The sequence below is a fragment of the Apodemus sylvaticus genome, chromosome 1 (assembly GCF_947179515.1).
Source record: "Apodemus sylvaticus chromosome 1, mApoSyl1.1, whole genome shotgun sequence".
Taxonomy (NCBI): Eukaryota; Metazoa; Chordata; class Mammalia; order Rodentia; family Muridae; genus Apodemus; species Apodemus sylvaticus.
Genome location: NC_067472.1, coordinates 190,657,179 through 190,729,267, shown reverse-complemented (window position 1 = coordinate 190,729,267; position 72,089 = coordinate 190,657,179). Strand labels below are relative to the sequence as shown.

At 41.8% G+C, this 72,089-nt stretch overlaps 2 protein-coding genes and 2 pseudogenes across 2 annotated transcripts; 1 reads left to right on the top strand and 3 right to left on the bottom strand.

The window, feature by feature from the left end:
• Positions 1 to 11,398: 11,398 nt before the first annotated feature.
• LOC127683214 (vomeronasal type-1 receptor 1-like) lies at positions 11,399 to 12,343 on the bottom strand. Its single transcript, XM_052180287.1, has one exon. The coding sequence runs from the start codon at positions 12,311 to 12,313 to the stop codon at positions 11,399 to 11,401; it is 915 nt and encodes a 304-aa protein (XP_052036247.1). The 5' UTR covers positions 12,314 to 12,343.
• Positions 12,344 to 33,031: 20,688 nt separating this feature from the next.
• LOC127683207 (vomeronasal type-1 receptor 4-like) lies at positions 33,032 to 33,981 on the bottom strand. The gene has a single exon (XM_052180277.1). The coding sequence runs from the start codon at positions 33,941 to 33,943 to the stop codon at positions 33,032 to 33,034; it is 912 nt and encodes a 303-aa protein (XP_052036237.1). The 5' UTR covers positions 33,944 to 33,981.
• Positions 33,982 to 38,606: 4,625 nt separating this feature from the next.
• LOC127665965 (zinc finger protein 787-like) lies at positions 38,607 to 39,711 on the top strand (annotated as a pseudogene).
• Positions 39,712 to 44,395: 4,684 nt separating this feature from the next.
• Positions 44,396 to 64,697, bottom strand: LOC127665880 (NACHT, LRR and PYD domains-containing protein 5-like; annotated as a pseudogene).
• Between the last annotated feature and the right edge of the window lie 7,392 nt (positions 64,698 to 72,089).

Here is a 72,089-nt window from a genome sequence, read left to right as displayed (position 1 = left end):
CAAGGAAGCAGGAATGGGTGGGTGGGTGAGCAGGGTAGAGGGGATGGGATAGTGGGTTTTTTTGGAGGGGAAACCAAGAAAGGGTGTAACATTTAAAATGCAAATAGAGAATATATCCAATAAAAAGATTAAAGTTATTTAAAAAAGATAAGCATGGTATGTATTCACTTGTAAGTGGTCATTAGCTGTTAAGTAAAAGATAATCATGCTACAATCCAGAAACCCAAAGAAGCCAAGTAACAAGAAGGGCTTTACTTGGAATGCATGAATGCACCTGGGAAGAGGATATGGAACAGATTTTGGAGGTGAACTAGTGGTTAGTAAGGAAGGGAATAGGAAACGGTCAGATAGGGTAGGGAGAGATGGAGAGAGTATTAGAGAGAGGTGATTAGAAATTGGGGGCATTTGAAGAGTGATGTGGAAATATAGTGCAGTGGAAACTTTCTGAATTTGTGAAGATGTCCCTAGTTAGGACTCCAGGTGATGAAGGATTCTGAGGATCTTCTGTAACCAGGCAAGGCTTTCAGTAGTGGTACTAAATCACCAACCCAGCCACAATACCTTCCACCTACAACCTGCCCTGCTTCAAGGTGTGCTGGGCAATGGTGGCTCACAGCTTACAGCTATAACAATCAATGACTGGTCTAATTTGAGGCACACAGCACAAGAAGGAGCCCATGTTTCACACTGCCTGCATGACCAGGAACTGGACACTAGATGTCCTAGAAATATAGACACTACTAGCAAAACCTTAATGAAATAATTCCTCATGATATTCTGCTATATTCATAGATTAGTTCCTAGCCTGGTTATTATCAGATGGGCTTACTCCAGTAGATGATTTGAGTAGAGACACAGAGACAGAAAAACAGGTGATGCTCCAAGAACCCTGTATGCTCTTTGGTTGGTTGTTCTGTCTCTGAGAGCTCCAAGGGTCCAGGTTAGTTGACTCTCTTGGTCTTCCTGTGGATTCCCTATGTCACTTGGGGCCTTAAATCCTTCCCGCAACTTTTCCATAAGAGTCCTCTCTGTATCTATCTATTCTGAGACAGCTACATGGTGGAGCCTCTCAGAGGACAGTCATGCTAGACTGGTGTCTGCAAGCACTACACAGCATAGTTAATAAAGTCAAAGAATTGTCTCTTGTCCATGGGATGGGTCTCTAGTTGGGCCATTTATTGGCTGGCCATTCCCTCAATCTCTTCTCCATCTACCATCCCAGAATTTCTTGTAAACAGGATAAATTATGTGTGGGATGTTTTGTGGGTGTATTGGAGTCCCTACTACTCTACTGTGTTTTCCTGTCTGCCTACAGGAAGTGGCCTCTTTAGGTTCCAGATACTGATATTGTAAGTCTTTGCTAAGGTAACCCCCATTTATTCTTAGACACATCTCCTATCTCAGGTCTCTGGTATACCTTTGACACCCCACAGCTTCCAGTTACAGATTTTTATTCATTCTCATGGCCATATGGCCATCTCTCTTGTCCTTCCTCACCTCTAATCCCAAATCCCCCAATTTCCAACACCCTTCCCTCTCCCACCCAGTTTCCTTCTTCCATCTTCCTCTTGTGTCTATTTTATTTCTTCATCTAAATGAGATTCAAGCATCCTTGATTGTGCCTTTCTTCTTGTTTAGCTTTTGGGAGTCTGAGTATAGCATTGGACCTGTATTTTATGGCTAATATCCACTTATAAGTGAGAATATATCATTCATGTCTTTTGGGGTCAAAATTACTTCACTGAGGTTGATATTCTCAGCTTCAATCCATTTGTCTGCAAAATTCATTATTTCTTTGTTTTAAATAACTGAATAGTATCTCATTGTATAGATGCACCCTCCATTCTTCAGTTGAGGAATATGTATGTTGTTTTCAGTTTCTGGGTTTATAAATACAGCTGCTGTGAACATAGTAGAGCAAGTGCTTCTGTAGCTTTGTGGGGAATCTTTTGGATATATGCACAAGAGTGGTATATATGGGCCTTGAGGTAGAACTATTCCCAGTTTTCTGAACCCTTCCCTAACCGATATCCAAAACTTGCATTTACCTCAGCAACAGAGGAGTGTTTCCCTTGCTGTGCATTCTTGCCAGCATGTACTATCACTTGAGTAGTTTATCTTCGCCATTCTGATCCTTACAAGACAGAATCTTGCATTTCACTAATAACTAAAATCTTTGAAAATTTCTTTAAGTGCTTCTTAGTCATTTGAGACTCCGCTGTTTAGCTCCCCACCCCATTTTTCATTGGTTATTTGGATTTTGTCTATCCTCTTAATTTTTTAAATATTAGATGTTAACCCTCTGTCAGATACCGGGGGGGGGGGCAAAATCCTTTCGTATTGACAGTGTTCTTTGCTTTATAGAAGCTTTTCAGCATCAAGAGGGTCCAGTTTACAAATTGTTGATCTTAGCACTTCTTGGCATGTATAATAGTGTCAGAGTTTGGTGACTGTTTATTGGATGAATCCCCAAATAGGAGGTCTCTGGATGGCCTTTCCTTCAGTCTCTGTTCCACACTTTATCTCCATTTTTTGTTTCTGTCAATATTTTGTTCCCCTTCTCAGAGAAACCGAAGCACCCACACTTTGGTCTTCCTTCTTTTGAGCTTCATGTGGTATCTGAATTGTATCTTGGGTATTTGGAGCTTTTGGGCTAATATCCACTTAGATATCAGATAAATGCTCATCAAAACAACCCTGAGATTCCATCTCATTCCAGTCAGAATGGCTAAAATCGAAAACTCAGGTGACAGCAGATGCAGGCAAGGATGTGGAGAACCAGAAACAATCCTCCACTGCTGGTGAAATTGCAAGCTGGTACAAGTACTTTGGAAATCAGTTTGATGATTCCTCAGAAAATTGGTAATAGTTCTACCTGAGGACCCAGCTATACTATTCCTGGGCATATTCCCAGAAGATGCTCCAACATTTAATAATGACACATGTTCCGCTATGTTCATAGCAACCTTATTTATAATAGACAGAAGCTGGAAAGAACCCAGATGTACTTCAACAAATGAATGGATGAAGAAAATGTGGTATAGTCACACAATGGAGTACTACTCAGCTATTAAAAATGATGAATTCATTAAATGTTTAGGCAAATGGATGGAACTAGAAAATATCCTGAGTGAGATAGCCCAATTACAAAAGAAGACACATGGTATCCATTTGATTCTTAATGTCTGTTATATTTGTTGTTTCTTTGTTTAGTTTTCGTGTGGATGTCCTGACAAAACTTTGTTAGAGTGAGATGTTGAAGTCTTCCACTATTAATGTGTGGGGTTTCATGTGTTTTTTAAGCTTTAGCTATGCTGCGTTTTTTTCCAAATGTCAGTGCCATTTTGTTTTGGGCATAGATGTTCAGAATTGAGATATTGTCTTAGTACACTTACTTTGATGAGTCCATTGATGCTGAGAGGTATTAATGACCAGAGGTTGTTATTTCCTGGAATTTTGATATTGGTGGTGGTGGTGGTGGTGGTGGTGGAGGTGGTGGTGGTGGTGGTGGTGGTGGTGTGTGTGTGTGTGTGTGTGTGTGTGTGTGTGCACGCGCGCGCGTTTTTCTTGGTTTTTTTTTCTGGAATGGAATGACTTATTTATTGTGTTTTCTTGGATGTAGTTACCCTCCATGTGTTGCACTTTTACTTCTGGTATATTCTGTAGGGCTGGATTTGTAGATATTCTTTGGATTTGGATTTGTCATGAAATACATTTTCTCCGTCTGCAATGATTGAGAGTTTTGCTAAGTATAGTAATCTAATTTTGTACCTGTTGATTATTAGAATTTGTAAGATATCTGACCAAGACCTTCTAGTGTCTCTGTTGAGAAATCAGGTGTAATTCTGATGGGCCTGCTTTTGTGTATTTCCTAGCCCTTTCCCCTTGCTGCTTTCATTATGTTTACTTTGGTCTGTAGATTTTGTGTTTGGGTTATTATGGGGAGGGAGAATTTTTTTCTGATCCAGTCTAATTGGTGTTCTATAAGTTTCTTATATGTTTAAAGGCATCTCTTTATTTCAGTTTGGAAAGTTTTCTTGTATGATTATGTTGAGAATATTTTCTGAGCCATGGAGCCTAGACTTTTCACCCTCTTCTATTCCTGTTATTCTTAGGTTAGAGCATTTCAGGATACCTTCCAGATATCCTAGATGATTTTGTCAGAATTTTTTTTAGATTTAACATTAGCTTTGGCTGATGTGTCAGTTTCTTCTATTGCATCTTCTATGTCTGAGATTCTCTCTTCCATTTACTGTATTGCGTTGGTGATGCTTCTATATGTTGTTCCTATCCTCTTCCCTAGGTTTTCCATCTCCAGAATTCCTTCACTTTGTGTTTTCTTTATTGCTTCTATTTCTACTTTCAGGTCTTACACAATTTTATTTCTTTCTTTCACTTGTTTAATTGTGTTTACCTGAATGTCTTTAAGGGATTCATTTGTTTCCTCTTTAAATTTCTCTATGTTTTTAATGTATTTGCCTGTATTTCTTTAAAAGATTTATTAATTTACCCTTTAAAGGACTCTAGCAGAGAAGATGGGTGGAGGAAAAGCTGAGTGGAGGAAAAGCTGCTTACCTGTATGGTTCAGGAGTCTTACGAAGGTAGAGGAGAGATGGTGAGAGAATGGAGATCGCCCTGGGATAGCAGTCTGCTCAGGTTAGCCTGGCTTTGTCCAGAAGGCCGAACAAGCTGGAAAAATGGTTGGGGGAAGGGAATCTAACCTGTATGGTTCAGGAGTCTTGGGATTGATGGAGTTGGGAGGAGAGGCAGTGGGAGAACTGAGGTCCTAATATAGCAGACTTCTCATGTCAGCTTCATATCCCATTTTTAAGTTGATTATTTGGTTTATTTAAGTCTACCATCTTCAGTTCTTTATATTTTTTGGATAGTAGCCCTCTGTCAGATGTATGGTTATTGAAGATATTTTCCCAATCTCTATACTTCCTTTTTGCCCTTTTGACGGTGTCTTTTGTCTTTAGTTTTATGAGGTTACAGTTATCAAGTATTGGTTTTACAGCCTGTACCATTGTTGTTCTGTTCAGGAAATTGTTTCCTATACCAGTGAGCTCAAGGCTGTCTTCCACTTTCTGTTCTTTTAGATTTATGTATCCCATTTTATGTTGAGGTCTTTGATCAACTTGGATTTGAGTTTTGTGTAAGGTGATAAATATTGATCTCTTTGCATTCTTCTACATGCAGACATACAGTTAGGCCAGCATCAATTGTTGAAGATCCTTTTTTATTTTTACCATTGTATAGTATTGCCTTCACTATCAGAAATCAAATGTCCATAAGTGTGGGTTTATTTCTGGGTACTTGTTTCAATTCCATTTATCAACATGTCTGTTTATATAGCAATGCCATGCAGTTTTTGCACTATTACTCTGCAGTAGAGTTTGAAATCAGGATTCCCTTAGAAGTTCCATTATTGTTCAAGAATGTTTTACCTATCTTAATTTTGGGGGTGGATTTCTATATGAAGTTGAGAATTGCTCTTTTAATATCTATAGAAAATTGTGTTCAAATTTTGATGGACTTGCATGAAACCTGTGGCTTGTTATTGGTGAGTGGACATCTTCACTATGGTAATTCTACTGATTCATGGGCATGGGACATCTTTCCATCTGATATCTTTTGCAATTTCTTTCTTCAGAGATTTGAAGTTCTTATAGTGCATGTCTTTTCTATATTCAGTTAGAGTTACACCAAGATACTTTTATATTCTTTGTGCCTATTGTGAGTGGTTTCTTCCATAATTTCCTTCTCATTTATTATTTGTTTAAAGAAGGGCTACTGTTTCTTTGAGTTAATTTAGTGTACAGTCACTTTGTTTAAGGTGTTCATCAGCTGAATTTGTTCTCTGGTAGAATTTTGGGGCTCACTTTTGTGCACTTTCATAACATCTACAAATAGTGATATTTTGATGGTTTCCTTTCTAATTCACACCCCTGTGATCTTCTTTTGCAGTCCTACTGCTCTAGTTAGGCCTTCAAGTACTACATGGGATAGATAGGGAAAGAATGAGCATTCTTGTATCCTTCCCTTAATTTAGTGGGACTGCTTTATATTTCTCTCCAGTTAATTTGATGTTTGCTTGCTGTATATTGCTTTATTAGGTGCAGATATGTTCCTCGTATCCCTGATCTTTCTAAGACTTTTACCATGAAGGTGTGCTAGCTTTAACCAAAGGGTTGTTCAGCCTCTAATGAGATGATCATGTAATTTTTTTTCATTTCAGTTTCTTTATATGGTGGATTGCATTTGGGGATGTGCATATCTTGAATCATCTCTGCATCTCTTGGATGAACACTAATTGATCATGGTGAATAAAATTTTGATTGTGTTGCTGTGTTTGGTTTGTGAGAATTTTATTAAGTATTTTTGTATCAATATTCATAAGAGAAATTGGTCTGAAATTTTCTTTCTTTGGAGAGTCTTTGTGAAGTTTAGGTATCAGAGTGATTGTGGCCTCCTAGAATAAATTTGGCTATATACTTTTTGTTTCTATTTTGTGGGACAGGTTGAGGAGAACTGGTATTAACTGTGCTTTGAAATTTTGGTAGAATTCTATGCTAATTCAAGTGTATCTGACACTTGGCAATTTTTGGGGGGGTTGGGATACTTTTGATTCTTATATCCTTAAGAATTACAGGATTTTTAGAGAGTGTTCCTTATCTTGATTTAACTTCCATAAGCGGTATCTGTCTAGAAAATAGTGCATTTTTTAAAGATTGTTTCTATTTTGTGGAATACAGTGTTTTTAAAGTAACACCTAATGATTCTCTGAATTTCTTTAGTTTGTGTTTCGCCCCCTTTCTAAATATATGATTTGTTAATTTCAAAATTGTCTGTTTCTTTTAGTTACTTTGGCTAAGGATTTTTCTCTCTTGTTGATTTTTTGTTCATTTTTTGTGATGTTCTCTTTTTTGCTAAGTGATTGATTTCAGCCCTTGGTTTGACCTTTTCTTAACACCTATCCCTCTTAGGTATATTTGCTTCCTTTTGTTTTAGAGTTTTCAGTTGTGCTGCTAAGTTGCTAGAGGGAACTCTCTTCAATTTCTTTATAAAGGCAATTAATGCTATGAATTACCTTCTTAATGTTGCTTCCATTGTGTCCAATAAGTGTGTGTATGCTGTGCCTTCATTTTTGTTGTTTTCTAGAAAGTCTTTTATTTCTATCTTTGTTCTTATTTGACCAGTGATCACTGAGGAGAGTTTGTAAGATTTCTGTTTTTGAAGTCCAGCTTTAATATATAGTGATGCACACCTAATCCACAAGAGACTAGAGACCCTGAGGATTTTATCGGTCAGATGGGGTGAGGGGTGGGAACATCAATGTGGGGACAGGGGATGGGGAGTAGGTATGGGATATGGAACAGTCGGAGGGTAGACGGATGGGGGTGTAAAATATAGACTACAAAACATTGATTAATTGGAGTTCTATAGGCTTCTGGTATGTACATGGGCATCTCTTTCTTTAGGTTAGGGAAGTTCTCTTCTATAATTTTGTTGAAGACATTTACTTCCCCTTTCAGTTGGAGATCTTCACTTTCTTCAATGCCTATAATCCTTAGGTTTGTTCTTCTTGTTTTTTTTCCTGGATTTCCTGGATATTTTGGGTCAGGAGATTTTTGCATTTTACATTTTCTTTGACTATTATATCAATGCTTTATATGGTATCTTCTGCATCTGAGATTCTCTCTTCCATCTCTTGTATTCTGTTGTTGATTCTTGGATCCATGACTCCTGACTTCTTTTCTAAGTTTTCTATGTCCTGAGTTGTCTCCCTTTGTGATTTTGTTATTGTTTCTACATTCTTCTTTAGATCCTGGATGGTTTTGTTTAATTCCTTCACCCATTTTGTTGTGTTTTACCTTAGTTCTTCAAGGGTGACAATGTGAAGAAAGAGGAACACTCCTCCATTGCTGGTGGGGTTGCAAGCTGGTACTACCACTCTGGAAGTCAGTCTGGCAGTTCCTCAGAAAACTGGGAATGATACTTCCAGAGGACCCCGCTATACCACTCCTGGGCATATACCCAGAGGACTCCCCAGCATATAATAAGGATACATGCTCCGCTATGTTCATAGCAGTCTTATTTATAATAACCAGAAGCTGGAAAGAATCCAGACGGCCCTCAACGGAGGAATGGATACAGAAAATGTGGTATATATACATAATGGAGTACTATTCAGCCATTAGAAATAATGAATTCATGAAATTCTTAGACAAATGGATGGAGCTGGAGAACATCATCCTAAGTGAGGTAACCCAGTCTCAAAAGAACACTCATGGTATATTAAATGGATATTAGCCTAGAAGCTTGGAATACCCAAGATACAATGCACATATCAAATGATGCCCAAGAAGAAGGAAGGATTAGCCCCTGGTCCTGGAAAAGGTCAGTGCAGCAGTGTTGGGGAATACCAGGACAGGGAAGTGGGAAGGGGTGGATTGGGGAACAGGGGGAGGGAAGAGGGCTTATGGGACTTTCAGGGAGGGGGGTCTAGGAAAGGGAAACTCACTTAAAATGTAAATAAAGAATATATCAAATAAAAAATTAATTGATTAATTAAAAATTTAAAAATATATGGTGATACAAAGGGTTGTTTCACTCTTCTTATATATGTTGAGGCTTGCTTTGTGACCGAGTACATGGTCGACTTTGCAGAAGGTCAATGAAGTGCTGAGAAGGAATTATATTCTCTTTGTGTTTGGGTGAAAGGTTGTGTAGATATCTGTTAGATACATATGATTCATGATCTCTCTTAGTTGCATTATTTCTCTATTTTATTTCTATCTAGGTGACCTGTCCATTGGTGAAAGTAGAATACTGATATCTCCCACTAAGATCAAATTCTCAAGCAGCAGCAGCAGCACTTGCTTCTGATAATGTAGAGCAGGAAGAAATTCCTCCATTGCTGGTTAGAGTGCAAACTTGTACAATCACTCTGGAAATTAATTTGGTAATTTCTCAGAAAATTGAGAATAATTCTACCACAACATCTACTATACCACTCCTGAGGATATACCCAAAAGATGCTCCACCATATCACAATGCCATTTGGTTAAACTATGTTCTACAAGTTTTATTATGTTATTTTTTCATAATTATCTGAATCTGGAAGCAACTCTGATGCTCCTTAACCAAAGAATGGATACAGAAAATATTGTTCATTTACACAATCAAATACAACTCAGCTATTAAAAATCAGGACATCATGAATTCTGCAGACAAATAGATGACAGTAAAAAATATCATTCTAGGAGATGTAAGCCAGACTCCAAAGGACAATCATGCTTTGTACTCATTTATAAGTGTTTATTATATATAAATTACAAGGTACCCATGGTACTTTTCAGAAACCCCAAGAAGCTGAAAGAGAAGTCCTAGATGATGATGCTTGAATTTCACAAACAAATGGAAAAAATAGACATATGAGGCAGGTGAAGGAAGGGAACATGATGGGAGTGAGAAGGGGTGTATAGTTGGGGATGTTCAGGACCAGGTATGGGAAGAGACAGAAGAGAAGGCCAGAAGGCTGGGAGAATAAATGGAAATCACCTTTTGATATGGGTTGGGACGTGGGGGCATCTTTAGGACCTGGGATAGAAAAGGCTCCCAATAGTCTGTTCGGTTGACTTTAGCTAGTACTCCTAGCAGTGGCGGTATAGATTCTGAAATAGTCACTTCCTGTAGCCAGGCAGGACCCACAGTAAAATTATAAGGACACCAGTGCACCCACAAAACTTCTGACATAAAATTTGTCCTGTATCCAAGAAATGCAGGGAAAAGGATAGAGCAAAAAAATGAAGAGATTGGCCAACCAATAACTCACCCAAATTGAGACACATCCCACAGGCATGTACCAATGTCTCACAATATTAATGATCTTTGTTATGCTTACAGAAAAGAGTCTAGCATAACTGTCTTCTGAGAGGCTCCACCAAGCCACTGACTGAAACAGACTCAGAGCACCACAGCAAAACATTGGTCTGAGCTTGGGGAGTCTTATGAAAGAGTTGGGAGAAGTACTGAGGCTCCTGAAAGGTATAGGAATTCCACAGGAAGATCAACAGAGTCAGCTAACTTGGACAACTGGGGGCTCTTGGAGACTGAACCACTAACAAAAGAGCATAAAGGGACTGAATCTAGGCCCCTAACATACTTAGTTAGCAGACATGAAACTTGGTCTTCATGGAGATACCCCCAACAACTGGAACAAAACCAGTCCCTAAATCTGTTGCCTGCTTGTGGATCCTGTTTCCCTAACTGGGCTGTCTTGTGGGGCATCATTGGGAAAACATTTGCCTAGCCCAGCAAAGACTTAGTGTGCCCAGCTTGGGAGATACCAAGGAGGGGGGGGCAATGGGTTTGACTATGAGAGGAGACCAGGTGGTGTGGAGCAGTGATGGGATGTAAACTGAGTAAATAAATAAATTAATGAAAAAAAAGGAGAAAGAAAAAAAGAAAACTAGGAACTTAGTTTTGATTTTCAGTGATGAAACGCAAAATTTCATGGGATAAGAAACAAGACTTTCTTTGGCAAAGTAAATGAATCTGCATGCATAAGAAGCAAGCTTTCACTGCATAATATTTTCCCTAATTAACATGCCAGCTTTTGGGACTAATACATGTGGAAATAAGACACAAAATGAAACATAATGTTTTATTTTTGTTCAGGTATTTTATTTTGTTCTAGGACAAGCACATATCTCCTTTTTCAACTAAAATTTGTCAGACAATTGGAAAATATGTATTATAAGCCCCACACATTTGAGATGAAAATGTATGAAAATTCTTCAAATAAAAGAATAGTTTTGTTTGTGACAACCACCCTGTTAAGGAAAAGATTATCAATAATAAATGGACTTTTAAGGAAGGAGAGGGTCCTGGTCCTGGAAAGGCCTGATGTAGCATTGTAGGGGAGTACCAGGACAGAGAAATGGGAGGGGGTTGATTGGGGAATGGGCAGAGGGAAGCAGGCTTATGGGACTTATGGGGAGGGGGGAACCAGGAAAGGGAAAATCATTTGGAATATAAACAAAGAATATAGAAAAAAGGAATATGGACTTTTGGATTGCGTTTGGTTTTCTAACACATCACAAATAAAACAAATACTTCTTAAAATAATTTGAATTGTTGTGATTACTGGCTTACTTTCTCTTATTTCCTTTCTCAAGGAGCAGAGAGATGTGACACAGGTTCTCTTCATTACATGCTTATCTGGATATGCAGCTACAGTATGAGCAGTCATATGTTGCATGACAGTCTACCCACCTCCATAGTGCTCACCTTATAGTAGTGAGCCAAGAAAGATGTTAAACATATTAGAAAATAGAATATTGATGGCTGTTAGGAACGTTATGAGGAGTGTTTATTATTTGGACTGTCATTTTCAGCAGCTAAATAGCAGAGAACAAGGATCCTTAGGATCCCTAAATATCAACAGTAATGGAGAAAAGGTGGGAAAGCTTACAGCCAAAATTTCTTTGACACGCCTCAACCAGAGCCGATAGTCCACAAAATAAATGTGAAAGAAAGTGCACATACAGTCTAGAAGATAACAGGTCACAAATGTGACCACCAGCATCAGGATGGTGTGGGCTGCTCTGGTCTCAGCATAGTCTCTGAGCTTCTGATTGGGGGATTGAATATGTTGCAGTCTTTGGTGGTGTCTCTTCAAGAGAATCACCATGGAGACACTGTTCCTGATGATGATGCTGATAAACACTGCATCATGGACAAAGGACAGGATGCTCGTACCTACACTGAAACCAGTGGTGGAGCAAACCCACTTGCTTGTAGAATTGGTATCATTATGTCTTTTCTGTGGACCACTGACTTTCATTGGAATGTGAGCATTATTTAAGACACTGACCAACCAACAACTATAACAAGTATACCTCACAAATTTGGGGGCTCTTCCACTGATCATCAACCTACCACAGGTACCAGGATCAAGAGTGACAAACTGATAAATGCTCAGGGAGCAGGTAGAGCACATGTTTGTGCTTCGAGCCACCAGCCAAATGAAGTACCCAAGTTTACATCTTAGGTCAGTTGGGGGCTCCCTTGGAACAAAAACTGTTATATTGTTTGGAAATGCAAAGAGGAGAATCAAGGTATTGCCCACAGCTAAGTTGGCTAGAATGACTCGTATGGGCCTCTGTTGAGAGTCATTCAACACTGGAGATAAATTATGGACAATCAGAAAAATGTTGACTACAGTTCCAACCCAAACCTGGCAAAGCAAGAGGATCTGAAGTGCCACTTCTTCTGTGGTTTTCACAGATTTATTCTGAGACAACATGGAGACAATTTCATTGGACAATGGAATAATGATCAAGTTGGACAGTATTGTTTTCAAGAGTCTTCTCAAATCCTGACCTTATCAATTGATTTGAAGTCTTTTTCCCCCCAAAAGGCAACACTACTTTATCTCACTATGGTAACGTTGACTGGAAACACTGCATGAACATTGATCTAGAATACGAACTTTATACTTAATTTACTTTGTCTTTCCTCAGGACGGAACTGTGTGTGAGATGCAACTCTATTTCTGTTGGTCAACAACACGACACACATTTTAACACAGTATGGGATCTACATATTTATAAATGAACATTTATAGACAAGAGTGCATTTTGCTTGATTAGAATTCAGCATTTTTCCTCATGTTATAATAACGTGTTTGGAAGTACAAATTTGTTTGGAAAGGGAGTTCTGGGTCTAATGCCATCTATTGACCTTAATGACACTTCTTTCCTGTATTTCCCATCATTCATGCCAGCAAAACATTCATACACATAAAATAAGCATATCTTTAAAATATAATACAAGGCTGGAGAGATGACTCAGTAGTTAAGAGCACTGGTTCCTTCTTCAGAGGACCTTAGTTCAATTTCCACAACCCACATGACAGCTCTCAACTGTCTGCAAACAAAATTAGTGGGATGTAGTTTTTTTTTGCCATACCTGCAGGCAAAACACAAATGCACAAAAAATAATTAAATAAAAATTTAAAGAGCAAAATACAAATTTAATAATTATACTTTATAAAAAGAATGTGACTGAAGTATTTCTCCCTAAAATAATCCATCTTGTTTTGATAAATTTTAACATTTACCATAGTGATAGAATGCAAAATACTTCTGAAAATGTCACTATTATTCTGTTCACACAGAAGAACCTTGATTTACACATATATAATATATGTGGGATAAAAGTCTGTGGAGCCTAAACATATATTGACTTACAAGTTTCTGATTTACAACATAACTGATTTATCTCCATTTTTTGACATCTACAACTGAAACCATTAAAATAATTACAGTTTAAGTTTTTACATACACAAAGTTTTTGAAACTCAGTTTTTGAAAGATCATGTTTAGTCTGAAACTTACTTGGTTTATTTTGCTCTCCATAGAAAAATATGCTGCCATCCTACAGTTAAAAACCTGTCCTCTCACATGTAGTCATTGGATAAAAGGACATTTTCAGATGAATCCTGAGCTATGGAATAGACATTTCTTTGGACTAAGGAAATGACTGACATGGTTAGGTAAACTGTGGAGAAAAAAAATGAAGACATTCTAATGATCAATGTTGGTTCTACAAAACACTCTTGATTGCAGAAGAAAGAAGTCTAAGCAAAAATCTACAGGAATCTGACCTATATTCATCAATGATCGTGATGCTCATGGAAATGAAGGCCTGCTTCTGAAGATTACTGCAGAAACACAGTGCTGAATTTCACTGCCTTTGATGACCTTTTTTGTTTAAGTATTTTCTAAGACAGATCCAAAGAAATCCTTACCTGCCCCATATTTTCCATGAAGTGGTATGCTGATCACTGATTGAGGCCAGATATCAGAGCTCATAAAGAGACAGTGTCTGGTCCTGACATCCCTCAGAGAGCCCATTACTGTGCTATCTGTGGTATTATTTACTGTGTCTGTGTGGATATGTTGCAATACCTCTAATGAAAGAAAAAAACATTTATCCCCAGAGCAAATCATCATTTTCACTTTCTGGTAATTAAAAATGAGGCCAAGAATTTGTTAGTTCCTAATAACTAGCCGTGTTTCCTTTGAGAGATTCTAAGTTCTGAATTGATGTTGTCATCAAGAGTAGAATGACACGCTCCAGGAGAGATCAAGAGATTTCCCCTGTATTTCCTGGGCGGGGTGTGTGAATTGTACCATATGCTTTCCTTCCTGCAAAATCATGCTAATTTCAAGTCCTTCTATACAGACCATCAATATGTGATCTGGAGTCTTGTATATTCCTATGTACAGACAAGTATTTTGTAGTGTGACAAATCCAAGAGTTGAAGTCCATTTTTCCCCTGTGAGTCCTTGGATTAATCCAGTATCTTGTTTTCAATATATCAATAGATCATGATTCATTTTCTGAAAAACTCATGGAGACTTATTAGACCTATAATAGACCATGCTATTTTGTATGTATTTTATAGATACTAAATCAATTCTGCACATACACGCAAGTATCTATATTGAGTAGTCATTAATTAGTATAGAGAACTGGCCATGTTCATTGCTGCTGTATTTACAACAGTCATGATATAGAAAGAGCTTAAATGTCCATCAGGTATTATATGGATAAGGATAGTTTTGTATGTGTATAGCATGGAAAATTATTTATCTGTTAAGCAAAATAAAATTATGAAGTTTGTAGGTAAATGGATGGTTGAGAAACCATCATTTTGCATTTGGTAACCCACAACTTAATACAAACAGTACTTGTAAAAGGAACTTTGATTTACCTCAGGTAATAGTCATGCTTCTGTCTATTATACTATTCATTGTCCTGGAAATTTCTATATTTAATACATTCTTATCTAGGCCTAGAATATTTTAAACCTCCGAGACTTACTGCTTTTTCTGTTCTTCCTCGTTTCTTCTGCTCTTTTTCTGGTTGTTTCAACTCAACCATTCTGGCTCAAATTTCTCTTCAAGCTGACTGATCCAATATTGTTTCTCTGATTGGCCTCAAACTAACTCTGGCAATACATGCAAATTGTCAGGCTCCTTCACATTTTCTGACTCATTCTGTCTTTACCTGTGTCTAATTTGTTCTCTCTTTGCAACCCATCTCTCTAAAACTGCCCTGGTAAAACTTCTGTTTCTCTCTCACACTGCTCTCTTAAATAGTTTACTTCTCCTCTATCTTAACTGAGAGTTGGGCAGATCCTGTGTGATCCATTCTGTCAAATCTTTCTTTGATTCATTACATTTCTGCCACTCAATTAGACATCACTTTCAAATATGGGTACTTCCATATACAAAGTAATTTTACTTCATTTTTGGGGGATTTAAGGTGGGTACTAGGGTAATGTCTGCATTATAGCCTGAGGAAGTCAAGCTGTGTACTAAGGGCTAAACAGCCCCATGACTAGACAATCTCAGGGTTCACAGTGTGACCACATAGCCTGCAGTGATTGTTCATTTCCCCTTATTTTCTTGACATTACCTTTGAATATTGGTTTATGTGTGTTTAATTTGGAATACCAATATGAAGATCAAGAGGCAAGTGAAAGGCACAGGGTTAAGGGTATTTTGCTAGGACACAGTCCTTTTAACTATTAAAGAGCATAATGGAACATGGGGAGTTAAATTATGGTAGATATATGGAAAGACAGACTATGTGAAGAATTAACAACACTAAAGGCCTATTAAATAGGCTTCATGGTAACTTACTTCTTTAGAATGACAGAAAGTATATTTTATACTTATACCTCTATCTGCCTCTCTTATGTCTCTGTGTCTGTGTCTGTATCTGAGTCTGCATATGTGTCTTTGTCTTGTCTGTATCTATTACCAATATCTGAAAAAGAAACAGAGAGAGAGAGAGAGAGAGAGAGAGAGAGAGAGAGAGAGAGAGGGAGGGAGGGAGGAGATACACTTTTTGTATCTCATGCTCACCTTGAAATTCTGGCTGAGACCTTTAGAGTGTCTATCCAGAAACAGACATTATAGATTGCGCATCCTAGTCTTCCTCCCCAAATCTCTCAATATAGATATTATTTGCCCAGGTCCAAGGACATTAAAAATCCTAGCCAGTCCTCCAATATAACTGTGGTTTGTGTTTGTGAGTTCAAAGACTAAGCTCTCACTCTGACTAGGGTTTATCTAAGGTAACAGCACTTGGAAACCAGTGAGAGAGCATAGGGTTTTTTGTTTGTTTGGTTGGTTTTTTACACATAGCTAAAAAAATCTACCAAATTATCAGAAACCTGATACCTTCACTTATTCCTTGGATTTACATGGTATAAGTAAGTCTCATAATGTGTCCACTGCCCTCCACAGAGTGTCATAGCGCATGCATCTAAGAGAACATGCATCTAAGTCCACATACCTGCACATGGACACACACACACACACACACACACACACACACACACTATATAATAAACAAGTAGTAAATTTTGAAAGGTATGTTATGTAGAGTGTCTAACAAAATCTGTTCATGTGAAAAGAGTGTTTGTGGCTAATGGTGGTAAAATTAGATTGGAGGACAAAATCACCTGAGAATCTAGATGGTGGATGTCAGGTGGTTTGTCTTCTAAAACCTCTAGGGAATATGCTGAAGGTACTTGGCTAACTAGTTCTCAGAATAGTTGCATGCCACCTGAAGATCTATCATTTCAGTACCCAATCCAAAGCAGGACAAAATGTCCACAGTGTGTCCTGGAAGGATTGGCTTGGTGTGGCTATTCTCACTCCCTTCCTATCTGAAGCAACATCCTGAGAGGACAATGGCACAGAGCACAATGGGTGCCAGATATTAAGACAGAGAGGTACAGAAATCTGTAGTGTATTTCTCGAAATACTATATTCCTTTTTGGTTGTCTTATACAATTTAATGAAAGGATTAATTCCTCAATATGAAAATTATCAAAATATATAATGCAAATAATATAGATAAATGTATATAGAATATATATGTGTGTGTGTGTGCAAAATATTAAGATAAATAAAATAGTACTATTTAGCCTCAGTATTTTTCATTTTTTAAATTAGATATTTTCTTTATTTACATTTCAAATGTTATCTCCTTTCTGGTTTGCTCTACAAAAGCCCCCATCCCCTCACTCTTCCTCCTGTTCAACAAACTATACACTCACGCTGCCCCGTCCTAGAATTCTCCTACACTAGGGCATTGATCCTTCACAGGACCAAGGGCCTCACCTCCCATTGATGTCTGACAAGGACATCCTCTGTTACATATGCAGCTGGAGTCATGGGACCATCCATGTGTACTTTTTGGTTGGTAGTCCAGTCCCTGGGAGTTTTGGGGATACTGGTTGGTTCATATTTCTATTCCTCCTATGGGGCAAACCCCCTCAGCTCCTTCAGTTCTTTCTCTAGCTACTCTATTGGGGACCCTGTGCTCAGTTGATTAGGTAATTACGAGCATTTACTTCTGTATTTGTCAGGCACTAGCAGAGCCTCTGAGGAGACAGTCATGTCAGGCTCCTGTCAGAAAGCACTTGTTGACATCCACGATAGTGTCTGGTTTGGTATATGTAAATGGGATGGATCTGCAGGTGGGGTAGTCTCTGGATGGTCTTTCCTTCAGTCTCTACTCCACACTTTGTCTCTGTATCTCCTCTCATGGGTATTTTGAAAAATATGGTTCTTCTGAAAAGAACCAAAGTATCCATAATTTGGTCTTCTTTCTTCTTGAGCTGCATGTAGTCTGTGAATTGATTTGTTGGTATTCCAAGCTTCTGCGCCAATATCCTCTTCTCAGTGAGTGCATACCATCTATATTCTTTTATGAGTGGGTTACCTCACTCAGAATGATATTTTATAGTTCTATCCAATTGCCTAAGAATTTCATGAACTCATTGTTTTTAATAGCTGAGTAGTATTGCATTGTGTAAATGTATCACATTTTCTGTATTTATTACTCTGTTGAGGGATATCTGGGTTCTTTCCATCTTCTGGCTATTACAAATAAGGCTGCTATGAACATACCAGAGCCTGTGGCATCTTCTGGGTATATGCCCAGGAGTTGTATACCTAGGTCCTCAGGTATTATTACATCCAATTTTCTGAGGAGCTGCCAGACTGATTTCCATAGCAGTCCTACCAGCTTGCAATGCCACTAGCAGTGGTGGAGTGTTCCTCTTTCTCCAAATCCTTGCCAGCATCTGCTGACATCTGAGGTTTTGAACTTAGTCATTCTGACTGGCATGAGGTAGAATCTCAAGGTTGTTTTGATTTGCATTTCCCTGATGACTAAGGATGTTGAACATTTCTTTGGGTGTTTCTTGGCTATTCAATATTTCTCAGGTGAAAATTCTTTGTTTAGTGCTGGATCCCATTTTTAAATATGGTTATTCTATTCTCTGGAGTCTAACTTCTGAGTTCTTTGTATATATCGGCTATTAGTCCTCTATCTAATGTGGCATTGGTAAATATATTTTCTGAATCTGTTGGATGCTGTTTTGTCCTATTGACAGTGCCCTATGTCTTACAGAAGCTTTGCAGTTTTATGAGGTCCCATTTGTCAATTCTTGATCTTAAGGCATAAGCTATTGGTGTTCTGTTAAGGAAAACTTCCCCTGTGCCCATGTGCTCAAGGCTCTTCCCCACCCTATTTTCTATTAGGTTCCATGTATCTGGTTTTATGTGGAGGTCCTTGATCCACATGAACTTGAGCTTTGTACAAGGGGACAAGGAAGGACTGATTTGCATTCTTCTACATGGTAACTGCCAGTTGAACCAGCACCATTTGTTGAAAAGACTATGTTTTTTTCCCAGTGGATGGTTGTAGATCGTTTGTCAAAGATCAAGTGACCATAGGTATGTGAGTTCATTTCTGGGTCTTCAATTCTATTCCATTGATCTACCTGCCTATCACTGTACCAATACCATGCAGTTTTTAACACTATTGCTCTGTAGTACTGCTTGAGGTCAGGGATACTGATTACCCCAGAAGTTCCTTTACTGTTGAGAATAGTTTTAGCTATCCTGGGTTTTGTGTTAGTCCCAATGAATTTGAGAATTGCTCTTTCTAACTCTATGAAGAAGTGACTTGGGATTTTTATGGGGATTGCATTGAATCTGTATATTGCTTTTAACAAGATGGCCATTTTCAATATATTAATCCTGCCAATCCAAGAGCATGGAAGATTTTTCCATCTTCTGAGGTCTTCTTCAATTTCTTTCTTCAAAGACTTAAAGTTCCTGTCATACAGATCTTTCACTTGTTTGGTTAGAATCACACCAAGATACATTATATTGTTTGTGGCTATTGTGAAGGGTGTTCCCTAGAAATTATTCCCTAATTTCTTTCTCAGCCTGTTTATTCTATGAGTATAGGAAGGTAACTGATTTTCTTGACTTAATTTTATATCCAGTCACTGCTGAAGTTGTATATCAGCTGTAGGAGTTCTCTGGTGGAGATTTTTTTGGGTCGCTTAAGTGTACTATTATATCATTTGCAAATAGTGATAATTTGACTTCATCCTTTTCAATTTGTATCCTTTTAAACTCCTTTTGTTGTCTAATTGCTCTAGCTAGAACTTCAAGTACTATATTGAATAAATGTGGAGAGAGAGAGAGGGGGGGGCAATCTTGTCTAGTCCCTGATTTCAGTGGGATTGCTTCAAGTTTCTCTCCATTTGGTTTGATGTTGGCTACTGGTTTGCTGTATATTGCTTTTATTATGTTTAGATATGGGCCTGGAATTCCTGTTCTTTCATAGACCTTTAACATGAATGGATGCTGAATTTTGTCAAATGTGTTTTCAGCATCTAATGAAATGACCATATGGTTTGTTTCTCTGAGTTTGTTTAGTGGATTACATTGATGGATTTCCATATATTGAACCATCCTTGCATCCCTGGGATGAAGCCTACTTGATCATGGTGAATGATCATTTTGATGTGTTCCTGGATTTAGTTGTCAAGAATTTTGTTGATTAATTTTGTATCAATATTCATAAGGGAAAATGATCTAAAGTTCTCTTTCTTTGTTGGATCTTTGTGTGGTTTTGGTATCAGCAAAATTGTGGCTTCATAGAAAGAGTTGGGTAGTGTTCCTTCTGTTTCTATTTTGTGGGATAATTTGAAGAGTATTGGTGTTAGGTCTTCTTTGAAGGTCTGACAGAATTCTGCATGAAAACTATCTGTTCCTGAGCTTTTTTTTGGTTGGGAGATTGTCAATGACCACTTCTATTTCTTTAGGGGCTATGGGACCATTTAGATGATCTTTCTGATCCTGATTAAACTTTCGTATTTAGTATCTGTCTAGTAAATTCTGCATTTACTCCAGATTTTGCAGTTGTGTTGAGTATAGGCTTTTGTAGTAGGATCTGATAATTTTTTTAATTTTCTCAGTTTCTGTTGTTATTTTTCCCTTTTCATTTCTGATTTTGTTAATTTTGTATACTGTCTTTGTGCCCTCTGGTTAGTCTGACTAAAGGTTCCTCTATCGTGTTGATTTTCTCAAAGAACAAGATCCTGGTTTTGTTGGTGCTTTGTATAGTTCTTTATGTTTCAACTTGGTTTATTTCAGCCCCGAGTTTGATGATTACCTGCCTCCTACTCCTCTTGGGTTTATTAGCTTCTTTCTGTTATAAAGCTTTCAGGTGTGCTGTTAAGCTGCTAGTGTATGCTCTCTCCAGCTTCTTTTTGGAGGTAGTCAGAGATATGAATCTTTCTCTTATTTCTTTCATTGTATCCCATAAATTTGGGTATTTTGTGCCTTCATTTTCATTAAATTCTAAAAAGGTTTTGATTTCTTGCCTTATTTATTCCTTGACCAAGGTATCATTGAGTAGAGCATTGTTCAGCTTCCATGTTTATGTGGGCTTTCTGTTGTTTTTGTTGCTATTGAAGACCACTCTTACTACATAGTGATCTGATAGGAGGCACAGAATTAGTTTGTTCTTCTGAGGTATGATCAATTATATGGTGAGTTTTGGAGAAGGTACCATGAGGTGCTGAGAAGAAGGTATATTCTTTTGATTTAGGATGAAATGTTCTATAGATATCTATTAAATCCATTTAGTCCAAAACTTCTGTAAGTTTCACTGTGTCTCTGTCTAGTTTGTGTTTCCCTGATTTGCCCATTGAGGATAGTGGGGTACTGAAGTCACACCCACAATTATTGTGTGGGTGTGATGTGTGCTTTAAACTTTAGTAGTTTCCTTTACAAATGAGGGTGCCCTTGTATTTGGAACATAGATATTCAGAATTGAGAGTTCTTCCTAGTAGATTTTTCCTTTGACGAGTATAAAGTGTCTTTCTGTGACTTTTTTTGACTTTTGGTTGAAAGTCTATTTTATTGGATATAAGAATGGCTACTCCAGCTTGTTTCCTGGGACCATTTGCTTGGAAAACTGTTTTCCAGCCTTTTCCTCTGAGGTAGTGTTTGTCTTTGACACTGAGATGTGTTTCCTGTATGCAGCAAAATGTTGTGTCTTGTTTATGTATCCAGTCTGTTAGTCTTTGTCCTTTTATTGGGGAATTGAATCCATTGAAGTTAAGAGATATTAAAGAATAGGAATTTTTGCTTCCTGCTATTTTTGATGTAATGTTTATGTTTGTGTGGTTTTCTTCTTTTGGGTTTGTTGAAAGAAGATTAATGTCTTGCTTTTTCTAGTGTGTAGTTTCCCTCCTTTTGTTGGTGTTTTCCATTCATTATTCTTTGAAGGGCTGGATTTATAGAAAGATACTGCGTAAATTTGTTTTTGTCATGAAATACCTTGGTTTCTCCATCTATGATAATTGAGAGACTTGCTGGATATAGTAGTCTGGGTTGGCATTTGTGTTCCCTTAGGGTCTGTTTGACATCCCAGGAAAAGTTCCCTGACTATTCTAGAAGGAAACAGTACCTTGGGTCTTCCCTTCCTGGAAATTCCTACAGCACTTCTCTTGAATTGTGTTTATATTGAATTGTATCATATGGTTCTCACTATATAGTTAAGTTGACCTCAGTTTGAGATCCATAAAGATCTTGACAAAGTCTTCTGGGTGTTGGAATTATAGGTGAGTGCCAGCATGCCTCTACCATAAGGAAGTTTGTTTATACCTCACAAAACTCAATTATCTGACATTATAATAGGACTGATGATTAAGGGAATTATTAGCTCTTTAATTTATCTTTAATACTCTCTCTGTATAAAATACCAAATTTCAACGAATTTTTGACTAAATGGAAAAACTGGAATTCACATTTTTTTACATCAAATAAAATCAAATTGAGTAGTATGTCTATTCTGTAATCATTTCATAGTTTGTCTTCTATCATTTCAAGAAAATTTATTACAGCTTAATAGAATAGACATTTGCCTCAAATGGTGCAACAAAAAGTTAGGCATAGTGGCTCATCTCTGTAATCTCAGAATGCAGGAGCCTGAAGCAGGAGATTTCCACAAAGTCACGTTCAGATTGGAGTACAGAGTAAGATTCATTTCTTCCTAAGTTCAAATGCCTTGTTCTTAATCCCAGTGTCCATTTGGTGCTGCCAGTGTGTACTTGGGTGTAAGGCTACCTAGGAAACAAGAGTAGCATCTCAGGGGCTGCATCCCTAATGAAAACCTATTCATTCTCTTCCAGCAGCCATCAGTCACTAATTAAAGGGGAACTTTGCTATCTCCTTTCCCATCCATGTTGCAATTTGGGATGACTCAATCTTTGCAGGTCTTGTATATGCAATCATAGACACTGTGAGGTCATATGCACAATGCTATGTCCTCAAAAGACTTTATCTACAGGCTCTTACTACCTTTGTCTCTGACAACCTTTCTGCCTTCTTTTCTGTTATGATCTTTGAGCTTTGCAGGGGAGGAGGTATGCTGTAGATGTCTCATTTAAGACCAAACATTTCATAGTCTCTTGTTTACCTGTTAGCATTTGTAGGCCTCTGTGCTAATCATTATCAGAAGAAGAGGAAGAAGAAGATATATGTCCATATATACACATACATCATATGCATATACAAAAGATCTTGAATAGAATTATTCTAAAATAGAACTATGCCTGATTTCAGGCTATAGACTATCAAATAAAAGGCCCAGTTTCTGGTTTGTTTTACCTCTTTCTAAGGTACTGGCCTATAGAATCCAAGAGATACCTACAGTACAGACTATTGTCTTTTGTTATTATTATTAAATAATTATTTTATTAATTGGCATACCAAATATTGCCCTTTCCCAGTCCCCCCCTCACAGAGTTCTACCCTCCATGCCACTTCCATTTTGCCTACAAGAGGGTACCTCCACAGGCATTCCCCCTCCCTGGGGCATGAAATCTCTACAGGATTAAGTACATCCTCTAAAATTGAGTCTAAACAAGCCAGCCCTCTGCTACACATGTGCTGGCAGCCACAGACCAGATTTTTATGCTCTTAGTTTGGTGGTCCAGTCTCTAGGAGCTCCCAGGGTTCAGGTTAGTTGATAGTATGGGTCTTCCTATAGGGTTGCCATTCCCTTCAGTTCCTTTAATCCTTCCCCTAATTCTTTCATAGGGGTTCCCAGACCTCAGTCTAATGTTTAGCTGTGAATATCTGCATTTGTCTCAGTCAGCTGCATGTAGAGCCTCTCAGAGGACAACTATGCTAGGAGGTGAATGTGACATTTCATATCTACAATGGTGCCATTGGTTAGAAATTCCTCCATGGTCTTACTGTGTAGTTGGATACAAGTGTTGATGGAAGAGACATTGGTGGTAAAGCAATAGTTTTCCCCGTGGGCCAGGTTCTTTCCTAGTAGTGGCTAAGTCCATGAAGGGCAAACCCAAACTCACATTGGAAGAGAAAAGCACAGGGTAGGACTGGGAGTTAACTACCACAGGTAAAAGAATGGGGGACAGGGGCACCAAAGCCTGGAACTAATTGGCTCTCTCAGGCCAAAGAAAAATTAATAAACACAGTGAGCATATTATGTCTCCTGGTCCTGGTCTGTTCCTGACTCTTCATCACCCTTGATCTATGGCAGGGCAAAGATCTCTCAAGGGCACACATATTGGTGTGGATGTATCCAAGAGGAAAACACAAGCATAACTTCACCCCCTTGTTGGAAGTGGAGCATGCAGTTGCCACTAAGAGGTTATTGGGTCTGCATCTGATCAATGGAAGGGGAGTGTCCCTTAGCAAAAATACTCAATGTTTGTAAGCAGGGCTCAGCTTTTCAGTAGAGAAAATTCATGTGAAATAAGACTTGTGCCAAGGCTAGGTGTGGATCTCTTTTGGATTCTGAGGATGTGACTCTAGCAAGTGTTTCCTTCAAGGAGCAATTTGCTTTCTATGATTGTTTGGCCTTGAGGATTATAGGGCATCACAAAGAGGGGACTGCTCCTCCATGAGGATAGGAAGGCTCTGACCTGCTGAGATGAGTAGGCAGGGCCATGTCAGTCTTGACTTCCCAGGGTGCTCCCATTACCAGCATTGCTGATTTCATGGCCTTAATAGCGTGAGAGGCCTTCTTATCTGCCATGGCCACCGCATATATGAAGGCTGAGGTGGTATCCACCACAACATGTACATATCTAAGATTACCAAAGGCTGGGTAAGGAGTGACATCCATTTGCCAGAGTGCATTGGGGAGTGGACCTCCAGGATCTGATCTTACAAGGGGAGCCATCTGCACATGAGGTACACATGTCACACAGGACCTTGCAAGATGTTGATATTGCATCATAGGCAATTCAGGCAGGAATTTATGTAAACTCTTAGGGTAAAGGTGAGATTGCTAGTGAAACACTCTGGCTTGTTCTAGCAAGTCAATGCCTACAGCCATAATCAGGGCATCAGTTCTCTCATTTCCTTCTGTTAATATGCCAGGCAATTAGAATGTGGTCTTTGTGTGAGATGAGCCAGGGATGTGCCCTATTCGTGAAAACCTTCTGGATCAATCACACAAAGACATGTCTAGGGATGATTTACTCTTTAATATAGAAGAAGGACAGTGTATGGACAGTCTATACTGCATATTGGGTGTCAGAGAAAATATTGACTTTCTCCTGTTGGCAACACTTATCAATTTTCATGAGTCAAAATAATAAATCTAGCTATACTAAGCCAAGATTAGGGAGAATGTGAGTTGTGTCCTTCCCCCAGTCTTTGGACTTTATACAGCTTTATTAGCATCAAAAAAGATCACAATCGCCATATGAATGGGGCAAGAGTTAGGTATGCTATGGGGTTTAGCTGTCATTGTCCTCTATGGGAGAGCAGTAAGACAATTGTCTAGTGGCAGGTGATTATGCAACAAGCCTGTGAATCCTACCACCATGTCCCAAAAAGTGGTGGAATCTGCCCATAATGATTGAAAATATCATAGGGAGAATGTTAGAATTATTTTGTCTGGTTCTCTGTTATAAGGTCTCTTTGCTAAGCCTTTTTATTTCTTTATTTTTTATTTGATATTTTCTTTATTTACATTTCAAATGTTATCCCCTTTACTTGTTTCTCCTCTGAAAATCCCCTATCCCATCTCCCCTCCCCCTGGTCACTATTCTACCCACACCCACTGACCCGTCTTAGCATTCTTCTACACTGAGGCATTGACCAAGGGCCTCTCCTCTCACTGATGTCCAATAAGTCCATCCTCTGCTACATGTACAACTGGAGTCATGGGTGGCTCCATGTGTACTCTTTGGTTGGTGGTTCCTCCTATGGAGCTGCAAACCCCTTCAGCTCCTTGGGTCCTTTCTCTAGCTCCTCCATTGGTGATCCTGTACTTAGTCCAATGGCTGTGAGCATCCACTTCTGTATTTGTCAGGCACTGGCAGAGCCTCTCAGGAGACTGCTATATCAGGCTCCTGTCAGCAAGCACTTGTTGGCATTCACAATAGTGTCTGGGTTTGGTAACTGTATATGGGATGGATCCCCAAGTGGGGCAGTCTCTGGATACCCTTTCCTTGAGTCTCTGTTCCACACTTTGTCTGTGTATCTCCTCCCATGGGTCTTTTGATCTCCCTTCTAAGAAGGACTGAAGTATCCACACTTTGGTCTCCCTTCTTCTTTAGCTTCATGGTATCTGTGAATTGTATCTTGGGTATTCCCATATTTGGGGCTAACATCCATTTATCAGTGAGTGCATCCATGTATATTGTTTTGTGATTGGGTTACCTCACCCAGGATGATATTTTCTAGTTCCATCCATTTGCCTAAAAGTTTCATGAATTCGTTGTTTTTAATAGCTGAGTAGTATTCCATTGTATAAATGTACCACATTTTCTGTATCCATTCTATCCAATAAATACAAAGATCACAAGAAGTTAGATTCCAGAGAACCAAATAACTCTATTAAAAATGGGGTGCCGAGCTAAACAAAGAATTCTCAACTGAGGAATACTGAATGGCTGAGAAGCACCTAAAGAAATGTTCAACATTATTAACATCATTCCTGATAATTAGTCATCAGGAAAATACAACTCTAAACATCCATGAGATTCTACCTCACACCAATCAGAATGGGTAAGATGAAAAACTCAGGTGACAGCAGATGCTGGGGAGGATGTAGAGAAAGAGGAACACTCCTCCATTGCTGGTGGGATTACAAGCTAGTACAACCACTACGGAAATCAGTTTGGTGGTTCCTCAGAAAATTAGATATAGCACTACCTGAGGACCTAGCTATACCACTCCTGGGCATATACTCAGAAAATGCTCCAATATGTAATAAGGACACATGCTCCACTATGATCATAGCAGCCTTATTTATAATAGCCAGAAGCTGGAAAGAACCCAGATGTCCCTCAACAGAGGAATGGATACAGAAAATGTGGTACATTTGCTAGGCCTCTTGGCTTAAAGGCGATGTGGAAAGCAATCTCAAACTAGGAGGTAGCCTTAAGTAGATCAGAGTGAGCATGGCACAAACACATGAGGGGCTCATTTTGCCATAACACTTCTGGGACTCCCTCAAGGGACCACAGAATTAAAGCTAGAAGGATTTTTCCTGGATCATGTATTTCTAGAGTTGATAGCGATAGGAACATCATAATTTCCTCTAGTAGGTTGCTAGCCTCAGATATTAGTTTAAACCTGTAGGAGGACCACTCCAAGAGAGAAAAGAGGTACTTCACCTGGTCTGGAATGCACAGGAAAGACTTGAGACTGTTAATAGTTTCATATAATCTTTGTAACTCCAGAAGGGAGTAGGATTCTTTGGTCACAATGGAGATGGCCAGGGGCTTAATCCTGTCAGAAATAGAAAAGTCCAGGAAGGGATATGGGGACACACTCTGTGTCTTTTCAGTAGCAAATTTCAAGTTGAGTTTTTCTAAGTTAAGCAACAATTGAGAGGACACCCTTTTAAGCTAGGGCAGGCTAGGGTGTACAATCATATATCATCCATGTAATGATATCTCTGCATGGTCCCAGCCACATATAGTTGACAAATGGTCAGGCTATTCTTCATACTCTGAGGCAGGATTGTCCAGTGATATCTTTTGTTTATTCATATGAGTCTCCTGGACTGTAAAGGCAAAATGGCATCTATCCTGGAGAGCCATAGAGATCTGGAAAAACAATCTTTAAAACCTAGGACTATCACATGGTACTTGGGTGGGATAGCACTAAGATGAGGCCATCCCATTTGAGTTAATCTCCATTTTTCCCATAGGTTCATCAATGGCTCTCAGATCCTGTAGATGACTATATTTCTCTGACTTCTTTTTAATTACAATAATGGAAGTATTATCTCTTCTGGTTGAGCATTCCAAATGACCCAAACCTAAGTGTTCCAAGAACAGATCATTGAGAGCAGAAAGCTTAGGCTCCAAAATGGGTCCATGGTTCACCATATTTTGGCTTCAGAGAGCCAGGTCAAAGATAAAGGGTCAGGTACCTTGATGTTAATTGGTGCTGGGTAGCCAGTGGCCATTAAAATTGAGGGTGACCCATGACGTTGTGACCTATGAGACCTGGTTGGTCATGTTATATGTTGTTAAAAAAGGCCCAATCATCTGTAGTAAGGATGGCACCTATGTCTTCCAGAACATCTATTTCCCAGAGGTTGCAGGGAACATCAGGCACAACAGGTGTAAAAGATCCCCAATTTCCATCCAAGTCCTGCTATTGAACAGGTCATGTAGCCATTTTGGTGAACTGTTGGCCTCCAACTTCTATAATGGTGGGGCCAGGCTGAAATTTCCAATGGGGGGAACCTCAATGATTCATTTTTAATTATTATAGAGATGTCTTCCCCATGTCTACCAACTCTTTAACAGGTATACGATCTAAATGTTCAGTCATTATCAGGGAGTGAGGAAATGCAGACAATGCCCAAAAGACTTCTGGCTGAGCAGGGCTCTCTCTTGCTGACATAGTTGAGGGGTGTTCCTTTTGGAGTTGAAATTGACGTGCTGGTTTCAATAATGGCAATCCCTAGCCCAGTGGAAACATTTGCTACAACAGGGACATCTGAACTTGGGCCTAGCTGAGGGACAGTTTGATCTAAGGTGATGAGGCTTGACATGACCCCAACAGGTATAATCAGGGGGACCTTGACGAGGAGGGCATGTCCTCTGTACACACTTGATGACCAAGGCCTTAATAATAATGGAGGCTGTCAGAAAGGCAATTGGGCCCACACCAAGGTCAAATCATGAGGGGCAACAACCCATTTATGGATATCATTATTCCTTATGGCTGCCACAGCATTGTGAGTAGGGACATTACAACTGATATAATCTCCTTGAGGTGGTGCTTGACCCTGCTGTATTTCTTAAGCAAAGGTCTGTATACCATGGCTCAGTTGAAAATCAGGTTAGTATTAATATGAAATACAATCTTAACATTACTCTTGGCATGCTTAACTGCCCACGGGGCATACATTAACCCTGTCACTCAGGTTAATGTATCTGGCTTCATGCTTATTTTAATCAAGTGGACAATCTTGCTTTTAAGGCCTGCACCCCTCTAGATCTCTCTGCTTACTTTGACAACATTATCCAAGAGTTTGAGGGAGTCCTTCACAGACTTCCTAAGCTATCTCATTGAGGTGGTGGAAAGACAGGTTGATGCTGACCCTACCAGGGGCATGCTCAGAAAAGTTATATAAGAAGAAAGGCACAAACTAGGGTACTTGAATCTCATTTAAAAGAAGGAATAAAATAGCCATAGGAGGCATATGGATGGAGGAAGCTGCATGAGAGAGTGAATGGGGTTGGAAGTTGGAGTCTTTAGGATGAGAGATGGGGAGGGACAGGAGAGATGGCAGATGGCCATGAGAAATAATGGAAATCTGTAACTGGTGAGTGTGTGGGTGCAGAGCATCTCAAAGATATACCAGAGGCCTTGGATAGAAGAGATGCCCCCAAATTAACAGGGGTGACCTTAGCAGAGACTCATAAAATCAGGTATCTGAAACCTATAGACAGATAGAAACTCCAATCCGCCACAAAACATTCAACCTATAATTTATCCTGTTTACAAGAAATCCTGAGATGGGAGAAAGAACAGAGACTCAGGGAATGGCCAACCAAAACTGACCCAACTAGAGATCCATCCCATGGACAAGCACCAATTTATGATGCTATTATACTCTGTTATGTTTGTAGACAGAAGTCTACCATGGCTATCTTCTGAGAGACTCAACCAGCAGCTGACTTAGACAGATGCAGACTCCCACAGCCAAACAGGAGATGGATCTAGGAGACTCTTGTGGAAAAGTTGGGGGAAGAATTGAAGGCCCTAAATGACATAGGAACTCCACAGGAAGACCAACAGAGTCAACTAACCTGGACCCTTGGGACCCTCAAAGACTGACCCACCAACCAAACAGCATACAGGGACTAGACTTTGGCCTTTCCATACATATATAGTAGATAAGCAACTTGGTCTGTATTTGGGTCCTAAACTGGAGCACAGGCTATCCATAAAAGGTTGCCTATCCGTGTGGTATACTCTTCTATCTGTGAGGTCTTGTCTGCTTTTCATCAAAGAGGATATGCCTGACCCCACAGAGACTTGATTTTCCCTGGTGGGGATACCAGGGGGATATCCTCATTGTACAAGGGGAGAGGAAATGTTGGAGAGATGGTGTAAGGGGATTCCTTGGAGGTGGGGAAGTGAACAGGATTTAAAGGGAATCATTTTTTTAAAAAAAATAATAGTAGAATGATCTCAAATTTCAGGTCTTGCCGCACCTCTATTGCCCCAGATAAATTATATGTACCTAAAAAAACCAAAAACAACAAAATATTTAATTGGATGGTTTAGTTAGTGGATGGGGCTGCAGATATGCCTGACTATATAAATTTAATCCTATGGATCTACATGATAGATGGTACCATTCAACTACTGGAAGTTGCCCTCTGACATCTACATGAATATTCTGGCTCATGCACTATGATGATATTAATGAGTATATTTTTAAGTGGAAGAGAGGAAGGGAGAGAAGGAGGAGGAGAAATGAAGGAGGTAGAGAGAAAAATAGAAAGAGGGAATTGTGAGTGTATTAAAGAGAAAGTGTAAAATTAGCTATGTAGGCAGACATGTGGGTAGAAACTAATGGGGAAATGAGACTATAACACAAGCAGCAGATGACATGCATGTGGGGTCTGCTAGAAACTCTAGAGAATATATTCAGGTCCATAGAATAACTGTTGTGAGAAGATAGGATGACATGTGAACACTTGAATTTATAATTTCAAGAGCAAAGTAAAATATGGGACTTGACATAGCCTAACAGAATATGAGATCATTTTATATCTTCTATGGCTTTGGAGTTCTTATATTATTTTGGGAGCTTTATGACTATGAACTTAAAATCACCTATATCATTTGTCTATTGAGCCAACATAATATTGCTCCAACCTTGGCAAAGAGTTAAAAAGAAGTGTTTGGTAAAGACAAGAAAGATGAATGCATTCTGAGGGTTATGTTTTTTCAAAGGTAATAAAGTTAAGAGTCAGAAGTTATTGCCATGGATCTAGTGAAGAAATGAATTTTGACCATGTAACAGAGTTTACAAACCTCCTTTTGTATCTAGTATATGTATCTATCTAGTATCCTGTTCCTGGTCACACCAGCAGTGGGAGACAGGGGCTCCTTCTTGTGTGGGCCTCAAATTAGACCAGTCATTGGTTGTTATAGCTATAAGCTGTGATCTGTGAGCCACCATTGCCCCAGCATACCTTGAAGCAAGGCAGATTGTAGATAGAAAGTTTTGCGGCTGGGTTGGTGATACAGCTCCACTACCAAAAGCTTTTCCTGGTTACAGAAGATGGTCAGAATCCTTCATCAACTGGGACTAGGGACACCCTTACAATTTCAGAAAGTTTCCACTGTGCTACATTTCTACATCACACTTCAAATGCCTCCAATTCTGTAATCTCTCTTCCATTCTCTCTCTCTCTCTCTCTCTCTCTCTCTCTCTCTCTCTCTCTCTCTCTCTCTCTCTCTCTCTCTCTCTCTCTCTCCATCCCAGCCTACCTCACCTGACACTTTCCTATTCCCTTCCCAACTAGCTCCTAGTTCACATCTGAAATCTATTCCATATCCCCTTCTACCCTAAGGTAGATTCATGCGTCCCCAGTAAAACCATTCTTGTTACTTAGCCTCTTTGGGTTTCTGCATTGTTACATGATTATCTTTTACTTAATGGCTCATAATCACTTGCAAGTGAATATATTACATGCTTATCTTTCTGGGTCTGGGTTGCCTAATTTAGGATTTTTTTCTAGTTATAACCTTTTTCTGAAAATTTGACTGTCTTTTTGTTAACAGCTGAGAAACACGCTATTGAATATTTGTACTATATTTTTTATCCATTCTTCAATTGAGGGATATATGAAAGTGTGGTGTAGTGGAAACTTCATGGAATTTATGAGGGATGTGAGGGGTATTGTTTCCAGCTTCTGGTACTTTGACTAAAGTCACTGTGAGCATACATTAGCAGGTCATACTTTAACACTGTCACAGGAATTTCCTAACTGGGTTTTAGTAGATCTATTTCCAGTTCTCTTTGGAAATGCCACATTACTTTCCATTATGGCTATACAAGCTTGAACTCTCACCAGCAATGGAGTGTTTACTTGCTCCATATCTCTGGCAGAATGAACCCTTATTTAGTTATTGATCTTAACCATTCTTACAGATGCAAGATGTAGAATAAAAATAATTTTGGTTTATATTTTTCTGATGGCTGAAGATGTCAATCATCTCTTCAAGTGTTTCTCAGCCATTTAACATTTCTCTATTGAGAAGAATACTATTCAGTCTATATTCCCATGTGTAATTGGGTTGTGTGTTTTAATGTCTAGTTTCTGATTTACGTATTTTAGAAATGAGCCCTCTATCAGATGTGGTATTGGTGAATTTTTTCACATTCTTTTCACTATTAATCTATAAACCATTTTAATAACCATTCATTAGAAAAATTTCCTTAAGCTGAGTCAAAGAAAGTTAACAGTATATGTGAGAAATAATATATTGCAAAGTATTTTTTCTTGATCAACATGCCAGGATTTAAGAAGAATAAAACCAGACCAAAGAAGAGGTGAAAACATACTCTTGCTTTAGTATTGCATATTGGTCTATGTGAAGTATACATGCATTTTTCTGCAATAAAATTTAGCAAAATGACAATTATGTGCTAATACATCCGTGTTATTATCCCTACACAGAGGAGATAAAATGTGTAGAAACAATAAAAAAATAAGAACAGTTTTGTTTAAAAAGCTCAGAATGTAGTGGCCAGAATTTATGAGGAAAGTAGAACCCATTCAGCATGTTTGCTTTATACATCAAAAGTAAGACACTGGCCTTATATGATAGTTGTGAATATTCTTTGTCTGGAGTAAGAAGAGAGGTGAGGGGCAAGGGCTCTGTGTCACAGGCTGGACTGGAACTCTCTCTTTATTTAGTGCTATGATTGGTTATATAGCAATTGTACTACCTCAGCTTACCTAGTGCTGGAATTGTAGTGAGCCACCATACCTGATCCATAAAGACATGTTCAACATTTAATTACTGAGAAGAGTTTTCCCAGCAATGTTAATAAGCTGTCTTCAGTGTTTGGTATTTTCCATGACTGGCTTTCAATAGTTGAAGATCAGAGAACAAGAATAACTCGGATCCCTAAAGATCAACAGTAAGGGAGAAATAGTGGGGAAGCTTGAAGTTAAAGCTTCACCTACATGCCTCAGCCACAGACGAGAGTCTACAAAAAAATTGTGAAGAGCAAAGCAAACACAGTGTAGAAGATAAAAGCTTACAAATGTGACCACAAGCATCACAATGCTATGGGCTGCTCTGATCTCAGCACAGCCTTTGTTGACTTGATGGGGAGTGAACATGTACTGCAGTCTCTGATAGTGTCTGTACAGGAGAAGTACCATGGAGACACTGGTCCAGATCATGACGCTGATGAATAGGGCATCATGGGCAAACCGCAAGAACACAATTCCTACACTAAAACCAGAGGTAAAACAGACCCACTTACTTTTAATGCTAGTTTCATTTGGTATGTTCTGCGGACCACTGACTTTCATAGGAATATAGACATTATAAAAGACACCAAACAACCAACAACTGCAACAGGAATAGTTTATGGCCTTGGGACTTCTTCTGAGCATCAGCTCACCAAAATTACCAGGAACAAGAGTAAGAAACTGATAGGTGCTCAGGACACAGGTGGAACACAAGTTTGTGCTTCTTGCTACCATGCGAAGGTAATACTCAAGTTTGCATTTGAGGTCATTCAGAGGATTTCTTTGAGTGACATACATATTGTTTGGAAACACAGTCATGAGGAGAATAAAAGTGTTGGACACAGCCATGTGAGCAAAAATCACTTGTGTGGGTCTCAGCTGACATCCAGTCAAAAATGGAGAGAAATTATGGACAAACAGAAGGATGTTCGCTATAGTCCCTATGCCAACCTGACAAAGCAACAGGATCTGAAGAGCTATTTCTTCAGTGGTTTTCATGGCTTCATCCTGCAAAGACATTGAAAGGCTTTAATGCCAACTGGAGGTATGACCACGTAGGACAGTGCTGCCCTCAGGAGTCTGTTCTATTATCCATGCTTATCAGTTGTTCTGGGGTGATTTCTTCTAGTCAGAAGGGAGACACTACAGCATCCCATTAGAGAATCTCTGCCTGAGGATACTGCATGGACATTAACTCAGAAAATGATTTTGTGTCTTTGAATTCCTGTTGTTTGGGAAGAAAGTTATACAGATATTTTAACAATTTCTCTATTGATCAACAACATAATGACTCTTAGACACAAGACAGGCTTTGAAGGTGAATTCATTAAAAGTAAAAAATAAAGAGTACACTGTTCAATCATTAGAATCCAAACATTCCTTATACTATAATTGTGTATGAAAATAATATTTATGTTACCAATAAAGTTGCATAAATGAATTAAGTAGCAAGAAAACAAAGTATCAAATTTTCAGGAAACCAAAGTGAGAAAATATAAAATATTTCAAAAGAGTCACTAATATTCTTATCATGTATATGAGTCTCAATTTATACATTGAGTCGGTATATCAGAAAAATTGCTGGGGACTAAATAATGTTACTTATTCATAATTTCATAATCTTACCTCTTTTACTATCTATGGAAACAGATTCTGGAGATAGATCCTGAATCATATTCAGTTTTTTTCAGGCACTCTGAAATACAATTAGCACGGTCACAGTTTAACCCATGTACACACAGATTATTTTGAAGCTCAGATTGTTAAGCTTGTGTTTTGTTTACCACTTGCTTTGTGTTTTTTTTTTCATAGGCACAATCAGCCTCAATCCACCCCACATATACCCATCATGCTGAATGCAGTTTTCAGTTGAGCACTAAGACATGAAACACATTTTGGAAGAAAACAAAGAATTGACCTGTTTTCAATAAACCGTCGAGTTCCAAAACAATGATTAATGTTGGCTTTAGATGACAATGAACAATTTAGAACAGAAAAGAAGACTTTTAAACAGAAGGCTATGGTTGCTACTTGCCCAGCCACAGCAAAGGTATGGATGCTTAAAGGGTGAGGGCCAGCTCCTGATCTCATTCATGTAGAAGCATACGTTAAACACCTGTCTATGTATCTCTTTGTCTGATGAAATAATGCAAGGAAATGCTTACCTGTCCCTTAGTTTCCTTTCAATGCTATGGGGGTTAATGCAGATGAGCCCAGGATTCCAGGCATTATAAAACAACAGTATAGATGAATATAAGATCCCACAGAGAGTTCATTACTTTATCATCTGTGGTGTCTCTGACACACTCTGCATGGAGACTTTGGGATACCTCAGATGAAGAAATAAACATCCCCCAACAAGTCACCACTTTCACCTTCTCATGGTTAATGATGATATGTGGCAGTTGGCTAGACACTAATGAGTAGCTGATAGGGAAAGTTTTTCAAGTTTCCTTTGGGAGAACTTTTGGAAGTTCTGCACTCTGTTGCAATTGAAAGTGAAGAATGTACTCCAGGGTGAATCAATGCACTTTTCACGGGGTGAATATTTATTACACATTTATCAGGCACATTCTACATCACTGTGGCACTCTTCTAAAATCCTCTTGACAAGTAATTTCCTAAGGACACATGATCTACAGTGTGATATTTGATATGGAGTTATTCCACTCCACTTTTTTCCCTCATGTTGCCCAAGACTGTTTACTGTGTCAAATTACCACCTGATACCAAAGTTTTCATGAGTCCTTGGGTTATAGCAATGTGGTTTTATCTGCAGGTAGATTATGACTTGTTTTCTGATAAACCAAACCATAGAACCTTGGGTACCTGAAAAGCCTAGTAGCTGCTGCTGATCTCTAGAAAATCTGCTGTGTAAGAAGCAGTTCTGGTCATATAGGATAGGCAATGGATAGAACAAGTCATTAAGACATAATTATAACTATTAACATTTATAACAACTCTAGTTAGAATAGACAAGAAATGAAAACAGCCCAGATGCTTCTCAACTGATGACTTATTAATAAAATGAGATATACTTGTAGATCAGAATATTATTCCACTGTTAAGAAAAATTTACAAAATCAGGAGGTAAATGGTAGGGCTAGAAAAAAATAAGTGTGTGAGATTTCCCAGAAACAGAAAGACAATTGTATTTCCCAGGGAAGGGATAAAGACATCAACCCACACCCAAACCTTTTGACCCAAAATTGATCCTGTCTACAAGAAATGCAGGGACAAAGTTGGAACAGTGGCTGAGGGAATGGACCACCACCAACTGGCCCAACTTGAGATCCATCCTGTGGGGAAGCACCAACCCCTGACACTATTAATGATACTCTTGCTTAATTAATTAATTAAATTAATGTTTAATTAATGATACAGTTGTGCTTGCAGGCAGTAGCCTAGCATAACTGTATTCTGAAAGACTCCACCCAGCAGCTGATTGAAACAGAATCAGGAACCCTGAGTCAAACATTGAATGGGACTTGGGGAGGTTATGGAAGAGTTGACAGGAGATTTAGGGACCTAGAGTGGATAGGAAGTTCACTCTGAATCAATTAAACTTGACACAGATGGGCTCTCAGAGACTGAGCCACCAACAAAAGAGAATGTATTCCTGGGATGACCTAGTACACCTGTACATATGTACAAGACAAGATTAGCAGCTTGGTCTTCATGTGGGTCCTGAATAACTGGAGGAGAGCCTGTCTGTAAAGCTGTTGCCTGTCTATGGAATACATTGTTCTAGCTGGGCTGCCTTGTCTGGCCTCATTGGTAGAGCATCCTTCATGCTTAGTCATGAAGACACATGATATGCCAGGGTGAGAGATATGAAGTGGTGGCCTCCACCCTGTCAGAGGAGAAGGGGAGAAGGTAGGGAGGGACTGAAGATGAGTAACTGGGAGGCAGGACAACAATCAGGATGTAAAGTAATAAAGAAAGAAAGAAAGAAAGAAAGAAAGAAAGAAAGAAAGAAAGAAAGAAAGAAAGAAAGAAAGAAAGAAAGAAAGAAAGAAAGAAAGGAAGGAAGAAAGGAAGGAAGGAAGGAAAGAAGGAAGGAAGGAAGGAAGGAAGGAAGGAAAGAAGGAAGGAAGGAAGGAAAGAAGGAAGGAAGGAAGGAAGAAAGAAAGAAAGAAAGAAAGAAAGAAAGAAAGAAAGAAAAAATAATTCAAGAAATTAGGCATCAAAAAACCAAAACAGAGATTTCTCAACAGAGGAATATCTAATGGCCAAGAAGCACTTAAGGAGATGTTCATCATCCTTAGTCAACAAGGAAACACAAGTCAAAATGACTCTGAGATTCCACATTACACTTGTCAGAAGGGCTTAGATGAAAAAGCTCAAGGAGCATCTTGTGCTGTGAGGTTCTGGAGCAAAGAGAGCACGCCTTTCCTGCTGGTGGGGGTGGAAACTTGGACAGCTGTGACCATCAAGGCACTATCAAGATTCTGTAGAAAAATTGAAATCAATCTATCTAAACACCCACTTCTACATGGTTGTATACACAAAGGACCCTCAGTCCTACCATAATGATGCTTACTCAACTGTGTTCACTGTAGCCCTATTCATAATGGCCAGATACTTAACACAAAGCAGATGTGCTTTAACAAAAGAATGGAGAAACAAAATGTGGTACATTCATACATGGAATACTATTAATCTATTAAAACTATGAATTTTGCAGACAAATGAATGGAAATAGAAAATATCCTAGTTGATGTAACCCAATCCCCAAAAGGCAAACATGGTCTATTCATTCTTATAAGTGCACCAAAGCCATAAAGTAGGGAATACCCATACTACAATCCACAGACCCCAAGAAGCTAAGCAACAAGGAAGACCTAAGGGAAGATGTTTGAATCTCATTGAGAATGGAAAATAAAATAGATATTGGGAGTGAATGGAGAGAGGGAACTGTGTGGGAGAGAGTATGGGAGTCGAACATAAGTAATCAAATATGGGGAGGAGAGAGTGAGAGAGAATTTGGATTGGTGAGGGGAGTCATCTCTGGATGAAATAGAAACTAGGGCAAAGGACATACCTAGGAACTTATAAGGGTGACCACAGATAAGACTCTTATCAATAGGAAATAGGAAACCTGCTGTAACCAGGATATGCAGGCAACGGTGGATACCAACTTACTCACAAAAATCTTCATCCCACTCTTTATCCAGTTTTCAGTTGTTCAGATCAAGGTTCCTCTACTGTAGTTGTCTATGGCGGGGGAGCAGTCTAACTTAGTTTGTAATAGAGGCTAACTATGTGGCTGGGCCTCGCATGCCCAGGCAGAGGGGCTAGCATACCTCCTAAGCTCAGGTCCCACCTTCTTTGCCTAACTTGTTTCTCCTTTTCTGTTGCCCACCTGGTAGTCACAAATGTCCAGATGTGGCACCATTACTTCCTAGCCCACAGGCCTGGCCCTCCCATCGTGACTGGGGTTCAGGAACCACTTGTATTGTGCTTCTCCTCGCACCCCCTAGCCTTTGCCCTCTAGAGCTCTGGTTGGTAGACCTTTGTGAGGGCCTGGTCGCCTTAGGTCTGCAGGTCCAGAGAAAGACCAGCAGAGAGGCCATGCTCTCAGAAGGAGAACACGTATTAGGGAGATGGGTTACAAACACAAAAAATACTTGAAATGCCTTGAGTGGTTGGTGTCCCATGGGATAAGGTGTGCTGGATACGCATGGGTCCAACCCAGCAGTCCTCAGGTTGGAGGAACCCCAAAAGCACGAGCTGCCCTGGGCCACTCACTACTCTGGAATCCATTGGTAGCCTGCGCATGGGCATTCCCTGTGGATCTGCCACCTCTTGACTTGCCTCCTCCTTCCCTCTTGCCTTGCAGTGGACATCCTCATCGTGGATGATGACAACATTTGCAGCTGGCCCTCGACCAAGCGGTCCCCACCCCAGTCTGCATCTCCTCCTGGGCCCCGCCTCAGTCGCAGCCTCCAGGACCCTACATCTGCACTGAGTATGGCAAAAGCTTCAGCCACTTGTCAAAGCTGATGCAGCACCATGGCAGGCACCCAGGCGAGTGGCCCAGCGCCTGCAGCACCAGCGCATCCACACAGGTGAGAAGCCTTATGCCTGCTCGGAGTGCAGCAAGCACTTTAGCTGGAGCTCCAACCTCATGCAGCACCAGCGCATCCACAAGGGCAAGAAAAGAAGACTTGTACTTGCCCAGACTGCAGCCACAGCTTCACACAGAGCAAGAGCCTGGCCAAACACCTGCGCTCCCAGACTGGTCTCAAGCCCTTCGTGTGCTGGAGCTGAGGCCCTGGCTTCAGTCAGCCCAAGAGCCCGGCACTCCACCTGTGGTTGCACCCAGGGCTGTCAGGGCCAAGGCACCCAAGAAAGCCACAGCAACAGAAGGCGAAATCGCCATCCCAGTGGGCAAAGGCGAGAGCATCATTGTGGTGAGCCCACCAAGGGATGGCGCTGTTGCGGCCATGGCTCTGTTGGGCCAGGATGGGGTCACGGGCAACTGGGACATGGTCAAACAGGGTTCTGGCTCCCAAGCTGTAGGTATGCATGGAGTGCCAGAGGGCTTTGGGCACGGGGATGGGCTGGAGGCAGTGGGTCATGAGGAACCTGCACACATTCGCATGGAGTATGATGAGGTGCAGGGTGCCCTGCTGAGGAGACACAAGAAGATTCATTCAAGCCGTTGGGGTGCCTTTGGTCTGAGCAGCTGCAGAGTTTCTATCTGGGCTGGCAGAAAGGTAGATGGCAAGAACCACTTGGCTGGTAAGGTGTGTGCAAAGTACTGGGGTAGGAAGGCCCAATAGGGATGGGGACACCCTAGAGGAATGTGGACAGGACCCCTTAGCCTTGGTGGGGACTACTAGTGAGCAAGATCTCGATCTCGAGGCATGCCCAAAGAGAACCAGACCACTGAAAGGAGCAGCAGGGTTCTCTCTCCTTCCTTACTCCATGCTGTTCTGGGTATGAGGGAACCAGCAGCTATCTGGTTCTCAGGACTGTCCACAGCCTCTCTGCTGACCTGCCCTACCTCCTGGCAGACCTGGACTTTGTAGGTTCCCAGTCTGGGAGCCAGAGACTTAGAGAACTGCAAGGATCAATTGGTACTAGTCCCTCAAGGGAAAGACCACCCCCACTACAGGTGTCGTCAGTGTCATTGGTAATGGAGGGAATCCTGGCCTTATGCATCGAGAGGGTTTTCCTTCTCTTCTAGAATTTTCTTTTAATCATACTGTTTGACCCCTCCCATCCATTCTGTTTTCTGCTCCATGGGTCCTTATCGATTTTCTAACCCAAGTCATTCATGTCCCTCCTGGATTTGCAGTAGCAGAGGTGTGAAGTAGCCTCCTGTTCCCAGCACAGTCTCATTGAAAGGATAGGGTCCTGTGTGTTCCCTGTCCTGGTGATGGAAGAAGGGATGTGGGGGCAATAAATGGCATTATTCAATTGTCCCAGCACTGCCTGTTTCTTGAGTTTGGGATGGAGAAGGGAGAGAGGTTAAATGGAGCTGCCCTCACTTTGGTGTGCACAAGTGACAAGCACCAGATGAGGGGTCACCATGTTGGACCCAGAGTGTTCCAAACCAGTTCCAGAAAGACACGCGCTTGCTGAGGAGCCCCTTGCTGACCTGGTACAAGGTCACTGTTGAGACGGTGGTCTGTTTCTGCTGGGAAAGGGATGGCTTATGGAGGACATAGAATTAGCACACCCCTCCCTGGTCCAAGTTTTGGTCACTGGTCAGCCATATATCTGCATTCTCTGCAGAGCGGGTCTGCGTTCTCTGCAGAGCAGGCTGTATCTTGAGGCTGCTGCTGTTCAGTGAAGGGGAGATCAGAGGAGGAGGAGCTTGGGGTAGGTTGTTTCTGGACCCAATAACCAAATGAGGACAGGATGTTGGCAGTTACCATGGCATGCTTTGTTCTAGATCCTGCTCAGTGCCATTCCAGTGCATGCCCAGACCTCCTGTAGCTGCAGGATCAGGAGGGAACCTCAGTGTTAGGTGCAGTTTCTTGGGCGCAGTCCCCAGCTCAAGTAATTTGGGAACATGCCAGATGCACGCTTTTTTAATATAGAGAACAGTGCCTGACTTGTTTAATGATGCCAGCTCTCCCCTCCCCCTCCTCATCCCTCTTGGAAGACTTGAAAATGGCACACAGCTTCCCTGCCTTCTCAGCTAGTCATGCAGCCATAGTCTCCATAGAGCAGGCTGAATAGGGTGGGGTGCTGCTGTCCACTGATGAAGTGGACGATAGGAGGAGGAGAAGAGCAGGAGCAGGAACAGCTGAGATACACTAGTCAACGTTTTCTGAACTTGTTTGGTCATGAAACCTTCTAATCATTCATAAAGCATCTTGGCGCTGGTATGCTAAATTCTGCCTGCATATGATGCCTTAGTTCCACCAGTCAGCACCATGGACAGAGCTCCAGCCTGGGTCCCTTCCAGTGGAGCCCCTCTCTTCTCAGTACACAGGCATCCTAGTCTCTAATCCACCTATGCCTTACTAGGAGGGACAGTGTTCCATTTTCCAGCTAAGGAAACAGGTCAGTGGAGGCCAAGTGTTGTGCCCAGGTTCTCTCAGGAAAGGAATAGCAGATATTAACCATTAGACTCTGATACTATGCTATATTGAAAATAGCCCACAGAGTTGACTTTTTTAAAACATTGATTCATTGATTATGTGCATGAATTTGCGTGTGGTGGTCAGAGAATAACCTGTAGGAATTACTTTTGTACTTCCCCTCTGGATTCTGAGATCAACCTCTGGTCATGAGTCTTGGAGGCAGTTGCCTTTCCCTATTAGGCCATCTCCTCAACTCATATAGACTGTTTTCATTGGTACAATTATTTGGGCTGATGGGAGCTGTGCTGGGTGTTTGGGCAAGGAATTGGTGTTCAGTCACAGTAATTTTTTTAAGTAATAGAGGTGATGCTACCAACTCTTTCCTATCATAGCTTATACAATCCTTAATCTTTTGGCATACTTAGCACAAAAACAAGGCTTAGTTTTTGTAAAGTTAACACACAGAATTAAAATATGTATTTTTTGAGACATGGTATCACATAGTGCTGTGTGGATGAAGATGTCCTTCATCTGATCCTCCTGCCTCCCTTCTCAGTGCTGTGACTGAATATGTGTACCACCTCACTCAACTAAAAACTGTGTTTCTGGGGCTGGAGAGATAGTTCTGTGGATAAGACCGCATCGTGCTCTTGCAAAGAACCTGGGTTCAGTTCCCAGCACCCACATGAATTGATTGTAACTCCAACTCCACCGTATCTGATGCCATAGATTGTCTATGTAGAAACTTACACACATGGGGTGATGGAGAAGGGGGGAGAAAAGAAGGGAGGGAGAGAGGCACACACATTTTAGAATGTTTCACTATGACAAATATATTCATTCTTTGTTCACATTTGTCCTTCCCCTTCCTCTACCACCTCTTCCACCTCTCTCCTTAGCTCCTTTGCTTCTACAAATAGTTCCTCCTTCTGTTCTCATGCCATACACTCAGAAACATATCTAGTTTCTGCATATGGGAAGATGGCACACTAGAGGGTTTAAAGGACTGCCTTCTCTGCACCAGTGAGATAATCCAGTGGGTAAAAATCCTTGCCACGGAAGCCTGATAACTCGAGTTTACTCCCTGGAGTTCATGTGGTGGAACAAGACAGCTGCCTCCTAAAAGGTGTCCTGTGACCTGAATGTATGCTGTGTCACACCTGTGACTATGCACACACCCACACGCTCACATACAGTAATGAAGATACTCTGAAGTTGAGCATGCCCTACAGACCACCCTTTGTTTACATATCTGTCATTTACTAGCACCTACCATCTCTAAGCATGTCACCTGGCATCCACATAGGACTGTATATTTCCAATTTACCCCACTTTGCTGTCTCCATTACTGGGGATCCAACTCAGGAACTCTTTTTTTTTTTTATATATGTCTCACATATCTCAAGCTGCCCTTGAATGTTAAATAACTGAGGCTGACCCTGATATGGTTCTCCTGCCTTCCCAGTTGCATGCTGAGATTACAAGACTATGCTACCATTCCTGGCTAATAAGTACCAAGAGCCAACCCAAGCATCCATGTACCCTGTATCTGTATGTCAGATGATCAAGGTGGCCAAAGTGTTCTGAAGGATGAACACTTCCCTAGCCTTGTAGAGGACTACTGTGGCCCTCCCATCCCCCATTCTCATCACAGATCATGTCACATTGGCCAAATGTCTTGGTGTTGCGTAATTTTAGCTCTCCCAGGATCAGAGAGGCATTCTTGCAAAGCAGCCCCAAGCAGGGACGATGCTAATGATATCAGTACAGAATAGCTGTGTCCTTCTACTCCTAGTAAAATTTCAAACATTTGTGTGAATGGAAGAACGGAATCCACAGTGTGTGTGGAGAGGCCAGAGGAGGTCTCTCTTTCCCTCATGTAACTCTTAAGAAATCTAAGGCTAACAGTCTTGGTAACAAGTACCTGTACTCACTGAGCTAGCTTGCCTCTACTCCCTGAAATGAGTTTTCATTCTCATTAGAAGACTTGGCAGGGGGTCAGGTCAGTCACCTGACTTTGAGGCGTTCTTCTTTTCAGAACATGGTCTCATTATGTAGGCTCTGCTGTCCTGGAACTCACTCTTTGGACCACCAAGTTATCCTGCCACCCAAGTGCTGGGATTCAAGATGTGTGCCTCCTCCCTTGGAAACTTTCATGCTTTCACAAGGAATCAGCCTAGAACATTCGCAGGCTTCAGAAACGCTCTCTGTGTTATGAGGCTGCCAAAAAATTAAAAGAAGCTGCGTGAGGCACATGGAAGTGGGTGTATGCTTCCCTGGTGCTCCAGGCACAAGGACGGCATCCAGAGCAGATGTCCTGGCTTTGAGGGATGGCATCTACCATCTACTCTGTGGGAATGCATGGCATCCCATGACTCAGAAACCTTGTAAGATGGGCAGAAGCTACTCATGTCTTAGGTGTTGTAAAGGTCTGCAGCTATATTCGGTATACTCATGCATCACAGGAGCACAGCAAGGAGATGGCCCAGAGGGATGAAGAGTTCATTTGTCATGTGTGGTGTCTTTGCGTATGTATGCATATTTTTGGACGTGTGTGCACAAGTATGTGGGTCCGCATGCTTGTGTGTGATTGTGTACATGGAACCATTTCTCCCTTCAGTTAGTGCTGTGAGAATATTTTCTTTCTCCATCTCCCAGCACTGGGATTTCAAGCATATACCACACACCTGGCATTTTACATGGTTGTGTGTATCAAATTCAGACCCCCAAGCTTGCATGATAAGCCCTTTAGCAACTGAGTCACGCCCATCTCATCTCTGCCCTTACACCATACCCATTGATTGACATGACACCTGATGCTTTTCTAAATGCTCTGTGTTTATTTAATTCTTGCTACCTCCTCTGAGGTGAGACAATCATTTCACAGATAATAAAGTCCTAGGATGTGAAGGAGAGGGGACTCATGTCTTCAGTTTTTCCACCAGTTACGGTCATCTTCATCAATAGCATAACAGTCACCATCAATCACCAAATGGGGCTTCATAAACTGCAATTCCTCCAGCTGTCTTCTCACATTGGCATAGTACTGCTGCTTCCACAGGCTAGAAAGAAAGGGATGTCATGCTGGGACGTAGATGTCCTGGAAGCCAGATCCGGAACTACAACCCTTTCTGAGAACTGTCAATGAGAGTAGTACGTCACTCCAACTCTGTAAAAAGGACTGGGGAGGGAGCTTCCAAGGGCCAGCCATAATGAAAGAGAGAGAATCACTTTCATTTCTTTGAGGACCTTATAGTTTGCTCCTGCTCCAGTGGATGGCACCACACCCATTTACCTATGAACTTCTTTATCTATCTATCTATCTATCTATCTATCTATCTATCTATCTATCTATCTATCTATCTGTCTTACATATTTACTTATTTATTATTTTATTTTATTTTACATGTTTATTATTCACATTGAACAGGTTAAAATACCAAATAGTCTTGTAAATGCACAAAGTCAGGTTGTAATGAATTAAAACTCTTAACTTATTTCCCATGTTGCTGCAAGACCACGACTGACATTTTAAAAAAAAATGGTCCAAAATTCTTCACCTCTAAATACACATGAATTATACAAAAATTGAGAAATACAGGCATGAACAACCACAACAGGTGTTATCTTCAGTTTCTCTCTGGGAATAATCATTTGTGCTTTGCCATGCCTATACCGTTTGTATAATTCTATTTTTTCTAAATTCTTTGTTTACATTCCCAATCACTTTCCCTGTTCCCAGTCCCCCCTCCCCATATGTCCCATAATCCTTCTCTACACCCATACTCCAATCACTTCCCTCCTTTTTCTCTGTCCTGGTACTCCCTTACAATGCAAGATCAAGCCTTTCCAGGAACAGGGCCCTCTCCTTACTTCTTCATGGGAGTCATTTGATATGCTACTTGTGTCTTGGGTATTCAGAGCTTCTGGGCTAGTTAATATCCACTTATCAGTTATTGCATTCCATGTATATTCTTTTGTGATTGGGTTACCTCACTTAGGATGATATTTTCCAGTTCCAAACATATGCCTACAAATTTCATGTATTCATTGTTTTTAATTGCTGAGTAGTATTCCATTGTGTAAATATACCACATTTTCTATATCCATTCCTCCATTGAGGGATATCTGGGTTCTTTCCAGCTTCTGGCTATTATAAATAAGGGTGCTATGAACATAGTGGAGCATGTGTCCTTATTACATGCCAGCGAATCCTCTGGGTATATGCCCAGGAGTGGTATAGCAGGGTCCTCTGGTAGTGTCACGTTCAGTTTTCTGAGGAACCTCCAGACTGATTTCCAGAGTGGTTGTACCTTCTTGCAATCCCACCAGCAGTGGAGGAGTGTTCTTCTTTCTCCACATCCTCTCCAACACCTGCTGTCTCCTGAGTTTTTAAACTTAGCCATTCTGACTGGTGTAACGTGAAATCTTAGGGTTGTTTTGATTTGTATTTCCCTAATGACTAATGATGATGAGCATTTCCTAAGGTGCTTCTCAGCCATTCGAAATTCTTCAGGTGAAAATTCTTTGTTTAGATCTGTACCCCATTTTTTAATAGGGTTAGTTGGTTCCCTGGGGTCTAACTTCTTGAATTCTTTGTATATATTGGATATTAGCCCTCTAGCAGATGTAGGGTTGGTGAATATCCTTTCCCAATTTGTTTGTTGCCATTTTGTCCTTTTAACAGTGTCCTTTGCCTTACAGAAACTTTGTAATTTTATGAGGTCTCATTTGTCAATTCTTGATCTTAGAGCATAAGCTATTGGTGTTCTGTTCAGGAACTTTTCCCCTGTGCTCATGTCCTCAAGGGTTTTCTCCAGTTTCTTTTCTATTAGTTTCAGTGTGTCTGGTTTTACATGGAGGTCCTTGATCCATTTGGAGTTGAGCTTAGTACAAGGAGATAAGAATGGATCAATTTGCAATCTTCTGCATGCTGACCTCCAGTTGCAGATGATATGATTGTATACTTAAGTGACCCAAAAAAATCCACCAGAGAACTTCTACAGCTGATAAACAACTTCAGCAAAGTGGCTGATTATAAAATCAACTCAAGCAAATCAGTAGCCTTCCTATACTCAAAGGATAAATGGGCTGAGAAAGAAGTTAGGGAAATGACACCCTTCACAATAGCCACAAACAATATAAAGTATCTTGGTGTGACTCTAACCAAACATATAAAAGATCTGTATGAGAAGAACTTTAGGGCTCTGAAGAAGGAAATCGAAGAAGACCTCAGAAAATGGAAAAATATGCCATGCTCTTGGATTGGCAGGATTAATATAGTTAAAATGGCCATCTTGTCAAAAGCAATATACAGATTCAATGGAATCCCCATCAAAATCCAAACTCGGTTCTACTTAGAGTTAGAAAAAGCAATTCTCAAATTCATCAGGAATAACAAAAAACCCAGGATAGCTAAAACTATTCTCAACAGTAAAAGAGCTTCTGGGGGAATCAATATCCTAGACCTGAAGCAATATTCCAGAGCAATAGTGTTAAAAACTGCATGGTATTGGCACAGCAACAGAAAAGTGGACCGATGGAATAGAATTGAAGACCCAGAAATGAATCCACACACCTATGGTCACTTGATCTTCGACAAAGGAGCAGAAAACATCCAGTGGAAAAAAGATAGCCTTTTCAACAAATGGTGCTGGTTCAACTGGAGGTCACCTATGAACTTCAAAAGTTGGAGGCAGTGGGTTTTTAAACTAATTTTAAAAATGTTTGGGAGAAACATATTGGAGTATCATGGGAAGATCTAGTGGCGGGTGGATATCATCAAAAGACTTTATATGGATGTATAAAAGTTTCAAAGAGTAAGCATATTATTTAAAGAAATAAAAACTGGGGAGATAAACTCAGTTTATGAAGTACTTGCCTCGAAAGCATGAGAAGCTCCTTTTAAACCACAATGAAAAGCCATGCTTCCAGACTGGATAGACAGCACAGTCAGCAATCAAGAGCACTGGGTGCCCTTCTGAAGGACCTGGGTTCGATTCCCAGCACCTACACAGCAGCTCATAAACACCTGCATTCTAGTCTCAGATTTGCTGGCCTCCATGAGCTTTGCATACAAGTAGTATATAAACACACATTAAGGCAAACACTCACATATATAAAATATCTAAGACAGAAAAGCAAAACATAATCCAGGATGAACCAGGCATGATTGCACACAGGTTTTATCCCTCTGTGAGCCCGAGGCCAGTGTGTTGCCAGGGCAACCAGGACTACACAGTGAGATCCTGTCTCAAACAAAACAAAACACAAACCCACCATGCAAAGTCCAAGATGGATAGCTATTCTGAGACCTCTCAGGTTCACCCTTTGGTCTTCACATGTACAGGCACACTTATGCATGTGAGCCACATATAAACATGTACACACACACACACACACACACACACACACACACACACGGAAAAGTCCTAAGTGTACAGGGATCTACTCTGTGCTGGGCATTGTCCCAGAATTGAGGCACAGTGATGGGCAAGGGATAGGCAAAGTCCCACCCATTCCAGTTGAGTAAAATGGTGTGCATGGATTTAAATAGCTTCAGATAAATCCCATTTTACCTATAACAGGTCAGTTTGTAAATATCCATGTCTGACTGTGGGTGTGGATGGTAGTGGTGTCTGGATGTGCTCCAGGTGAAAGAGCAGGTTGGGGGCCCAGAGTGAGAGGGAGGCAGTGAGAAATGAGAAGGGAAAGGAGAAGGAAGAAGGGAGAGGGAAGAGAGAATGGAGAAGGGAGAGGAAGAGAAGGGAGGAGGAGGGAGAAGGGAGGGGGAGGGAGGAGGGAGAAGGAAGGGAAAAGGAAGGGAGAAGGGAAGGGAGAAGGGAGCACGTGTGTGGAGGTGCAGAGTGGGAGGGGAAGGGAGAGGAAAGGGAGAAAGGTAGAGAGGGAAAATGAGAGAGAGACAGGGAGAGGGAGAGGGAGGGGGAGGGAGGAAGCAAAAGGGGGAGAGGGAGAACAAGCATGAGCAAGCAGGTGGAGAACAGAGGTCAGCATCTAGTCAGCAGCTTTTCTCTATCTCTCTTCACTCTGGGACAAACTCACCAAATCCAGAGCTTGCTGATAGGCTAGGCAGGCTGGCTGACCAACAAAGTCCAGCATCTTCTGGCCCCCCTAGTGCTAGGACTGCAGGTATGTGCACCACCACATCTGGCTTTTATATGCGTTCCAGAGACCAGGGCTCAGGTCCTCAGGCTTGTGGGGGAAGCACTTTACAGAAGGAACCATCTCCCCCAGACTGCACCAATTGCTGAGCCCATCCTCACCACAGTGCCTTGTGGCTCCACTGTTACAGTTGGCTCTTTGAAACGACATTCTGCCTTTTGGTCTTTTTCTGTGCACGGACCTTGTAACATATTTATGTAAAGATTGCCAGCCTCGCTCAGCCAGCATTCCCACCCCCCCCCCCATTCCCTCCTGCCTGTCCTCACTGACACTCCATTCCTCTAAGTCACTCCTGGGCCTTTTGCACTTACATCCATGAGCTGACAATTGCACTTTGGCTAAATCATGTTTGTTATCTGTAGAACTTACCAGAGTCATCTCACCAGCAGGCTCACCAAGGCTGCTAGCCCAGTCTTCAGTCATGTACTTTGTTTGTTTGTGTTTTTTTTTTTTTTTGGAACAGAGTCATGCTATACAGGGCTGCCTGGCCCAGAATGTACTAGGTATGCCTGGCCTCAAATTTGCAGCAATCCTCCTGCCTCTGCTTTCTTAGAAGACTACAGGCATGTACCACCTTGCACACCATCTCATCCAAATTAATTTCTTGGATTATAAGTATACTTGGGCAAGTGAGATGGCTCAATGGATAAAAATACTTGGTTGCTATGCCTGACAGCCTCCTGAGTTTTATCCCCAGAATCAGCATGATGGAAAGAGAAGACTGACTTTTACAAGTTGTTCTGACTCCACATATGCACATAAATAAATGTTGATATTTTAAAATGCATGTGTTTGTGTTTGAATCTGCATGTGCCTATGTCTACTGTGCACGTTCAGTGCTCAGAGGCCTGGAGATGGTATTAGAATGCCAAGACTGGGATACAGGCTGTGGTGAGCCATCAAGTGTGCTCTGGGAACTGAACTCAGTTCCCCTGCAAGAGCAGCAAATGCTTTCAAGCTATCTAGCCATTTTCCCAACCCTATTTCGACCCACTCCATTTAATAATGAGTGGGAGCACTAGTTATCAGAACACAGCAACCCATCAGTGTCTATGTCCAAGATTTAGCATGCATAATGAACTTGTCTATTTCTGATTGAGGTGGGGTCTGATGCCTATGCTGTCCTAGAATTCACATGTAGTCAAAGAGAGCCCCAGAATTGTGGCCGTCCTCTTGTCTTAAGCCTCACAAGGACTACAGTTGTAGGTGTGAGTCGAAACACTTGGCAAAATTAACCATCTTAACCATTTCTCTATGTATAAGTGGCATTACACATGTGTAGTGCAACCACAGCTCCCATGCATTCAGAAGTCTACCATCACCCCAAACTGAAAAGCCTCTAGATGTTAAATGTCAACTCTAAATTTTCCTTTTGCCTTTTAATTATTTTGGCAGTGGTTCAGATGGAACCTAGGACTTTACATATGATAAGAAAGGGCTCTTCTCCTGAGTTTAAAGCCTCTAACTTTTGTGTATTCTTTAGCAACTTCCAGTCTTCCTGTCTTGATGAGTCTACCAACTAGGAATCTCATATGAATAGTCACACAATATTTGCCTTTTGTGATGGACTGACTTTACTTAACATAAAGTCTTTGTGTCTTATTCATATAGGAACACATATAAAACTCCCTTTCTGCCACTACAAACATGGATGTACAAATTTTGTTTTGTTTTGTTTTGTGTTTTGAGACAAGGTCTCATTGTGTAACCTTGGCTGTCCTGGAACTTTCTCTGTCAGTGGTTATCAACCTGTGGGTACAGAGCCTCCCCTTGGGGGATATGTGAATATCATAATAGTAGCAAAATTATATTTCTGAAGTAGCAACACAATAATTTTATGATTGGGGGACACCACAACACAGGAAGTATATTAAAGGGTCACAGTATTAGAAAGGTTGAGAGCCACTGCTCTAGATAAATGTAGTTGCCAAGCCATGGTCTCAGCTACTTTCAATTGCTTCTGTTTCTCCAACTAATTTATCAGAGTGCCCGACTTTATGTCTCAGAAGACAATTCAGAACTTACCCAATAATCCACAGGTTAGAGTCAGGACAACAGAACACAGAGCACAGCTTCAACATCCCCGATGTACTGAAGTCATTCTTCACCAGGTTTAGGCTGTTTAGGTGCATGTTGCAAGAGAGGGCCGATGACAATGCCTCACAGCAGTTGGAAGTCAGCTCACATGCTCCCAACCTACTGGAAGCCATCAATGGCAGACTTGGCTGGCCTGTAAGAGTTCAACCCAGTGCTTAAAGATGAGAAGGGTCTTCATTCAGAGTCAAATTTAATTGCTCTTGTGGAGAGCCCAAACATTCCCACTTCTAAGTTCTGGCTCTGGTTGCTGCTGGGTACCTCAAACTGCCTTTGTGAAAAAGTCCAGCTACACTGAAATCAGGAATATGATGAGAATTACAGAAATACTTGCTGATTAATAAGTGATACCATATCAAAGATTCAGAAAGGTGAGGAGCTGCATGAGGGAGGCAGGAAGTCTGGACATACTCATGGTACATACAAAGTTGCATGGATACTGCTCTTGTTGGGGGCACTCTTAAGAGATTACCATGCCCTTGTGGTTAGAGATTCGTCAGAGATCATAACATATGAGATAAAGCTGAAAACGTTAAAGGCGTAGGGTTCTAGGAGAATAGATAAAACTGGAGGTGACCATAGTAAGTGAAGTCAGTCATATCTGGAAATTTAATTATTGCACTGTTTTTTCTTGTTCATGGAACCAGGATTGTAAGTAGATACATAAAGTCATATGCAGATGTGATGTACATAGATAGATAAATACACGCCACTAAGGTAGATGTGAAGCTGATTCCAGGGGAGTGAAAGCAAACTAATGGGGAGATAGGGGGAGAGATGTGAGAGGGGAAGGTTCAGAGGGATGTGAGTGTGTCTGTGTGGGTGTGTCAGGGAGAGAGAGAGAGAGAGAGAGAGAGAGAGAGAGAGAGAGAGAGAGAGAGAGAGAAGAGAAGAGAGAGAAGAGAAGAGAAGAGAAGAGAAGAGAAGAGAAGAGAAGAGAAGAGAAGAGAAGAGAAGAGAAGAGAAGAGAAGAGAAGAGAAGAGAAGAGAAGAGAAGAGAAGAGAGGCTAGATCAAAGTACATTATATATTTGTATGGAAGTGTAAGATGAATGTAAAAATTTAAGACTCTATCCTAAGAGCAGCATGGCAGAGAGAATGTCATTGATAAGGGGCACCAGAGTCATGTCTCAGCCATTAAAATCATTTGCTGCTCTTGCACAGGATTTGGTTTGGCTCTCAGCCCCATACCAGGTGACTTACAGTTACCCATAACTCTGGCTCCAGAAGATCTAATGCCTTCTCCTGGCCTCTCCTGTGGGTACAAACATGCATGTGATACAACTAGAGATGCAGGCACACATACACACATTCATACAATAAACTTTAAATTAAAAGATCCAAGCAACCATGGAGCTGGGCATGGTGGCACACTCCCATCATCCTTACGCTCAAGAGGCTGAGACACAAGGATCATGAGCTTGGCCTGCATGGAGAGACTCCACTTCAAAGGGGGGAAGTCAGCTGATAATGGTATGTCAGAGGGTTCTTAAAAAGTTACAATTATTTGTTCTGTGTATATACTTTTAGGCTTGAACACTCTGCATGGGGTGAGCAGATGAGAACTTACTACAGTTTGTTCTCTCCATCAACCATTTGTATCCTAGTGATGGAATTCATGTTGTTGGAGGCCTTTTCCTGCTGATCCATCTAACCGGCCTATATTCTAGTAATTAAATAAATTAGTTTTATTTCTATTTATTTGTGCTGTATGTGTGGGAGTGTATAAGTGCATTATAACTCACAGAACTCAAAATGTGGCCGAGACAGGCATCAGACCCAAGGTGATCCTCTTACTTCATCCTCTTGTGTGCTGGATTTACAGGTGTGAGCCCCCGTACTTGGGTAGGACTCTGTCTAAAAGGTTCCTGGGTAGATGACATGCTGACTAAAGTCCTAAGAATCACCACTAATCCTGGTTGCTCCATATTAATTCTTCCTGCTCAATTCAATGCTGGACCACCAAGATATTAGTTTCTGTATTTCGAATACCTAACATCCAGCACCCAGCACTTATGACCCAGCACCATGACTAGCACAGAGGGGGGAATTCAATGAGCATCTATCTGAAGGCTCTCCCCTGGAAGATCTGGGACACCCAAACCCATGATGGTGAGGTAAATACTGTCTAACTTTATGAAGTCATTAACATGACAGCAGCACCCTGGTTTCATGTCCAGGTCCTCCCACCTCCACTGAACTCATCCCCTCAAAGTGGTGACCCCAAGAAGTTACCCAAGTCTCCTCAGGGATCTGCTACTTTGCTTCAGTCCCTCGCACAGGGTTATGACTCCTTGGTCACCCAGAGCATTGTTACCAAGATCCAAGCTTTTTAAGTGCTTGGTTGTTGTGATCATATAGGCCAGGTCCTCGCAGCAGTTCTCCGTGAGCTGGCAGTCCACTAATCTGCAAGAGACGGGAAGACCCACATCTTCAGTGGGAACAACTACAGCAGGAGTAACATCCAGAAACACTCAGAACATGTGCCTTTATTTCCTTCTAAGGGAATGTCTTGGGGTCAGTGAGATGGCTCAGGGAATAGAGGGAATAGAATACTGCTGATTCTAGTTTGATACCCTGGACCCACATATGGTCAAAGGGGAGAGCTGTTTCCTACAAATTGTCCTCTGAGCTTGTGGCAATAAAGGCTCTCACCCCAAATAAAACAAATGAAATTTAAACAGAGAAGGTCTTTATTCTCTCTGTCATGTAGACATAGGTGCTTATGTGTATGGGGGTGTAATGTGTACATCTGTGCATGTGTTTGGAGGCCAGAGATCGGCATCAATACAATCAACAGAAACACCTTAGTTCTGTGTACCTTAAGCTTGGCATTTTAGAGAGACTTGCTGGCCAGAGAGCCACTGGGATCTGTTTGGCCCTCATTCCCTAATGCTGGGTTTGCAGGCACCTGCTGGAGGCTCTTACATGGGTTCTGTGACTCTAAATGTAGGTCTTCATGCTTACTTGCAAGTTCTATATCCACGAAGCTATCACTGTAGTCTCAAGAGGTGGCCTTTCTAACCTGTTGTCATGAATGGTGCAGAATAGGTATATGTTAGCCTGGGAGAGGGATAGCAATGGGGGAGAAAATGCAGTGGTTGAACAGAGGCATCTTTAGAAAAATAACTTGTATACCAATTGAGTCTCAGCTATAGAAGGGGCCGAGGTTGTGCACAGGCTGAGAGACAGGCGAGGACTGAAGGAGTTGTTGGCAGAATGCCAGGACAGAGAGGAAAGGACACAGAAACTTCTTTTATAATACCACCAGAAGCTGGGATTTCCAAAGGGGTGGAACCTTGTCCTTCTGCCTCAGGCAGAGTAGGGTGAATGGGGGTGGAGTGACCCCACAGAACAACTGGATGCTTTTGTTGGGGCAGAGGTCAGAGTCTATTTATACAGCCCCACCTGGCCTCTAACTCACAGAGGTCCTCCTGACCCTGCCTCCTGAGTGCTGGGATTAAAGGCAGGTGCCACCATGCCCGGCTGCTTATTTGAGGTTGATAATTCAAAGATTCTCAAAGAGTTTGTGCATCTGAAACCCAGACACCCCTGGATATGAAATTTAGTATCACAATGCTGCCCAAAAGGGAAAAGTATCACATCTGACCTCTTGTGACAGCTCATGGATGTAACATACCTGCACTAAAAGATCTGTGTGAAACCGCCTTTATACTCTATGTTTAAGGCAAGTATGCAATATAAATGCACTTTACATTTAGATTTGGGTCCTAACCCTAGGATTGGAGGTGTGGCTCAGTGGTAGAGCACCTGCCTAGAATCCCCCAGTAAGGGTCTGGGAAGTATGGCTCAATGGTAGAGGCCCTGCCTATAACCCTCTAGTGAGGGTCTGGGGATGTGACTCAGTGGTTCCCTGCCTAGAACCTCCCAGTGACAGGCTGTGGCGTGTAGCTCAGTGATAGAGTGCACATATGTCAGTATCTTGGTTCCACTCCTGGAGTACCTCAAACAGAACCCCCCTCAAAAATATCTCCAAATAATCTCTGAAGACATGAACAGATTTTAGGGATCAATGACCACCAAGAACTCATAGTTGTGCCTTGGGGTTCCTGTTGGTAGTAATTCCTTCCTTCCCTCAACTCTGTGGACTCAGCTCCTCACGTTATCTGGCTAGTGTGACTGTCAGGAAGATGAGCACTTGACCTTAGACTTAGTTTTTGATTCTCACTTCGCCTTACCCATCTCTTGCATTCTAGCAACCTGGGCAGCGGGGATGACCCTTAACCCCACTGTTCACTCACTCCAGTTCTTGAAGGGAACAAGTGGGCTCCTTTAAAGCTTCACACAGCAGCTTCATTGCACTGTTTCCTATGGGGTTCATGGTCAGGCTCAGGTGTGTCAGCTTTCTGTTCTTTGTGAGCATCAATGCCAGGAAGCTGCAGGCGTCAGATGCAATGTTGCAGTGATTCAGTCTGTGGAGACAAATGGAAGAGAAAGATCACCACTGTTCTTTCCCAGGGCCTTGAATAAGTAAGAGACTCCTGCTGGCCTCATTTAGCCTTCTGTAGGATGGCACTCCTATTGCTTAAGTGTGTGTGTGTGGGGGGGGGCGTGATTAAAGAAGTTGGCAGTTACTGGGGTAGGCACTAGCATCAGGGCATACTGGAAGAGTCTCGAGCTCTGAGCAGGCTGGCGAGATGGCTCAGCAGTAAGAGTGCTTGCTGTCAAGCCTGAGAACGCAGTCCAAGTTCATTCTCCGGGAACTACATGGTGGAAGAAAATAACTGACTCCTCCCTTCTCTGCCACCCATATGCATGCTGTGCAGGCACACACACAGGCACAGGCACACGTGCGCACATACCCTCTGACCCTCTATCCCTCCTGTATTTCTAATAGGATGAAAAAATTAAATTACATTTGATTTGTATGTGTGGTATTGCCCTTATGCTACGGTGCATGAAGAGAGGTCACAGGATAAGTGGCTCAGGTTGGTTCTCTCCATCTTCACTGCAGGTCACAGAGATCAAATTCAGTCTGACAAGCTTGGCAGCAATGCCTCTACCTGCTGAGCCATCTTGCCAGCCCCAGTTTTTATTTTTTTTAAGACAGGATCTTTGTAGTAGCCTACTGGTACTGGCTGGGAACTCAGTGAGGATCACTTAGAATTCCTACCTCTGTGTCCTGAATATTGTCATTACAAGTAAGCACCACCCCATGTAGCTAAGCTTATATTCTTTAATAGGCTTCCTGTTTTATGAAGACATGTGAAACACATGTCCCTGTTTTCAAAGAAAGGCATGTGAATCATGGAGGACACGCCACATGACAACTTGTAGAACTCAGCTCTCTCCTTCCATCATATGGGTCCTGGGGATTGAACTCAGGCCATGGAGCTTGGCTGCGAGTTCCTTCACCGGCTGCCTCACATCATAAGCTTTATTCACAAGAAGTCATTGGTGGACTAATTGTTCCAAGGGAATGAACACGAAGCAGCACCCCACGTGCCCAACCAGAAAAAGTAGCTTTAACTCTTTCAGCAGCGCTAATCCTAGTTAACAAGAATCTCATTCTTTGTCAGACAGAAGGTTTATGGTTGAAGATAACTTAGTTTTCAAAACATTTACATGGCACTGCTGTCACACAGCAGCCAAGGACAGTGTCTTCCCACTGCGGCCTGCACGAGTGCTGTTCCTAGGAGTCTCCAGCACCATGTATCTGTGGTCTTAGCCCAGAGTAAATTGCTGCCTCCTAAAATATTCTTTTCATAAGTACGTGTCTAAAGTGTGCATGTGTGTAGGCCATTGAGAGTCGTTCCTTGAATGAGATCTCACGTCTCATGAGGCTACATAAGATCCTGCTCTCAGAAATCTCAGGCTGGAGGGATGGCTCAGTGGGTAGAGTCCCCGTTAGACAATTGTAAGGACCGGTGTCTGGATCCCTAGAGTCCAGCACACATCTGCAATCCCTTCACCGCTAATGGCAGATGGGGATGCCTAGAAGCTAGAAGGTTGGCTGCTGGTGTCTTCCTTGATGGATCTCCACCACCTCATTACATCAAGGCAGAGCCGCTCCCTTGAACCTAGAGCGTGCCGATTTGGCTAGTCTGTCATTCTCAGTGGCTAACAACAGAGCGCGCCAGCTCAGGAAGGCAGAAGCTGAGACTCGTCGACTGAGGCTGTCCTCAGTGTGGCATGCATGTGCATGCTCACACGAATGGGTGTCCCACACGTGAATGCTCACCCCTCCCTGACACACGCACACCCCAGCTAGAAAGTGACTAAGCACCAGGGGGCTAGGATGTCCCCTGTGACTTGCTAGATGAAGATCGTCAGGCACAAGCGAGGGTAGATCTAGACCAACAGTAGACATTAAGGAAAGCATTGTTCCATAAAAAACAAAACCTGAGAGTTGAGTAGATGATGAAAGTATGGTCAATGACCCCAGGAAGAAAAACCCGGGTCACCAGGAATGACAGCTTCAGACTGGAGAGGCAAGCATGCTTAGGGAGCACAGCTCGACTGTATTTGAAGAAAACCTTTTCTGCCCCAAGAAAACAAAGACAGAGAGCGACAGGATTTCTAAGGACAGCAAAGCACAGAAACAGACAGGGACAGGACTCAGCACAGACAGCTACCCAGAGACACAGGTTCTACTCCTACATTCAACAATATCTGCATCAAATATTTAAAAAGTGCTGTGTCCAAAATGAACATGTTAAACAGTTTTTGCTTCATATTCAGTAACAGAATATGACTGCATACCATATATACTTCACTGCGTTATTAGAAGACAGAGTGAGCAGGGAAATGTGTGCAGGATATTGCAAATGCACCATCTTATATTAAAAATAACCACCATAAAACTTTAGATCTTTGGGTAAAGTGGTTTGCATGAGGAACTGAGTGCACATCTTAGGAATCTATACACATGCAGGTCAGACTTAGTGACCCTCCTATAATCTCACTGCTTCTGAGGCAGAGATAGATGCACTGAGCTATAGCTAGCTAGCATACATGAATTGGCAAACTGGGTTCAAGCCAGATACTCTAGATAGAGTGTCTGAAGACAACAGCAACCTTCAGCCTCCTCATGCATGTGCACACACATCTGTACCCATACATGTATATGTCCTCTTAATTGTCTCTACCCATAAACAAAGCAAATTAAAAAAACAAAGGTTGTGTTTGGAAAGAATTTTGAAGGTTGGTAAAACGGCATAGTGGGTAAAGGGGCTTGCAGCCAAGCCTAATGATTTGACTTTGATCCCTGAGACCCACATAGTGGGAAGGAGAGAACCAACTCCTGCAAGTTCGCCTCCCGACCTACATGTGAGTGCTGTGGCATTCGTGCTCATCCCTGTATATAGATAATCATGTAATAAAAGTCTAGAATCATCTTCAAAACATACACAAGTAGCAATAACAAAATGGTCTCATACTAATGAGGGTCAAAGAACCGGAGCCCTAAACATACTGGGAGTGCTGTGAAGATTATGAACCTGTCTGTCCTCAAGGAGGCTCAGGTACTGGAACAATTGGCTCACCTTGGGTGGTGCCCCCTAGGGAGATGGTGGAACCTTGAGGGGAGCCTCACTGGAGGAAGCACACAGCTGGAGGTGGGCTGTGAGAGTTACAGCCTCATCTCACTACCCATTCTCGCTGCTTCCTAAGTGTGTTAAAAAAGGTGCAGCAGCTTCCTGCTTCTTGCTCCTGCTTCCTGCTTCCTGATCCTGCTTCCTTCTTCCTTCTTCCTGCTTCCTTCTCCTGCTTCCTGCTCCTGCTTCCTGCTCTTGCTTCCTGCTCCTGCTCCTGCTTCCTGCTCCTACTCCTGCTTCCTGCTCCTGGTCCCTGCTTTTTGCTCCTGCTTCCTGCTTCCTGCTCCTGCTTCCTGCTTCCTGCTCCTGCTTCCTTCTCCTGCTTCCTTCTCCTGCTCCTGCTTCCTGCTCCTGGTCCCTGCTCCTGGTCCCTGCTCCTTGCTCCTGCTTCCTGCTCCCTGCTCCTGCTTCCTGATCCCTGCTCCTGTTTCCTGCTCCTGCTTCTTGCTTACTGCTCCTGCTCCCTGCTCCTGCTTCTGCTTCCTGCTCCTGCTTCTGCTTTCTGCTTCTGCTCCTGCTCCCTGCTTCCTGCTTCCTGCTCCTGCTTCCTGTTTCCTGCTTCCTGCTCCTGCTTCTGCTCCTGCTCCCTGCTCCTGCTTCCTTCTCCTGCTTCCTGCTCCTGCTTCCTGCTCCCTGCTCCTGCTTCCTGCTTCCTGCTTCCTGCTTCCTGCTTCCTGCTCCTGCTTCCTGCTTCCTGCTCCTGCCCCTGCTCTTTTGTTTCTCCTGACTGTTGCTGATCCTTCTCCATGGAGCAGGAATCTCTCTCTCTGGAACAAACCCTAAACAAACAAACAAACCACAAACCCCTTTTTTCCTTAAGTTACTTTTTGTCAGGGTGTTGCATCACAGCAATAGAAAGTATCCAATACCCTGGAGGAAGCTACTCCTCCTGGCCCCTGGACCATCACTCTAACTCCTGTACTCCAACCTCATCCCCACATCTTTCCCTTACAGAACACACACACCTATTAGTCTGAAAGCTGTGATGGCCTCCCAAAGAAACCAACCAGACTCACATCAGTCACTGGAGAGCACATTCTGGATGCCTCATGCACCGACACAGCTGTTGCACTTTGTCAGTCCCCAGGCTGTTGTTTGACAGGCACAGGTGAGTCAAGTTCTGGTTGCTGAAAAGGATGTGGCAGCTGAGAGGTGTGAGGTCACAGCTGTCCAGGCTGCAAGGAGAGCCCACACCCCAACAGAGAAGACAGTGAGGCCCATTGTTGAGTTTCCCTCTTCTGAACTCACATCCCAACATTTATTATGGCACTATTCACAACAGCTAAGCTATGGAAACAACTGAAGTGTACAGCAACAGAAGAAATGATATGGAAAATGTATATGTAGTTAATGGAATATTTTTCCATCCACCACGAGAATGAACTTGCCATTTGTAGAGAAATGGACGCAACAAGAGACAAGCATAGTAAGAAAATCAAGCCGATCTCATTTGTGGTTTCTAGACTTAATTTTTTACAATTATTTAAAATGGTTGTTTGTGTGTATCTGTATGTGTGTGTGTGTGTGTGTGTCTATGTGCGTGTTATGTGGGTATCCAAGGAGGCAGAAGGGGGCGTTAGATTCTCTGGAGCTGGACTTACAGGTGATTGTGATGCCCAATGTAGGTATTCAGAACTCTGAAGAGCAACAAGTTTTCATAACTGCTGAGCCATCTCTCCGGCCTCACACTTTTTAAAAGTGCATTTTATTTCTTGCATGCATGCATGGGGGCACAGTGTGAGTGTGAGTGTGTGTGCGTGTGCACATGCGCATGTAGAGAACAACTGAAATGAGTCACTTTTCACCATGTGGGTTCAAGAACTAAGCTAAGATCGCCAAAGCCTGGTGCTGGTCCTGCCAGCCAGCCCATGATTTTGTGTGCACATACAATTGTGTACATATAACCATCAGGAAAATAGAAATGAATGTGTCCAGAGAATGAAAGGAGATAGTGGGAGGAAATATGGGTGAGAAAGGGGAGAATATCTGTGTGTGAGTGTTATGTTGAGCACACAGGAGGTACATGCATAGGGTCTGGACGGGTAGCTCAGTGGTTAAGAGAGCTCGCTCTTCTTCCAAAGGGCTTCAGCTCCATCCCCAGATCCTATATGGAATGTCTCACAACTACCTGTAACTCAAGCTCGTAGGGATCCGATGCCCTCTTCTGCCCTCCCCAGGTACTGCACTAACACACGGGCAGCCAATAAATAGAGTAGATCTTAGTACACACACACACACACACACACACACACAAATTCATTTACACTTCCCCTCGGCAGCAGACATCTTTACCTGCTGAGCCATCTCACTGGCCTACGATTTCTTTGTTGCTGTCTGTCTCACTGAACACCGCTATGAATCCATGGGAGGAAACTCCTCTATGTGTGATGATAGATTGATTATGTAAACTATTTGATTGTATATTTCACATAATTGACATATTTTCCAATGTAAAATCTACTTGATTGATTCATAATCACCCATTCAAAGGAAAGACTAGACTGCCAGACTAGAAAACAAAAGTGTTATAGACCTCTTCTCATAGGGCTGTGGCCAAACTAACCACCCCAACAGACCTGCAGTTCTTAGGGTGGCCTGTTGTGTGATTATTCAGTATCACTAATGGTGGATCTCTTCTGGTGAATAAAGAACACAGCTGGATTGGACCAATGTCCAGCAACCACATTGACATTATTGTCATGTCTTCTGTTTCTGGCCTTTAAGACTTTTATTTACTTGTGTATGTTATGCGGGTGCAGTGACTGCAGAGGCCACAGGAAGGGACTGCAGCCCTTGAAGAGTAACAGGTGCTTGTGAGCCATCCAGTATGGGGGCCTGGAACCAAATCCAGTGGTGAGTGCCATTAAGTCCAGCCTTGCCTCTGGCCTTTAAAGAGCAATTTGTACTATTTGTTACAGTGACTTTAATAAGCTAGAGCTGTGACAAGTGTTGCTAGACACCTCTGAGGGGTGACCATGGATCAGAAGTGCTGTTTTTCCCATTGACAGTTCGTTCATGAATGAGTGACTTTAGCCTAGAACTGCCTCCTTGCTTAACAGTGAAACTAAAGATGGCAGCCACTCCATAGAGGTTTGGAGAAGGAAAGCAGGCAGGCACCAATGAGAGCTGGTAAATCTCATTTCAATGTAAATGGTGGAATCTACAATTATTAGCTCTTCACTCTCCTCTCTTTATACAGGACAACTGGACCAGTAACACCTGCCCTAAGTTTTCATGTACAAGTATGTCTATATACAACATTTTTAGACTTCTCTCTTCTGTTATCTCCCAGGTCAGAGTTATCTGGCATTCAGATGAACCCTTTTAGGACTTTCCTCATTTTTTGGCATGTGTAGTATGTGCATGTATTTGTGTATCAGTGACTGCACATGTATGTGCAGGTACAAATGTCTCTGCAGGCATGCTTGAGGCCCAAGGTTGACATTGGTTACTTCCTTGGTCATTCTCCATCTTTTTATCAAGGCAGGGTCTCCGACTGAACCCAAAGCTTGTCAATTTGTCTAGTCTGACAAGCCAGATTGCTCTGGAGATCCTGTCTTCCTCCTTAGTGCTGTATGTAACCCACCAAGGCCATCTAACATTTACAGGGATTCTGGTGATCTGAACTCTGGCCCTCATGCTTGTACAGGTGTTCTTTACCAACCTCTCCAGAACTTCTTTTTGGTTTGTGTTATGTGTGAGAGAGTGGGGGAGGGAAAAGAGAAAGACAAGGAGAGACAGGAAGAGCGAGACACACAGAGGGAGAGTGACAGAGACAGAGAACTGGGAAGAAAGAAAGAGAGAAGACAAGCTCTCATTGTGTAGCGCAGGCTGACTTTAGACTTGCTATGATCCTTCTGCTTTAGCCTCCTGGGTGCTAGTCACATAGACAACTGTACACCTGTGCCAAACTGTACCACCCTCCACCACTTTTTCTGAAAACAGGACATCTTGCTAGACAAAGCAGGTGGGCTTCAAACTTGCCACCCCCATGACTCAGCAACCACAGTGCTAGGTTACAGGTATATACTTGTTTTTAATCATTTCTATATTTCTTAATGTGTATGTGTGCACACAGATATGCCATAATGGGCATGCGGCCAAAGGACAACTTTGGGGAGTCCTCCCTCTCTCTCTCCCACTCTTTCTACTCTCTCCCCCTCCTCCCTTGCCCTCTTTCTCCCTTCCTTTCTCTCTCTCTCCCTCCCTCCTTCCCTCTCTCTCTTTCCACCATATGTGGTCTGGGAATTAAACCCAGGTCATCAGGCTTGGTGGCAAAATCCTTTATCCCCTGGGCCACCACACTGGTCCTGGTTTTAATGTTCACAAAACACTGGATTTGTATGAATATGGATACAATATTTATTCCTTAAAATCTACTGTTGAAATGCTCAAGTTGCTGGCATGTAGCCCATTCTCTTTGCCTGTCTCCCATCCCCACTATACAATGCCAAATCATTATTGCCCCACCTCCAGAACTTCTCCATCTCTAACTCCCTAGAGCAGTGGTTCTCAGCCTTCCTAATGCTGCAGCCCTTTAATACAGTTCCTAATGTTGTGGTGATCTCCAACCATAGTTATTTTGTTGCTACTTTACAACTGTAAATTTTGAACTGTTATGAATCATAATGTAAGTATCCAATATGAAGAATATCTGATATGTGATTCCCCAAAGGGTTCACTGTGAGACCATAAAAGACATCCTCGTTTCTGGTTGAGCTAGGTTTGAAACATCAGTGACACGTGAAGCTCAAGGAGAAGGAAAACCAAAGTGTGGGTGCTTCAGTTCTTCTGAGAAGGGCAACAAAATACTCTTGGGAGCAAATATGGAGATAAAGTGTAGAGCAAAGACTGACTGGCCATCCAGAGTGTGTCCCACCTGGAGATTCATCCCATATACAGTCACCAACCCCCAAAACTATTGTCAATGCTTGCTGAAAGGAACCCGATATGGCTGTCTCCCGAGAAGCCCTGCTAGAGCCTTACAAATACAGAGGCAGATGCTCGCAGCCAACCGTTAGACTAAGCGTGAGGTCCCCAGTGGAGGAGTTACAGAAAGGACTGAAGGGATTTTCAATCTCATGGAATAACAACATCAACCAACCAGAGACCCCCTTCCCCCAGAGCTCTCAGGGACTAAGCCAAGGGGTACACATGGCTCCTGCTGTGTGTGTAGCAGAGTATTGACTTGTCAGCCATCAATGGGAGGAGAGGTTCTTAGTCCTATGAAGGCTAGATAGATGCCTCAGTGTAGGTGAATACAGGGCAGGAAGTGGGAGTGGGGTGTTTGGAGGAACACCCTTATGGGGGGGGGACTGGGAAAGGGGATAACATTTGGAATCTAAATAAAGAAAATATCCAATAAAGATAAGGAAAAGAAAAAGAAAACCAACAAAGAAACCCCAGTGACTCCACAGATGACCCTGCAAGGGACAAGAGATGTTTTGCCATGCTCCTAGACCATGCACCACGCCTCTGACAGGAGGCTGGAGCTCTCCATAATTCTGTGGCCATCAGCCACAAAAGGGCAATGTCCCAAGTTCCCCAACAGGTAGAGGATGTGACCACAGTAGCCTCAACATCCATCTCCATTTTAATGAGGCACCTAAAGGTCTGGAGGCTTAGCCAATAAACTCCTCTTCCCAGACACTGCTCCCTGCACAAGGTATTTAACCTCAGGCCTGCCCTGAGAAAGTGGGGTACGGATACTCACCACCACTCTCAGCCATGACAGTAAATGCCCTGAAACCATGGACGGCCTCTTTTCATCCAGATCCGCCATGGGGAGCAATGGAGCCGCCCTTCCCCTAAAGAGCTGCATCCAGTCTCCCACAGAAAGCTTCTCAGTGCTCCCAGTCATGGCCTCCACTAAGCCAAGCTGCCTGCCTAGCAAGCCAAGGACTCTCCTCTCTGCAGGACCCAGCAGGAGAGTTCCCCTTTTTTCCCTTTGGCCCCAGACTGCAGGCCCCCACTCAAATCTCAGCTCTTCCACCCCTCGCAGCAGAGTCTGGGTGCAAAAGAGTATGACAACATGATGACTGCAGCCTCTGTGCAGGCTCAGGGACCCCCGAGCCGGCTCCAGCAGTCCCCTGGACTTCAGATTGCACTTTCCCACCCCTGGAGTGGTGCCCAGCAGCTTTACATAGCCCTGTGCCAGCCAGACACAAGCATGAAGTAAGCATAGACAAAAATACAGCATCCAGCCTCCACTAGTGGCCTCAGCCCTGGGCTGGAGTGGACACGGGCCGCCTTTTAACTCACAGTTTATCACCCACAAATTGCTGTAGTTTTGCAACTTCCTGGAAATTATTCCAAATTCTACCGTTAAAAAGTCCCACACTCACCTCAAGGTCTCCAGGGAGCATCTTGGCTGTTTCAGCGCGTTACAGACTGACTTCATGGTATCATCCCTCATGGGAGTGTTCCCTAGATTGAGGAGCTTTAAGTTCCTATTGCTAACAAGGAGCTTCCATAGATACTTCAGGCCAGACACGATCTTTGTACTCTTAAACCTGCAGACGTAGTGGTGGGGGAGAGAGAGAATAGTCAAAGTTAATTGCTCATTTAGTTGTTAATCACATTTAATTAATAGCACTCTTCTGTTTACCCATCTAGCCAGCTCTCAAAGCCATAGTTCTTTGCATAGAGTTTGTTTCTGAGACAGTATCACATAGCCAATGCTGTGTGAAACTCCTCCCTCTGTCACTCAAGTGCTGGGTCTGCAGCCCTGGGCGAACATTGCTGTCAGTTAAATTTTCCTCTTCTGAGATGGGCTCTTGATTTATCTTTTTTTTTCTTTGTAGCTTAAAATATTCTTTTTATTATTCGATATATTTTTTATTTACATTTCAAACGATTTCCCCTTTTCTAGACCCCCACTACCCGAAAGTCCCATCAGCCCCTTTCCCTCCCACTGTTTTCCCACCTAACCCCTCCCACTTCCCTGTTCTGGTTTTGCCCTATACTGCTTCACTGAGTCTTTCCAGAACAAGGGGCCACTCCTCCGTTCTTCTTGTACCTCATTTGATGTGTGGATTATGTTTTGGGTATTCCGGTTTTCTAGGTTAATATCCACTTATTAGTGAGTGCATACCATGATTCACCTTTTGAGTCTGGGTTACCCCACTTAGTATGATGTTCTATAGCTCCATCCATTTGCCTAAGAATTTCATGAATTCATTGTTTCTAATGGCTGAATAGTACTCCATTGTGTAGATATACCACATTTTTGCATCCACTCTTCTGTTGAGGGATACCTGGGTTCTTTCCAGCTTCTGGCAATTATAAATAGGGCTGCTATGAACATAGTGGAACATGTATCCTTATTACATGCTGGGGAATCTTCTGGGTATATGCCCAGGAGTGGTATAGCAGGATCTTCTGGAAGTGAGGTGCCCAGTTTTCGGAGGAACTGCCAGACTGATTTCCAGAGTGGTTGTACCAATTTGCAACCCCACCAGCAGTGGAGGAGTGTTCCTCTTTCTCCACATCCTCGCCAACATCTGCTGTCTCCTGAATTTTTAATCTTAGCCATTCTGACTGGTGTAAGGTGAAATCTCAGGGTTGTTTTGATTTGCATTTCCCTAATGACTAATGAAGTTGACCATTTTTTTAAAGACGTTTCTCCACCATCTGAAGTTCTTCAGGTGAAAAATCTTTGTTTAACTCTGTACTCCATTTTTTCATAGGGTTATTTGGTTTTCAGGAGTCTAACTTCTTGAGTTCTTTATATATATATTGGATATTAGCCCTCTATCTGATGTAGGGTTGGTGAAGATCTTTTCCCAATTTATTGGTTGCCGATTTGTCCTTTTGATGGTGTCCTTTGCCTTACAGAAACTTTGCAATTTTATGAGGTCCCATTTGTCAATTCTTGATCTTAGAGCATACACTATTGGTGATCTGTTCAGAAAATTTCCCCCTGTACCAATGTCCTCAAGGGTCTTCCCCAGTTTCTTTTCTATTAGCTTCAGAGTGTCTGGCTTTATGTGGAGGTCCTTGATCCATTTGGAGTTGAGCTTAGTACAAGGAGACAAGGATGAATCAATTCCCATTCTTCTGCATGTTGACCTCCAGTTGAACCAGCACCATTTGTTGAAAAGGCTATCTTTTTTCCATTGGATGTTTTCAGCCCCTTTGTCGAGGATCAAGTGGCCATAAGTGTGTGGGTTCATTTCTGGATCTTCAATCCTGTTCCATTGATCTGCCTGCCTGTCACTGTACCAATACCATGCAGTTTTTAACACTATTGCTCTGTAGTATAGCTTGAGGTCAGGGATACTGATACCCCCATAATTTCTTTTATTGTTGAGAATAGTTTTAGCTATCCTGGGTTTTTTGTTATTCCAGATGAATTTGAGGATTGCTCTTTCTATCTCTATGAAGAATTGAGTTGGGATTTTGATGCATATTGAGTTGAATCTGGATATTGCTTTTGGCAAAATGGCCATTTTAACTATATTAATCCTGCTGATCCATGGGCATGGGAGGTTTTTCCATTTTTTGAGGTCTTCTTCCATTTCCTTCTTCAGAGTCTTGAAGTTCTTGTCATACAGATCTTTCACATGTTTGGTAAGAGTCACCCCAAGGTACTTTATACTGTTGTGGCTATTGTGAGGGGGGCGTCATTTCCCTAATTTCTTTCTCAGCCTGCTTATCCTTTGAGTATAGGAAGGCTACTGATTTGCTTGAGTTGATTTTATAACCTGCCACTTTGCTGAAGTTGTTTATCAGCTGTAGGAGTTCTCTAGTGGAGTTTTTTGGGTCACCTAGGTAGACTATCATATCATTTGCAAATAATGTTAGTTTGATTTCTTCCTTTCCAAATTGTATCCCTTTGACCTCCTTATGTTGTCTAATTGCCTGATCTAGTACCTCAAGTACAATATTGAAAAGATAAGGAGAAAGGGGGCAGCCCTATCTAGGCCCTGATTTTAGTGGGATTAGTTCAAGTTTCTCTCCATTTAGTTTGATGCTGGATACCGGTTTGCTGTATATTGCTTTTACTATGTTTAAGTATGGGCCTTGAATTCCTGTTCTTTCCAACACTTTAAGCATGAAAGGATGCTGAATTTTGTCAAATGCTTTTTCAGCATCCAATGAAATGACCATGTGTTTTTTTTTCCTTTCAGTTTGTTTATGTAGTGGATTGCATTGATGGATTTCCGTATATTGAACCAACCCTGCATCCCTGGGATAAAGCCTACTGGATCATGGTGGACGATCGTTTTGATGTGTTCTTGGATTTGGTTGGCAAGAATTTTATTGAGTATTTTTGCATCGATGTTCATAAGGGAAATTGGTCTGAAGTTCTCTTTCTTTGTTGGATCTTTGTGTGGTTTTGGTATCAGTGTAATTGTGGCTTTGTAGAAGGAATTGGGTAGTGTTCCTTCTGTTTCTATTTTGTGGAATAGTTTGAAGAGTATTGGTCTTCTTTAAAGGTCTGATAGAATTCTGCACTGAAACCATCTGGTCCTGTGCTTTTTTTGGTTGGAAGACTTTCTATGACCCCTTCTATTTCTTTAGGCGTTATGGGACTGTTTAGATGATCTATTTGGTCCTGATTTAATTTTGGTATTTGGTATCTGTCAAGGAAATTGTCCATTTCCTCCAGATTCTCCAGTTGTGTTGAGTATAGGCTTTTGTAGTAAGATCTGATGAGTTTTTGGATTTCCTCAGTTTCTGTTGTTATATCCCACTTTCAGACAGTGGGGTCTGTTGCCCTGGCTACAGCAGATCTTCTGGGAGTCAAGCCAAATTAAAGCATAGATGCAGGTTTATTGAGGGGTATCCTAAGGAATGAGGCCATGGCGAAAAAGAGGGGGGAGAGGAAAGAGAAAGACAGATAGAGCCTATACACTGCACCCAGGGAGAGAGGAAATATAGAGAAAGGGAGGGCAGGACAGAGGAGGGGAGGAAGGGAGAGAGATAGAGAGGGGGAGGTTGAAGGAGATGGGGAGGAAGGGAGAGAGGGGAAGGGAAGAAAGAAGGGACCCCAAAATGTCTGGATTATATAGAGAAAAGCTTCTGGGGGAGGGGGGAGGGAGCTCAGTCCCTTGGTTGGAAAGTTCAGGGCAGAGGGCAGGATATGTCAGCCATGCCCTCTAACAAGTACAGGCTGAGGGACACTGGGAGATCCTGGAGGCCAGGTCTATTTTGGTATGTTAAATATGTGCCTCAGCTGTTTGTCCTGAGTCTGAATTGCAATAGCTATTAATAATTACAATAATTAAGTAGGACAGGAAGGCCTGAAGGAGCTATTACCAACCTTTGTCGAGCTACCATCTCCCAGGACTGTTGTGGACTTTGTGTAGCTCAGTGTCGCCCATCAGCACAGTACTCTACATTCCTTTTGTGTGGTGTTGTGGTGGTGGTGGTGGTGGTGTGTATGTGTGTGTATACACAAGCATGCGCATGTGTGCAGGCGCATGTATACCAGCACCCACATGCATACACTTGGGAGCCAGAAAAAGATGTTGGATTTTCTCTTATCCCTATCCTTTATATACTTGAGATAGGACCTCTCTCCAAACCCAAGGTTCACTGTGTCTGCCGGGCTGAGCGGCCAGTGAGCTCCTGGGAAGGGACTCTAGGCAGCCCTAGTGTGGCCAGCATGGCTCTGGCTGGCCTTGCCCTTCTTGCTCATCCTCTTGCCTTGCTAAACAAACAACCCTTATATTACATTCCTTTTTATTTATAATTTTTTTATTTTCAATATTCTTTGTTTACATACAAAATGATTTTCTCTTTCCCAGTTTCCCCCTTCCCATAAGTTCCCTAAGCCCTATTCCCTCAGACCATTCTTCTATCAACCCCCTCCTACTTCTCTGTCCTTTTATTCCCCAATGCTGGAACAAGCATTTTCAGGACCAGGGACCTCTCTTTGCTCCTTCTTGGAAGTCATTTGTGTCTTGGGTATTCAGAGTTTCTGAGCTAATATCCACTTATCAGTGACTGCATTCCAAGTGTGTTCTTTTGTGACTGGGTTACCTTACTTAGGATGATATTTTCCAGATCCAACCATTTGCCTAAGAATTTCACGAATTCATTGTTTTTTAATTGCTGAATAGTATTCCATTGTGTAAATATACCACATTTTCTGTATCCATTCCTCCATTGAGGGACATCTGGGTTCTTTCCAGCTTCTGGCTATTACAAATAAAGCTGCTATAAACATAGTGGACAGAGGACTTCCTTTGTATAGAAAGGAAAACATATGGCACATAAGAAAATGGAGTTTTATAAAGGTAAAATGGGAAATCCTGTGTTAGGGAGAGGTGTTTAATTTTAATTGGGCATACTAATTATGTGAACCAAAGGAAAGGTGGAGACAAGGACCGATGACAGGTTAGCATGGAGTTTTCTCTGAGCATGAGGGTTTGGGAAAGAGGGGAAGATGGAGTTTCCCAGCTTGTACAGGGGTGAGCAGGGGTTCTAGCCAAACAAGGGTTACTTGTGGAATTTACGGAGAGGAGAATAAGACAGAGTGTGATTGAAAAGGGTATTTGCCCCTATTTGTAGGGCTAAGTCTAGGTAGAAGGAAGGAATGATTCCTATAAACATGTGTTTTCACAGGCCCTAGACCTAGGGATGCCCAAATAAAGACCAAACCCAGCATGGGGAGTGGAGTCAGGCATGAAGCTGCACCCCAGCTGAGGAGCTGTAACTGTTCGCTGCTGAAAGAAAGGCTTTTCTTTAAGAGCAGTCCCTGGCCACACTCCAGTACAAGACCACATGTCCAAGAATGCTTGGATAACACGTATGGGCACTGATGGGAGAGTGAGGGATGACACAAAGTTGTGTGGAAAGAGAAGGATGGATGGATCTAGAAAGAGTTAAGAGTTAAGAGGAGAATATGATCAAAACATATCATGTGAAATTCTCATAGATCTAATACATTATAAAAATGTGCTTTTAAAATTCCTTCATCCAAAAAAAAAAAAAAGAAGAGAAAAATTCCTAATCAGATTGCTAATAGAAGAAAGAATCAAGTCAGATCAGCCTTTCTCAGGACCTCAGTATGGCTACCACTTTCTAATTCAAACAGAGGAGAGGTTAGAGGGGGCCCAGCGGCTAAGCTCCCATCAGCTCTGGCAGGCCATACATTCAGTTCACAATACCTGTGACAGACAGCTCACAACTGCCTGTGATTCCAGCTCCAAGGGATCTGAGCTCGCTCTCTCTCTCTCTCTCTCTCTCTCTCTCTCTCTCTCTCTCTCTCTTTCTCTGACACATACACACACACATGCACACATGTACAACTATGTATGCATTAACATTTGAAATTAGAAGTCATTCGATTTAGAACATGCCTAAATTATTGTTTAATGGAAAACACAAAACAGCAACAGCTTCCATTATCATTTCTCCAACCATCCCCACACGGATTTCTAGGGCACCATTATTACCTGGACTGACACTATAATTCCAATAATTCACCAACAAACAAATCTTATCAAGAGCATAACAAAGCATTTAAAGATACTTTTATCTTTAAAAGTAAAGATACATTTCAAGAATTTATTGGATGCTTAAGAGACCAGTGTGGGGAAAAACTGTCATTATCAGGCAGCCATTTTACCATAATTGTCTTTGAATGGCCTGTTTGAATCTGTAGTGCAAACAAAAATCCACATCAATCTTGTACACACATCTGAATGGGGGCAGGGGGAGTAAGGAAACTATATCTCACTGGAATATTAGTGAGCTGTGATTTTTTTTTATACAACGGGTCAAATTAAGGATCCTGTTCTCTTTGTTTGAACTAACTTTAGAGGTAGTTTGAGGTCAGAATACAGCCATGTTTCTTGCACCATAATGTTTGCCCTTGTCTTCTGCTTGCAAACTGGTTACGATCCTCAAGTATGGATTTTTCTCTTTCTCAGCAATCAGGAACTCCTGGGTTTCCTTATCAAAGTCGGTAATTCGAAGTCTAGAAGGATAATAAAAGCTTTAATTAATTCACTCTTCTTTTAAGATTTAATTTTTAAAAATTATTTATGTATGTGTATGTGCCTGTGTGAATCTCTGGGAACCACATGTGTGCAGGTGTCCGTGGGAGTCAGAAGTCACTGGGCCTGCAGGAAGTAGGGTTATAGCAGTTGTGATTGGCCATGTTGGATGATGCTGGGAACTGAAGTTGAGTCCTCTGCAAGAGCAGCAAATGCTCTTCACTGAGGAGCCATTGCTCTAGACATTCCTTTTTGCTTTCCGCCATCTCAGTTTACCTCCATAATTTTTTCCAAGGCCAAGTTCAGTTGACCCTGCTGTTGCCTCCAAATGGGGTGACATAGCCATGCTATGATATGGTGTTATACATGGTTATCATGCAGACTCTTCCATAAAAACTATTCTGGGGACTAGAGAGATGGCTCAGTGGTTAAGAGCAGTGGCTGCTCTCACAGAATCAATTCCCCACACTGCAGCTCGAACCATCTGTAATTTCAGTTCCAGGGGATCTGATAGCTACTTCTGGCCCCCAAGCCAGAATATACATGCAGGTAAAATACCCATACTTAAAATTTACAAAATGAAATAAAAAATTAACTAATTTGTTGGTTTGCCTATGCATATCTATGCATATGTGCATGCATGCATGCCTGCCAAGGTCAATGTCAGGTGTCTTTAATTGTTTCCCACCTTATCTTTGTGAGACAGGGTCTCTCACTGAACCTTCCATTCACGGACTGGCTGACCAGTAAGCTTCAGGGAGCCTCTGATCTCTGCCTTTCTTCCTGACCCTAAGGTTACAGACATATGAGACCACAATCAAGCTTATTAGGTGGATGGTGAA

What these genes read in the sequence shown, in the direction of transcription:
- LOC127683214 (XM_052180287.1), bottom strand. Translation starts at nt 12,313, where the DNA reads ATGTTGTCTCAGAATAAATCTGTGAAAACCACAGAAGAAGTGGCACTT.
- LOC127683207 (XM_052180277.1), bottom strand. Translation starts at nt 33,943, where the DNA reads ATGTCTTTGCAGGATGAAGCCATGAAAACCACTGAAGAAATAGCTCTT.